This window comes from Megalobrama amblycephala, linkage group LG14 (assembly GCF_018812025.1).
Source record: "Megalobrama amblycephala isolate DHTTF-2021 linkage group LG14, ASM1881202v1, whole genome shotgun sequence".
NCBI lineage: Eukaryota > Metazoa > Chordata > Actinopteri > Cypriniformes > Xenocyprididae > Megalobrama > Megalobrama amblycephala.
This window is the reverse complement of record NC_063057.1, coordinates 43,808,374-43,870,209: the sequence shown is the minus strand read 5'-3', so window position 1 is coordinate 43,870,209 and position 61,836 is coordinate 43,808,374. Positions and strand designations below refer to the sequence as shown.

General features: G+C 38.2%; 1 protein-coding gene across 2 annotated transcripts; it reads left to right on the top strand.

Annotated features, from left to right (window-relative positions):
- The first annotated feature begins 7,702 nt into the window (after positions 1–7,702).
- Positions 7,703–38,165, top strand: LOC125245973 (NACHT, LRR and PYD domains-containing protein 3-like). Of its 2 annotated transcripts, XM_048156783.1 has the most exons (10): positions 7,703–7,864; positions 10,432–10,581; positions 15,230–15,388; positions 16,484–18,328; positions 18,504–18,674; positions 20,337–20,507; positions 29,216–29,389; positions 29,738–29,899; positions 30,401–30,447; positions 37,154–38,165. In XM_048156783.1, exons 2-10 carry the CDS (start codon positions 10,445–10,447, stop codon positions 37,696–37,698), a joined length of 3,411 nt encoding a protein of 1,136 aa, XP_048012740.1. In that variant the 5' UTR covers positions 7,703–7,864; positions 10,432–10,444; the 3' UTR covers positions 37,699–38,165. The 2 variants fall into 2 exon arrangements, with proteins under 2 accessions (XP_048012740.1, XP_048012741.1); XM_048156784.1 differs by lacking the exons at positions 20,337–20,507; positions 29,216–29,389.
- The last annotated feature ends 23,671 nt before the right edge of the window (positions 38,166–61,836 follow it).

The following is a 61,836-nucleotide window of genomic DNA, read 5'->3' as shown; positions in this document are numbered from 1 at the left end:
AAGGGCACCACAGGTGCACCGGAAGTGGGGCAGCGAGGCAGAATACTGGGACTCGACTCGGACAGCGCAGCGGCCCGAAGTGGAGTCAGATTCTGCGGGGTGACAGCACCGATGGGAGACAGTACACGTGGTACGGCCTGCACCATCGGGGCGCCCCCCACTGGCGAAATGAGAGGGGGCTGCGGACACCGAGGCAGAGCCCCGGGTCCTGACAACCGCGCCCTCTTGTGACCTGGAGGATGGAAGGGAAACAGCTCTTTCTGTGAAAAGGTGGGTACCGCTGGACTCCGGAGAGCCAGCGGCGGGACAGACACAACAAGTTTCTCCCGGCCCTCCCCCGGGAGTGGAGGGGCAGATGGAATCCCCCCCCGAAGAGCTGCAACTTCCTCCTCCAGGTCGCCCGCTTCAGGATCGCGACTTCCTCGACCTCTTGCCACCTGGCTTGGCTTGAGCGGGCTGGGCGCCCCGGCCGGCGCCGGCTCCCTGCTGTTTGGCTGGTGGAGGCTGCTGCTTGGCCAACTTAGCAGGGGTGGAGGACGACGCGGGTGGGCGCCCTCGGCGACGAGCAGGCTGAGGTTGCGCCGCCGGCGGGGTGGAGGCAGCAGCGGGCCGGCGGGGCAAGACGTGTTTAATCGCCTCAGCCTGCTTCTGGGCAGCGGAGAACTGTTGGGCGAAGCTCTCCACCGCGTCGCCGAATAGGCCAGCCTGGGACACGGGGGAGTCCAGGAACCGATATTTATCGGCTTCCCTCATGTCAGCCAGGTTTAGCCATAGATGGCGCTGCTGGACTACCATAGTAGCCATCGCTTGACCAACGGAGCGTGCTGTCACTTTAGTCGCCCGGAGGGCGAGATCGGTGGCAGCGCGCAACTCCCCCAACAGATGTTGGTCAAGACCACCCTGCGGCATCTCCGATAACGCTTTTGCCTGGTATACTTGCAAAAGGGCCATGGCATGCAGGGCGGAGGCGGCCTGCCCACAAGCTCTATAAGCCTTCTCCGTCAGAGAGGAAGAAAACTTACAGGCCCGGGACGGAAGGCGTGGGTCACCACGCCAGCCGGCGGCCGTAGGGCACAACTGCATCGCTACAGACCGTTCGACTGGAGGGATCCCCGTATAGCCTTTAGCCTCACCGCCATCCAGGGTGGTGAAGGCGGACGAGGGGCCTGGTCTCGAACGAACACTATACGGCGTCCGCCAAGACCTGGTCACCTCGTCGTGCACCTCCGGGAAGAAAGGCATCGGGGCGGGACGCTGAGGACCAGCGCGGCCCGCCCCGAGGTACCAATCGTCAAGCCGAGAGGGGCCGGGACAGGGTGGCTTTTTTTTTCTCTTTTTTTTTTTTTTTTTTTTTTTTTTTTTTTTTTTTTTTTTTTTTTTTTTTTTTTTTTTTTTTTGGTTCCACGCGAGCCCGACGCTCTCGGCTGCCCGGGAAAGCACAGCCATCAACTCAGGATCCGACTCGGCCACAGCCGCCACGCCATGAGACGGGGGCTCAGCCGAGTCATCCTCTCCCGAGGACTCGTGCTCGCCTTCCGATACCGTGATCGACATCTGGTCCTCCGCAGGTGCACCGAAGGACAATACTGGACGCTCCGAAGAGGGCCCAGCATGACACGGCGGTAACACCACTGGCTGCGGTGCTGTAGAGGCGGCAGGGGCCCGCGGAGCAACGCTCGGCGGGGAAGCCCTAACCGTGACCCTCAAGTCACCCTGCCTACACGCCGACGAACCGTCACTCCGACCGAAGCCAGAGAAAACGGCCGCACGGGGCATAGGGGAGGGGACCCCCGCTCCCTGAGAACCAAGGAACGAAAGTCTCGACCTCAGCACCGCGATAGTCATGTTCCCACAATGAGAACATGAACCATCTACAAACGCGGCCTCAGCGTGCTGAACGCCCAAGCACGTGATACAGCGATTGTGCCCATCAGCAGGGACCAGGGAACGACCACATCCAGTAGCGCACAGACGAAATGCCATCTCCCCAGATGCAGGGTTCGTCTGTAAAGTCTAATAGAGGGGGAACTCACAGCTCTTTGTGAATGAGACACACAGGGAGTGTCACGAAGTGTGTAAAACACACACACACAGGACCCGGCCAAATCGCAGACCAAACAATGTTGGGATTACAGCGGAACGCTGTCTCACAGCCGATGTTGCTGCCCGGACCCGGAAGCTCGTGGACTCGCTGCAGTGTCGTAGCGCCAAACACGGTAAGAGTGCTGTTTTTCTTCTTTTTTGAAGATCTTCTCAGCCGTAGGACACCAAAGCTTGGCTCCGAAGCAAAAGACAGAGTGCGATTGCATCTCCTCCCCCTTTTATATGCCCCGGATGGGGAGGGGTGCGTTATGCAAATATCGCACGCCAATGTTCATTGGCTTGTTTTAGTCTTCTCGAAGCTGATAGGGTCTCTCTAGCGATATCCCAATTCGTCGGTCACTACTGACGTACGTCGAACGTGACCGACTGAAAGGGAACTATAGGCACTCTGTCATATGGCTGCTGTACAGTAAAACTAGCACCAAATTTACAACCAACATCGAGCCGTTTTAACTCAAAACTTAAATTACATTATAATGTTTCCAACCATGGTATTGAGACAAAAAAACAGATAATATAATTCAACTAAAATGCAAAAACAGAATCAACAACCAAAATCAACCTTACTTTTTAGTGGTCTTTCTCTCATATGCTGTGATACTGCCAGTCTCGTTCACCGAGGGCTTTGGGGGCTGCTGTAATGCATGCAATGCAGTCGACTTTTCCAGGAGTAACTCCCGAGTGAATAAATTTCATCATTTTGTCTTCTACAGCTGCAATCTCCACCTCACTCCACTTTCTCATCCTAGGAACTAATGACAAGAAAATTACATTAATTGCACTGCATGTGTTGTAGGTGCAAGACTGGATTATTTTTATACTATTCTTTATGATGTTGTTGACCTTTTATAAATACAGCAAATAAAAACTATTACTGGACAGGTTCCTTACCTGATGTTACTTTCATGACCTCCCGTGTCCTCTCTGGAGATCCTTTAGAAACACAATCATATACATTTCTAAATCAAACTACTAATTACTCATAGGCTGTTTGGGGGGAATTCTTGATATTCTGATTGCATTAAACATTTAACTGCCTGTTCATACATCTTACCTTCATTCGTGTTTACTGGCCTGCTGCTATTCACTCCTGAAGTGCCTGCTTGAAGGCATGATTTAATTATTATTTAACTAATAGAAATGACAAACATCTTTAAAAAATGCGTTTACAAATCTTTACCTGGCTCACTTGATGTCACATCATGAGAATGATCTGACCGTTCTGTTTCACTCTCCATCCCAGCATCAGGCTCAACGCACTCTGAAATACTGGCTGTGTCTGAAACCGCCCACTTCTCTACTATTTAGTAGGGGAAAAGCAGTAGGCGAGCGAATAAGTATGTCAGAAGCAAAAAGAGTAGGCGAAAATTACCTAGGTGACGTAATAATTTTCGAATACTATGAATTCGGACATACTACTTGCCTCGCATACTGTTTTTCGCATACTATATAGTAGGGAAGTATGCGATTTCGGACGCAGCCAGAGAAAGGGAAATTTAATTGGAATGATGTATCCTGTGTAAAATCTTTTTGCAAGATTCTCTAGTGTAGATGAAAATGTCAATTTCTAAATTATTTATGGACAAAATAGAGCCTGATATATAGGGAAGTTGGGGTGCAGTTGATATTGATAACTAAAATAATAATGGGATAAGTTAAAGTCCTCATAGGTGGATACGTTTGCTGTTAGCAAGCTAGTATTAGCTATAGGGACTTTTGCACCGAATAATTCTAGGAACTAGCCACTAGGATAGTTCCCAGAGAACTAATTTCTCCCCCGGGTCATGTTCCTGGTTGCATTCGCACGGGCAGTATAGGAACTTTGAAGCGTCCGACAGCGGCATCTTTAAGAGCGACATTTACAAACGTTAAAACCGGTGGATGAAAGACGCTGTGATCGGAGCTGTTTCTTCATGACAGAGATGGATGTAAACGCATCATATACATGACTGAAAGAGCAAAGTGTGACTAAGAGACAAACTCTCCAATGACAACTTGCAGTATTACATATCAACTAGGGCTGCAATAACTATTCGATAAAATCGATAATGAAAATCATCGACAACGATTCTCATTATCGACTAGCCGGGTCTGCCTACCGTGCACAGAAAACATCTGACAGTTGCGTCAAATTACAGTACTGAATAACGCCTTTCTTTGGACAAAAATGCATATAAAAATACTGAAGGAAACGGTGAGCTGCTGCAGGAAAGGTACGTGATTCAAGCTGCCCAAAACATGAGAATTATTTATTTTAAGCTATTTTAATGCATTAGCGTAATTACCCTGTCAGATGCTTTCAGAGATGCGTGTGCGTACTCCGCACAAAACGTTCATTCTACGGCTATATCCTTATCTGTAAATGTTACAAATTCACGCGAACATTTCCATTTCGCATAAAGGCTCGTACTGACAGTCTGTATTAAACTTCAAACTTTACTGAATGAGCGCCGGCGCGCCCACCTGCGTCAGATAGACAGAACGCGGGAGAGAGGGAGACAATTAATTTCTTTTGCTGAAATATCTGCTGTTTAAATTTGGATTTAAAAATCACCATATCATTCAAATATTTTATGAGAGTAGTAACTGTACTGGGATAACAGCATATAATTTAAATGTAAGACATTTTTTATAGCCTATTTACAGGATAAAGAAATGACAGTAAGAGGTGATTGTGTCCAGAGTAAATGTATGTGTTCCTGCAGAACATTTCTCTTGCCTGTTGGTTAACACTGAGTTTGTGTTTTTCTTTACTATCTTAATTTTTAATGTAGAGATTTACACTATATTCAACTGTACGGTGCTAAAATTTATTAGACCTCTGCCGCCAAGTGTAAGGTTTGTGCCACAGCTGTCCTAAACTAACAGTATTGGTGATTACTAAAATAGTTTTTCATGTTTCTGTAATGGTTAATCCACCAGTATTTCTAATGCTACAATATAATAAATAATAGTAAATAATAGTGAAATAGGCAATAACATTTTTAGTTTCTAAACAAGTTTTTGTAAGAGTCCTAAAATATGTGTTCTCTCTTTATGACAGATAGTTTAACAAATTAAGCACTGTATGTGTTCATAGCATTCAATTGGGACATTTGTTTGAAGTACATTGGGCAGGATGTGCAATAATGTGTTTTTTGTAAAAAATAAATAAAATTGAATTAATCAAAAAGGAAAAAAATAATCTGTATATCTGTATATATAATAACAAGGCAGAGAGAAGAACACAACAGGTAAATGCTGTTCACTGTTTTCCATATTCATGAAGTAAATATGTTTACACAGCTTTTTAAAAATGCCGGGTGCTGGTGTTTGCTATGCTTTTGACCAATCAACATCACTGATAGTTCCTATAGTGCTGGTTTAGCCCCTACTTTGAAGTAGGAGCTAATTTAGTTCCCCCAAAAGGAGCTCCTAGAACTAAAATCATTCCTAGTTCCTGCGTGTGAACATGGCAAAATACAGGTACTACCACCAATAGTTCTAGGAACTACGAAAATGTTCTTATGTATTAGCAAGCAGCTGTAACTAAGGCACTTAGTAACGTAAACTGACATTTGGATATCTGACTTTCCCCCTTATCCCAGTGAATGGCTGTGAAACACTTTAATATTTACAACTATTTGATTAATTTAACTAAAACAACAGTGGGACAAGCTATTCGAAAGCTGTTGTAGCTAAGGCACTCACAAACATAACGTTACTGCACAGCATTCTAAGTTGTGTACTGTTAAAATGCTACAGCTTAGCTTAAACAAATATAAAAACTGCCATTTGGATATTTGACATACCAGTGACTAAATGTTTACTGCACACGTAGGCATATTGAGGCATACCGGGTGTCAGGATCCCACAATTTACCTATTCTTCCAGCTGATGGTTCACGTCTTATTGCCTGTATCCACTTTTGTCTCCTTAAAGGCTGGATTTTACCGTTTGCTAGCTTATAAAAACTTAGTTCTGGGTTTCTTTAGCTTGTTTGCTGTATACCGTCACACAATATGAGATCCCGTCTCTGTGAAATCGTTCCTGCAATCAACAGGTGTGAGGTCTTGCAGTCCGGTCGAATCATCTAGTGTGTGCGTTCAGAAGATTATAATGCTAAAAATCAGTTGAAACTGTTATTTCTGCAAAAATATGACCCCAAACATCATCACATGTTCACAAAACTCCTAAAAGTAGACAAAGAGAACCCAATCAAACAAATGAGACAAACTTTGGTCTTCTTTACCCATTCTTTGGTAGAACGACTTGTGTGTTTGGGCTCACTGTCTTACTGCATGACCCACTTTCTCAGTTCATGGACTGATGTCTTGACATTTTCATTTAAAATTCGCTGGTACTGTATAATTCAGAATTCATTGTTCCATCATTGATGGCAATTCATCCGGGCCAAGATGCAGCAAAACATGCCCAAACATGATACTACTACCACCACCATGTTTCATTGAGGGGATAAGGATCTCATGCTGGAATGCAGTGTTTTTCTCTCTCCAAACATAACGCTTCTATTTTTTCCAGTAGCCACCTGGCTTGTCCACATGATCTGTATGCATACAGGCAGCAATGTACAGGAAAGCACTGACTGTCTTCTTGCAACTCTTCAAAGCACACCATGGTTGTTCAGTGTTCTCCTGATGGTGGACTCATAATCATTAACATCAGCCAACATGAAAGAGGCCTTTAGTTGCTTAGAAGTTACCTTGGGATCCTTTGTGACTTCACTGACTATTTCATGTTTTGATTTTGGAGTGATCTTTGTTGGTCGACCACTCTTGGGGGAGGTTAGCAATTATCTCGAATTTCCTCCATTTGTACACAATATGTCTAACTGGATTTGTGGAGTCCAAACTCTTTAGAGATGATTTTATAACCTTTGTCCAGTCTGAAGAGCAACAACAACTCTGAGGTCCTCAGAAATCTCCTTTGTCCGTGCCATAACACACTTCCACATGTTTTTGTGAAGTTCAGGCTTTTCTATATCCCTGTTTTTTAAATAAAACAGGGCACAAACTGACACCCGATAATCATTGATTGAAAACATTTAAGAACAGGTGGAGCCTAAGTTTACCTTCAAATTAACTGCTAATCTTGGAGCTTTACATATTTTTTCCAATCACAGATATGTAATACTGGATATTTTTTCTCAATGAATAATTGACAAAGTAAATATTTTTGTCTCAGTTGTTCGATTAGGTTCTCTTTGTCTACTTTTAGTATTTTTGTGAACATTTGATGTTTTGGGTCATATTTTTGCAGAAATATAGAAAATTCTAAAGGGTTCACAAATATTCAAGCTGCACTGTATATAATTTAATAGTTTTTTTTTTAAGTCAGCATATCATGAGGTCACGAACTTGGATTTGAGGTGGACATAAAAGGAAGAAAAATGGTTTACCTGTGTGTACACGTTTCAAGACATGTTGTTGCAAACTTAGCACAGGTACTATAAACATGCGTTTTTAGATTAAATGTGGACATATTCAGAAATTAAGAAAACTGTTTCACCCGTGCATGTGTTTACACACACCCAACATTGATTTCCTCTTATGTGCAAAAAAATTTAAACCAGTTGAATCAGTTTGTTTAAATAGTTTCACTTTTGACAGACTGCATTTTGTGAAGGGAATAACACGAACAACATCAGGAGAGCAAATCAGTTTGTGAATAAACAATCTGTTTAATCCTGCTATCTAGAGACCGAATGGATTTATGAACTGAATGAAGTTTGTGTTTGATGTTCTTCATTGTTGATAGAGAGGTAGGATTGAACAAATATTTCTGGATTCATTCTCATGCATTGGTAAATCAATGAATCTGCATGTGTAAATACTTGTATTTCTATTCCTCCTGTAATGTAAGAGTATTTTCAGATGCTTTAGTCTCTCTACTGTTACATCAAAGAAGTAATGTTTGTCTACGTATAGGAGTAACAGTGAAAAAAGTAATAATGTTTGGGGTGAGTTAGTGTGCTGGTCCCCTCCCCGCACGGCATAAGCGTTATGTTCAAGTTCACAAATTTAATTTACAAAAAAATACAAATAACAAAGTAACTCAAAAGGAAGCAAAATATAACTTCAGGAGGGGAAAGAGTCAAAATAACAAACAAAAGTATCCTCTGACTAGTTGGGAAGTAAAACTACTTTAACTTACAAAAGAAAACAAATTAACAACAGAAATGTAGACTAACTCCCCAACTAAGCAAAAACAGAAGAAAAGGGTTTTACAAAAATAAAACTGGCACCCACCTGCCTACGTTTGAGCACGTAGTGCCAATACATCAGGGAAGATCAACAACAAACTTCAGCTGGCTGTAATAAGCCGTAACTTAGTAATTAGGTATTTGATTTGATCAGTTTTACACATTTGTAGCCATCTTAATTAGACATTAGTATAATTAAAATAAATAATGGTAGATATTAATCTCTTACTGGCCTGCACTGTAAACCCAAATAAGTTGGGCAAGTCAAAAAAATTGAGGTAATCAGTTTTATCAAATTTTTTTAGTTATGCCCTTCCCAGTTTGACAGACAAGCTGTTTTAACTAAAAGTAACTTGCACTGACATGTCTTAAAATATGTCAGTGCCATTGTTTTGTCTCAAGATGCACACCCGTAATGTTCTTTTTTTTTTTTTTAGTGTACATTTATAAAAACAACTTAAATGTCCTAATTGAACCAAGGCTTAATCCTGGCTTGGCCTAAGCCCTGTCTGTGAAACCAGACCTTGATGTTCCCAATTTTAAGTAAGCAGAACTATCAAGCTTTTCTTATTTTGAGTTCTTGCAAATCAAATAAGTTTCACTTCACTGTAAACCATAATAAAAAAAAAAAATCAGAAAATGCCAACTTGTTAATTTGCAAACATGTTAACAATAGCATGGTCTAACACTTACTGAACAAGTACAGCAACTTAAAACATGTAACTTACCTGCTCTGAAACCAAGCAGCATGTGCCACTTGTCACCATGATGGTAACTCTCCAAAAACCCACATTAACAGAAACTCTTCTAAATTAACATAAAAAATTAATCCCTACTAAATCTCCCTTATCCATTAATCTTATGCAAAAACATTATATAACACTTTATTTTAGCATTTACTCTCCCTTTCGAGTGCCATGGGAAAAGCATGCTGAGAAATTGAAATTCCAGCCCAGTTTCAGTTAAACTTAAGTTAATCTAAATTAAAAGAAATGAATTCATACAACTCAAACAATAAATCAGTTCAGTTTACTTGAAATATATCAGTTCTGTGAACTCAAAAGAAAAAAACAAAGTTCAAAATACTCATAACAGTTCATTTAACTGAATTAATTTGTTTGGTTTGAGTAGGACAAACTTAAATTAAAGTATTTTGAGCATTAGGGTTTACAGTGTGTTTAGCTTGAATCATCCAAAACAATCCCTCAAAATTGATAAAAGAACACATTATACAGACACTCTATATTTAATCTTATTATATGATTAGTTAAATGCATTTGACAGATTTGACTTTATAAAACATATGCACTAGATTTGTAAAAGGTGTTTTTATGCATGTTTAGCTTGGGTTTTGTTGCATTTACACTTTTCTGACCACTAGGTGTCAGATTGTTTCAAAGCCTCGACACATTATCTGGAAGTCAAGCTTCGGTATGGAACATCCCTCAGTCTCGTTGACTCGGATGTACATCATTGCTTACGTTGGAACGTCCTAAACCCTTGATCACTTGGAATCTGCTATGGAGTTTATTTATTAATTACATTTTTTTTTTTAGCTTACGAAACTGTTTAATGCAGCATTCTATATGTGTATTTGGGTTGTTTTAGATATTTAAAAAATAATAATTCATAAATCAGAGTTGTTTGTGGTGGGTCAAGGGTCTGTCCATAAACTTCCCTCATCCACTTCACGAAGTGGAACACACTTCAAAATGGTGGCAGCGATTCCCCTGAGGGAAAGTGCTTAGGATAGTTTGCGAGTGCATGTCTAAAAGTGGAGTGGAACACAGAAACCCTTCAGACCTTTATTAGTTTGTTTAGGTGTGTTTGATTAGGGTTGAAGCAGGACTCTGCAGGACGAACAGACATTCGCCACCCCTGCAATATACAATACCATAATACACAATTAATTACATAATCATGGAACGTAACATTACTGAGATTTTTTCTTGCATCCTTGAAGTACCTGCTGATGAAGTTTCTGAAATGATTGATGGGTAATTTTTTTTATCCAAAGCTTTGTAGCTCAGAGTGTGAATGTGTTTATGAGTCTGTCTCTTTTTATTATTCCTCTTGTATGTCTTAAGAAGTAAATTCTGGTGTAATTTTATTGTCTATTTCTAAAGCACTGCATGTAAAATGAGTCTCAGAGAGGAGGACGATGTTACCACACATAAAGCAGCATCTTCCGAACCCAGCTGTGTGTCTATGAAGAGTGATGGATCCATGGATTATCCCCTTAATCTCAGTGATAAAGCAGTGACCTCTGACAATGAGTGAGTATAAATGTGATGTGTTGTGCGATGTAAAGAGAATACAATTACTCTGCCTCCTTATTTGCCCTTTCCTACACATATTAACTAATGTATTAAATATAGGATAATGCTTTGTTTATTGATTTTTTTATTGCTTTCTGGAAAGGCTTTATATGGGCAATTACGTAACTGTTGTATGTGTTTGTTATTTTTGTGTGTAACACAAAAAGAAAGATATTCAATGTGGATTTGCAATTAAAAATCAAAGTTCATTATTTTTATTATTTCACAAGAGAAAAAAAAAAAACATTTTGGCCCTCATGCCTTCTTCAGTGTGTAAAGTAATTTAGTGTCACCATACAATCAATTAAAGGTGCAATAGAATAAAAAAAACCTGTATTTACCTTTACCTTGGCATAATTTAATAATTAGAGTTCAGTACATGGAAATGACATACAGTGAGTCTCAAATACCATTGTTTCCTCCTTCTTATGTAAATTTGATTCGTGCAAAAGACCTCTGAAGAACAGGCGAATCTCAACATAACACCGACTCTGACGCAACAGTCGGGATCATTATTATTTACGCCCCCAACATTTGCATATGCCAGCCCATGTTCAAGGCATTAGACAAGCCAGTATTAACATCTGGAGCTACACAGTTGAATCATCAGACTTTCTGCAGGTATTGTGAAGCAAGCAAACAAGAACAATAGCAAAAATGGCAGATGGAGCAATAATAACTGACATGATCCATGATATCATGATATTTTTTGTGATATTTGTAAATCGTCTTTCTAAATGTTTCGTTAGCATGTTGCTAATGTACTGTTAAATGTAGTTAAGGTTACCATAATTTCTTACTGTATTCACGGAGACAAGAGCCGTCGTTATTTTCATTTTGAACCTGAAAACATGTGCAGTCTGTATAATTCATAAACGCTTCTTTGTTCTTTATAAATCTTTCCAACTGTGTGTAGCTTTAGCCCCGTTAGCCACAGCACACTATCAAACTAATTCAGAATCAAATTTTAGCAAACATCCACAAAATACATGACATACTTACGTGATCTGATATGCTAGAACGCAAACAGTTGTTAAAGATCAATTTTGAGAGTTATATTGTGAACTTCTGTAGTATTTATGCAATTTTTAATGGAGTCGCCAGCTTGGGGGCAGGGAGCACGAACATTTAAAGGTACACACACCAAATCAGAGCATTTTTAATCCCACCCCAAAATAGGCAGTTAAAACATGGTATAATAAAATATCTATGGGGTATTTTGAGCTGAAACTTCATAGACACATTCTGGGCACACCTTAGACTTACAGTATATTACATCGTGTGAAATTGACATTCTAGGACACCTTTAATGTCTTTCTGCTCTTTAAAAAATGACCATGATTTTAACAGTAAAAGTCATTGTATAATTTACAGTGAAAAAAACATAAATTGACATTCCCACAATTCCCTGCATGACACTTCACATTTGATTTAAATAACTGTTTCTTCTTAGTTTTTTCTAATCAGTTATGTACATTAGGGTTTTATGTTACCATTAATGTTGTTAAATTAATCTTTATTGCATTTTTAAAATTTCATGTGTGTTACCATGATGGTGTTTAGTGTTTGTGTGAATGACACTGTGCACTTTCCCGCAATCCGGTACTTTTGGACGGTTAGTTTTGCTAAACTGGTTGAACTGGTTGTCTTTGTTTGTGTAAGTGGATATGATCTGTATCTGGTTATAGTCAGCTGATGTGATTGTTCTAACTGAGACTTGGCTAAACAAATCAGATTTAAAATCAAATTGGCTTTATTTCAGGTGACTATGCAACGCATGCACAGTTGTAGTCAGAAAAGCTAAAACTGAGAATTTCCGTATACAAACATCAAGCAATCTAAATAATTCATCAAAGAAAACTAGTTTACCTGTGCATGTTTGGTAAACAACTTTTTTTGCTCACTTCTTTCATGACAATAGAAACCAGTTCAGCCAGTTTATGATGCAACCTACTTCACAGTCTGACTGCATTTAGGAATGCATGAAAGGAAGAAAACATGAACAACATCAGAAAAGAAAAGATAATAATAATAAAAATTCTGTCTTGCAGAGGTGAAAATAAAAAGAAAACTGTACTTAAATTTCTTAAGTATTGCTACTAATTACCTAATTACCTTGAGTAGTTTACTGCGTAAGTTAATACGTTACAATGTACTTCAGTATTTTTCTATTTTACCCAAAATGTGGTAATGTGAACATTATGGAGCACTAAACACTCATGTAATGTGTTTCATTCATGCCGGAGGGTAACCACCCACAGAAAAAACACAAATTAAACTCATAGAACCATAAATCTTTAAAGGAAATCCTTTATGTGGACAAGAGGGTATTAGTTCCCATTCAGTCAGTCACATTCGATGTTACGTCAATACTGGCGTAATGGGGTATCGCCTGGGAGCCCCACGATTCTTACATTTTCTCTCCTTGACCTGTTCTCCAAGTCGTCCACCTTTTCGGACAGCACCCGCATGAGCTTTTCTGTTTCTTTAACTTTATTTTCCAATGATGTTGCGCTGTCTTCTATGTCAGAAACACGTTTCGTATTGTCCTCAACTCGCTGCGAAATAGCATCCAAAGTACATGTAAACATAGTTTTTTTCCAAAATTTTGGTGACGCACTCCGTAACTTCTCATGTGAGCTTAACCCTCTGGGGTCTGAGGATTTTTGGGCCCTGGAGAAGTTTTGACATGCCCTGAGATTTGTGCTTTTTTCAGTTGTTCATAAACATATTAATGACGAAAGTGTCAATATGTGAGGAACATGTATGTACATGTTTGTTTTTTTATGAAGGAATAACATTTATGTGTGGTTATTGAAAAACAAAAAACTAATAAGATAAAAAAATGATATTAAATCTGTGTTCAGAAGACTTCTGGGTATTGGAGGTAGACCAAAGTTTTTGCTTCAAAATGATGTAAAATGATGTAATGATCCTGCCTACTCGTTCATATAAAACAATATATTGATTTAGTTTTTTTAAGACACTTTTTGTCAAGAAACACAGTATGCATAGAGGCGTGAATCTTCATGAATAATGCTGTGATTCACACCTGAGAAGACAAAAGATTTGCATAATGAGCTGTAATGACCTGCATAATAATGAGCTCTTTCAGTCAGGTAGGCTGTGAAAAAACCTTGTCTCAAGCTCATCATGGTGTATAATCAAACATACAGAAACCACAGCAATACTGTGAAATATTATTACAATTTAAAATAATGGTTTTCTATTATATACTTTAAAATGAAATGTATTTCTGTAATGCAAAGCGTCTGAACAGTCATGTTACCTCTATGGCATTTCATATAGGCTTTTAGCTTAAGTGAGTAACCACACTCACATGAGCCGCCATCCTGTGAATCCATCCAAGTTTCGGGTGTGTCACTCATTGACAAGTCCATTAAAAACAAATGGAGATGGGCTTGGCTTTATAGGAATGGGGGAGGATGGCTGCTCGCTCCAATCCTGGCGTAAAAAAAAGTGCTTCTGCGGCATCAATCTGTTACGGTATGGTGGTGTAGAGATGAGGCAGATCACGGATTTCCACAATAATACAATACTTTAATGAACACTAAGGCAGAGTACATCCAACATACGCAAACACAAACAGAGAACGGACGAGGAGTGAAGGGAGTGAGTGCAATATATGGGGAGTGCTGACAATAGAGTCCAGGTGCAGGTGATGAGTGAAGATGAGGAGATGACGAGGGAAGTGAGTGCAGGTGTGGAGAACAGGAGGATCATGGGATATGGAGTCCAGGGAAACAAGGGTTCTGTGACACAATCATGGTGCTATTAGTTTCCTTCTGTTCAGTGATAACAGGTTGAGTTAGAACAATGTTATAAATTCTTATTATCTTTATGTCACCGCCATTCCTCCTCCCTGGGTTTTTTTTTTTTCTTTTTTCTTTTTTTTTCTTTCTTCTTGTGTTGTTTTCCCTTTTGTAAATGTTTAAAAATGTGGAATGTCCTTATTATGTCAGTTGTTTCAATTATGCCTTTTTTACCTTCCACTCAATAAATATTTTGAACATAAATTCTTATTATAATGTTCAAAGTATAATGCTCAGGTTAAAAACAGAAATTATATTTAGTTTGTGATATTAGCTAATTCTGCGGCAAAAGCATTCTCTGTTGGCTTTTTAAAGTTGTTAAAGTTATGCAAATGGTTAATTATTTGTATGACTACATTACAAAGATTCAAGTCTTGTAAAAGCATTAGATTGAAAACACTGAAATTTCATAAAAGTGTGTAAACAATAGAAATGCAGGTCAAAATTGCCTTTCTTTAAATGTAAATGTTCTTTGAGCAGTCTTTCATTTGTATGGATGTACACATTATACTCCTAATTACACCCAGCTCTTAAACTGGGTGTGTGACAGGTATGGCTGTGGAATGGGGTTTGGCCAAGGAAATTTTTTCAGTCAAAAGATTTTTTTTTTTTTTGCTTTAACCTCTCTATTAAATGTCATTAGTGTAACTGGCAAGAATTAAAAAAAAATTGGAAAAGCACATCCAAGAATTGAATTTCAATGTTTCCTCTTAAAATGTTTCTCTTGTTTGCCTCAAAGTAAATTCAGGTGTATTTTTATTGTCTGATTCTAGCACTGCATGTAAAATCCGACTCAATGAGAAAAGAGAGGAGGAAGATGTTCACACGCATGAAGCAGCATATCCAGAACCCAGCTGTGTGTCTATGAAGAGTGACGGATCCATGGATTATCCCCTTAATCTCAGTGATAGAACAGTGACATCTGACAATGAGTGAGTATAAATGTGATGTGTTGTGCGATGTAAAGAGAATACAATTACCCTGCCTTCTTATTTAATATATATAATGCTTTATTGTTTTCATCGTTGTAATACTTTGTTTCATGGATAGGCTTTATATGGGCAATGATGTAACCCCTTTTGCTCCCTGAGCACCACAGCAAAAATGGCTGTCCAAATTCCAAGTATGGGACACCATACTTGGCTACATGTCACTTTCACAATTTAAAGATTGCTTTATAAATAATCTTTCTGATCATTTTCATCTCCTTAGCATACCAAATTGCTAAGAAGAACTCAATATTGCAACAGAAACTACTGACTCTCTCTTTTCCAGCACATTAGACTCAGAACGCAAAAAAACGCAATCTGATCCTAGAGAATTAGTAAATTACCGGGCAATCTCGAATCTACCTTTTCTGTCAATAAATACTAGAAAAGGCAGTATCATTGCAATAATGTTTCTTTTCTTTTTTTTTTTTAGAAAGAAAGGGTATCTGCGTGGATTTCCAGTCAGGATTTAGACCGTACCATAGTACTGAGACTGCTCTCATTAGAGTTAAAAATTAATTGCTCTTATCATCCGATCGTGGTTGTATCTCTATTAGTGTTACTGGATCTTAGTGCTGCATTTGATACTGGCGATTACAACATTATTTTCAATAGACTTAAAAACTAGGTTGGTATTAGTGGAATTACATTCACATGGTTTAAATCATACTTATCTGATTGTTATCAGTTTGTAGCAGTAAAGTAAGAGATGTCATACCAATCACAAGTTCAGTATGGAGTATTGTACTATAATAGTTATAGTACTTTTACATTGTAAATTCAGATAACATTGGGCTGCTGTGTGTCTCTGCATGATGGGCCAGTCCAAAAAAACAGCAAAAAAACAGTTGCAAAAGTCCATTGAAAAGGGACAGGATCAGGAAAGGACCATGAGCCAGTTCGTGTCATCCGAAGCACAACATGTCGGTGTGCTGTCCATAAGACTGTCACATCTGATAATGCTCAAATATTTGAATGATTATCTCTTTTTTAATTCTTCTTCACTGTTTTTCTGTTTTTTATCCACTGTTTCTGCAGAGTGAAAAGAGATGATGTTATCAGATCAGTGACGCCCCGTCAGACCCTCATCAGAGAGAGAGTCAAAGACCAACACAAAACCAGCATGAAGAAAAAGTATGAGAGCTTATTTGAGGGAATAAAACTACGAAAGAATCAAACTCTCGTGAATAGGATCTACACACAGCTCTATATCATAGAGGGAGAGAGTGAAGGAGTGAATGAAGAACATGAGGTTTTACAGATGGAGAAAACACCCAAAACACAAGACACTCCAATCTACTGCAATGACATCTTTAAACTGTTACATGAACCAGAATGTGAGGAGAAATACCAAATCAAGACTGTTCTTACTAAAGGTATTGCTGGAATTGGAAAAACTGTCTCTGTGCAGAAGTTCATTCTGGACTGGGCTGAGGGAAAAGCCAATCAGGATGTAGATTTCATGTTTGTGCTTCCATTTCGAGAGTTGAACTTGATTAAAGATCATCAATACAGTCTTCATAGACTTCTATTGGACTTTCATCCTGAACTTAAAGATGTGGACTCAAAAATGTATGAGGAGTGTAAAGTTGTGTTCATTTTTGATGGTCTGGATGAAAGCAGAATTACACTGATGATTTCAGACAAACAGAAGGTTTGTGATGTGAATGAGTCTTCATCAGTGGGTGTGTTGATGTCAAACCTCATTAGACGAGACCTGCTTCCCTCTGCTCTCATCTGGATCACCTCCAGACCAGCAGCAGCCAAACAGATCCCCTCAAAATACATCAACCATCTGACAGAAATTAAGGGATTCAGTGAGCCTCAGAAAGAGGAATATTTCAGGAAGAGAATCAGTGATGAACATCAAGCCAGCAGAATCATCTCACACATTAGAAGATCAAGAAGCCTTGACATCATGTGTCGCATACCCGTCTTCTGCTGGATCTCAGCCACTGTGCTTCAAAATCTCCTGAAACAGGATGACACTGCAGAAATCCCTCAGACTCTGACTGAAATGTACATCCATTTCCTGCTGACACAGATCAACATGAGGAATCAGAAGTATGATGAGAAAGATCCAGAGAAAATCTTGAAGCCCAACAGAGATGTGATTGTGAAATTTGCTGAATTGGCTTTCAAACAGCTGATGAAGGGCAATGTGATGTTCTATGAGGAAGACCTGATTGAGAGCGGCATAGACGTCACTGATGCCTCAGTGTATTCTGGGATTTGCACCGAGATCTTTAAGGAGGAATCTGTGATTCATCAAAGGAAGGTCTACTGCTTCATACATCTGAGCTTTCAGGAGTTTCTAGCTGCTTTCTTTGTGTTTTACTCCCATGTAGACAAGAATAAGAAATCAGTGAAGTTGTTTTTGAAAGAAGGATATCAGCAGTACCGTCAGGAAAACTCTCTGAATGAGCTACTAAAAGCAGCAGTTGATAAATCCTTACAGAGTGAAAATGGACACCTGGATCTTTTCCTGCGGTTCCTGCTGGGCATCTCACTGGAGTCCAAGCAGAGACTCTTACAGGATCTACTGCCACATACAGTGAACAGCTCAGAGACCATCAAGAGAATCACACAGTACATTAAAGACAAAATCAAAGGAGTTAACCATCTGTCAGCTGACCGAAGCATCAATCTGTTCCTCTGTTTGCTGGAAATTAAGGATCAGACTCTGTGCATAGATATTCAGGAGTTTGTGAAATCAGAGAATCACTCAGTGAATCAACTCTCTCCATCTCACTGCTCAACAATAGCCTACATGCTTCAGATATCGGAGGAAGTGCTGAATGAGTTTGATCTGAAGAAGTACAACACAACAGATGAGGGTAGAAAGAGACTGATACCAGCTGTTCTGAACTGCAGAAAAGCTCTGTGAGTATTTATTTCTGTAACTGGAGATTAAATTGAATGTGTAGTGTATGTATGTGTATGTTCAGAAACTGCCCAGTCACAGTGGAAAAGTACATACACTACACAGTGTTGCTGATGCATAAATTTGTGTTTTGGATCTCTTCTTTATCAAACCATATTTCATCCTCTGTTTTAGACTTGCTGAATGTGATCTTACTGGTCAGTTCTGTAAAAGTTTGTTTTCATCTCTACAATCATCAAACTCACTGAGAGAGCTGGACATGAGTCACAATGACCTGCGGAAATTAAATGTGAAGCTTCTGTCTGATGGACTAAAGAGTTCACACTGTCAACTCAACATACTGAGGTTTGGGATTTTCTATAAAATAGAATTTGATCCCAAAGACAATAAATTGACCTAACATGCTCATCAATGGTTTTCAAAACACAAGGCAGCCACTCGAGTAATAAGAAAAATAGAAGAAAAATGGTAACACTATTTTACAATACAATTCAATACAATGTTTATTTATATAGCACATTTAAAACAACCAAAGTCGACCAAAGTGCTGCACAGAGTATGCAAAACAGAACAGTCAAGAAGATTACAAACAATAAAACACAAAACACAAACTTGTAGAATGGATGAGTTTCACTAAAATAAAGGATCATTGCACAGCAAGTCAGGAAATATTAAATGCCAGGGAGAAGTAATAAGTTTAAAGAGTAGACTTAAAAATTGATAGAGTTGAGGCAGCTCGAATATTAATTGGTAGACTATTCCACAACTTAGGGCCAAAAACAGAAAAAGCACGATCACCTCTGTTTTTGAGACATGCCCTGGGAACTTGCAATAAACCAGAATCAGGCGATCTGAGTGGCTCTTGACTGAGTGTATGGAAGTAGCAAATCAGATAGGTACTGTGGAGCCTGATTATGAAGAGATTTATAGACAAACAATACAATTTTAAAATCAATTCTATATTTGACTGGCATCCAATGCAATTAAATGAAAACTGGTGTAATATACTCATGTTTACGCTTCCCACAAAGAAGCCGAGCCACTGCATTCTGAACCAACTGTAGACGTGAAACACATGACTGAGGAGCACCAATATACAATGAGTTGCAGTAATCCAAACAAGATGTTACAAAAGCATGCATAACCATTTCAAGCTTCTTTAGAGACAAAAATGGCTTCACCTTCGTCAGAAGACGAAGATGATGAAAACAGGACTTGACCACAGCACTTGTCAAACTAAATGCCTAAATTTCTTACAAATGTAGTGCTGTATGGAATAAGAAGTCATGAATCAAAATCATGTACACAATGGTCATTTGAGCCAAACAAAATAAATTCAGTTTTACTCTCATTGAGGCTTAAAAAATTATTCGCAAGCCAAAGTTTTAGTTCGTCTAAATAATCTGAAATAAATAATCTTTAAAGCCTGTTTATTATCACGCTTCAAGGGGATATAAATTTGTGTGTCATCAGCATACAGATGAAGAGAGAAGCCATACTTATTAAAGATAGATCCTAGAGGAAGCATATAAAGGGAAAACAGTACTGGACCACGAATCGAACCCTGAGGGACACCAGACTTTAAATGTATTTCAGATGAGGAATGGTTTCCAATGCTAACAGCATACCTCCTATTAGTGAGATATGAGTAAAACCACTGCAACACCATGCCCCGAAGGCCAACACATGTTTCAAGATGTGATATAAGTGTATTACGGTCAACTAAGTCAAATGTAGAACTGAGGTTTGAGATAGGACAGTGTCCTTGTTACACATGCTACATGTAGTTACTGTAGTAATAATAATAAATTATACATAATTGCATGCAACTTAAACTAAACCAAACCCTATGGTAAGTACATGTAGCTGATTATTATTACACAGTACTTAAATTGTAAGTAATTACATTGTAACACAGACACCTTAAAATAAGTAACTAAAAAATGAGGGAATTGCATGTTTTTAGAAGATACATGAGAATATTTGTACTCTTTTTGTTCTATTTAGATTTTCATGCTGTAATCTCACTGGTCAGTTCTGTAAAAGTTTATCTTCATCTCTTCAATCATTAAACACACTGAGAGAGCTGGACCTGAGTCACAATTACCTGCATGAATCTGGAGTGAAGCTTCTGTCTGATGGACTGAAGAATTCACAATGTCAACTCAACATACTGAGGTAAGAGAAATGGATTAAGGATCACTTGGTTATGCAATTAAAGGAGTAACATGTTTTTTTTTTTAAATGTTTTGCTTTTCTTTTAGTGTGTAATGTATCTGTTTATGCATGTATAAGATCACAATGTTACAAAGAATAAATCTCTTTGTGGGAGACTTAGCTATCTAAGAACACTGATCCAGACCTGCCTAAAACACCTAAAATGAAGTCTAGAATTTACTTACGGAAACATCTACATTGATACAATGTTACATATTAGCATAATGTTAACGCAAAGGCATATGCAAAGAACTAGAAAAGTAAAACTACTTTGTTTGGCATTCTGAAAACAGACAAAATTAGGAATCAGTGTTTACGATTTATTTATAATGCTTGAGCAGTACAAACCAAAAGTTTACTTGTGTAAACAACATAACTTGCCAGTGTGAAACTTTCTGCTAAAGTTGTGCTTACAAATTTCGATTGATCTGCTTGATCATTCACTTTTTCAGAATCTGAGGGATGACATTATTAACTGTTTACAATTGCTTTAAAAGCCTTGGAAGCTGAAGCTAGCGATTATGGTAAGGGTCGTTACATTTCTGACATGCTTGAGGTTTTTGCCCAGTCACCTGGGCAATCAGAGCACTCTGAGCTTTTCAGAAGGAGGGGCTTTGTCGAAGCAGGAACTTAAATCAACGCTTTTCAGACAGACTGGGAATAGAGGTAATGCAATAATGTACAGTACAGTATGTGAAAAACAGTGTTTTTTGACACCTATTATGCCCCTTTATACAAGATGGAAATTAGGAAAATAAGAGTTTAAAAAGTCAAACTCTCAGTAGCAGTGTTCAGTTCAAACCGGAGTCAGACAATGATGTCTACAGAGCCAGAGAATAAATGCTTGCATGGAGACAGAACAGGTATAGTTTAGTTTAATTACACTTATGTTGTCATCTTGCTCTTATCAGCTATTAGTACAAGCGTGTTGTAGTGGACCCCGTCTGAATGATGGCAAGAACTTTCCTGATGACTTTTATGAAGTTTATTGTACTTCACACAAAAGAAGAGGCATCTGTTTCACTTCAGAAAATCACAGTAAGGGCTAAATAAAACAGTGCAAGAAGTATACAATAAAGTCTTATCCATAAACTCTCTCTCCCTTGCATTATCTTCAACATACACAGCAAATTACACAAACACTTGTCACAACCAACAGTAAACAAATATATACAGACATTATGCCTTTTTGGGGGTGCTCAATAAACTGGTAAGCTTTATATCCGTGAAACAACTCCAATGAACTGTAATAGAGTGCACGCTTTCCCTTATTACTGCTGTAACCAGTATCGCTCAAAAGACTGTAAACTGGATCACGAACAGTTGTTACTGATCCATCCAGCAGCTGTGATGTCAGGAAGCACATGAATACTGTTAGATTCACTCTTAAGGCCTTTCACACTGAACGCAAAATTCGGCACGAATGTTCGGCATGATGATTGAGACAATAGATCCCTATGAGACCATTCACACCGGGCACAAACATTCACAAAGCCTGTGACGATTTTTTTCCCTGTCACTCTGCAATGAAACGGTCCAATAGTATTTGAGCTTTAGATCACATGCCAGGAGCAGCTGCTGTTGCGAAAAACTAGTGTAAACAAACACTAAAGAAGAGTATCCAGGTGGAGATTATCATTGGTATCTGAGAACAGATTTATCCTCACGTTCTTAATACAGAATTTCATTTCTATTCATTTTCTACTGTATTATGTGATCACTGCCTGTTTTCTTCCATGTGTGTGAGTGTTATGATTATGAAAGCCTGGTTTAGATTTGTCAGTCATCATGTAATCATATCTCCTGCTTATCCATATATAAAAAAATGAGAAACATTTTTCTACACAATACAAACACAAATAGACACGATAACGATGATATGTTTTCTTTGTTTCTTTTTTATGCAGCTCATGGTATGTTTATACCAATAAAGAATGGTGATGACAAATGATAAGCAGATTTAGCATTCAATCAATTATAAAATGTACAAAGAATGTATTTCTGCCAATTATCGAATCAAAACCCACTTTAGGTCATATCAGATATTATTACAATAATTCGATGATGGTTTAAACTGTGTTTTGAGTGAAGACATTAATAATCATAATTTTGAAATGCAGCTTGATGCTAATTGTACCTCCTAATTATATTTTAAAATGTATTCTTATAAGCATTATAGATAATTTGTTTCTAATGTAGTTCCAAACTTTATTCATCTTAAAGGGGTTACATAATGCTACTATTATAAGATGTAAAATAAGTCTCTGATGTCCCCAAATTGTGTATCAAGTTTTACCTCACAATACCCCACAAATAATTTTTTATAGCATGTTAAATTTAGATAGATAGAGCAAAAACGCTCTGTTTTTGTGTCCCTTTAAATGCAAATGAGCTGATGCTCCTATGAAGAGGGTGGAGTTTCAAGAGCTCATGTTAGCAGTGCCGATAGAGTGCCTCAGGGATGACGCATTTTTGTAGGCAAAACCCGGAAGCGAGTTAGCATTTTAGGACTTCCGGTTCCAACGCCATCAAGTCTATGGGTTTTTTGAATGGGTTTTTGCTAAATTGCCTGAAATAAGGTCTGTGGTTAACAGATCAAAACGTGAAAGTATTTAGAGGCTTTATGACATAAAACACACCAGTTATAATCCACTTGTGATTTTTTAATCTTTTACTGTGTCTTAAAATCAGCGGTTGCTAACAAATTGCTAAAAGGGACTACTTCCTTTGGCGGGGACTTTAGACGTCATCATTAAAAATGGGACATTTGGACAGCATTTCTCATGAAAAAGTGGATAAGTATTCATAACAGCACAGATCATAATCAGCGAGCATGTTTTTAAATAAAGTTGTTTTTTAAATACAGTTTGAGGAAGCTTGGTGGTGGTGACATTGATCCGCAACCATGGTGTGCTGTAGTCCGTTTATAGCCTACTGTTATCCTTTTATATCTGACGACTTTATTTAGGCTTCAAAATCTATAAATGTTGTGTTAACTTGTAAAGATTATCTTGATAGACAAAACGTGTAAGTGTCATAACCCTTTATTAAACACAGAGCTTATTTTCTGCGGTTTTCCAAAAGTCTATGGGAAAAATGCATAGGCTTTCAACCGAGGGAACCCGTGCGCCGCTAACTTCTGGGTTGGCCTACAAAAACGCGTCATCCCTGGGGCACTCTATTACCCTCAGACTCACTGAAAATGTCAAACTGTTCAGCCTTTTATGTTCATATGTCATGATAATCTATAAATCGCTCATGTGGGAACTGTAGTAAGATGTCTACAGAGTCAGAGAATATATGCTGCATGAAGATAAAGCAGGTATAGTTTAGTTTAAGTATAATTATAACTTACGTTGTCATCTTGCTTTTATGACATGCTATTGCATTTGTGTTACATAATGTATTGCAATAACATGGCCTCACCCCTTTGTTGTGTGTTCTCGGGGGCAGAGTTAATGTAAATACTAGGGTTAGTGATGTCACTAACCCTGGAAGAAGCTTGTTGTAGTCCTCAAACAGAGAATTCCTTAAAAGAAAAGTATTTCCTTTTGTTTTGAACTTTGAGCATCCTAACTTTGCAGACATTATTTATGCTCTAACAGCAACATCACACACTAACTAAAGTTAAAAAAGTGAAATCACAATGAACCACTCCTTTAATTTAACACTATATTATGCAGTGGGCGATGTTAAAGCCATATACAAGATGCATACAAGAGGACAAATGCATGAATTAGCAGAAGGTGTTAAGTTGTTTCGCATTTGATGTGAATGGTCCTTTCTTCCGCAATTTGTCTCGTTTTTTCGCCTCGTGTTCAGTGTGAAAGGGCCTTTACATCCAACAAAACACCTCAATCACATTCTGGCCTGGAGAAAATGGCGGAGAGTATACAACTCGCTCAGGGCAGGGTCTGTGTTAATACGGTAGAGTCCGTCATCAGTCGTGGGCGGGCCTGTGTAAAGTGACGTCACTTTGCAGAGAATCTGCAAACAGCTTGTTCCGAGACATGAAATTTTTATGAATTTTTTTTTTTTTAAAAAGGAGTTGGTGGATTTTTATCATTATAGTGTGGTTGTGTACATATCATGTAAAAGTGAATTTTGCATAATAGGAACCCTTTAAAGCATGTTAACACTCTGAGGTCTGAAAACGCGCCGGCGCGTTTTGCAGGTTTTTTTTCACATTGCAGCAAAACAGACTTAAAATACTCTGTCATTTTTTGTCATAGAGACATAAGTAATATATCAATTGAAACTATAGAATATCTGCTTTTATTTGTATACACTCAGAGTAAAAACAAAATGTTGTGCTTTTTGTAAAATAAAGAAAACTAACATGATGCGTGATTTCTCCTCTCCCTCTGAACGAAGTCCAATCTGATAGTTCTCAGAAAATGAACTGTAACTTAGTGAATACTAATCACAGAAAAATTTAACTTATGTCTAAAAAAACGTTAAGATGTCAGGTTTTAAATCATGTAAGTCAAATCAAAAACAAACCTTCTGTGTTTATGTAATCTGTATGAAAAGAGAGCCATGTCAGAAGTCCGTGATTCAGCTCATTATCTGCTAATGCGGCCACGCCCACGGAGCCAGCGCTATTCAGACGCAAATTCAGAGGCAATACATGCATTCATCGTCTCAATCGTGTATTTATTGTCTTGAAAAGTGTTTATCTGGATGTAAAAGTCATGGTTAGGGAGCTCTAGAAGACATGCAGTTAGTTCCTGTTTTCTTTTCTTCTATATATGAATTTTAGATAAGTTTTTGTTTCTTTAGCGCCCTCCGGCTGCAGTATGAATTGGAAACTCCATTCATGGAATAGCCTCTTCTTCTTTTAGATGAATTTGTGGACTAAAAATGCACAGAGAGCGCCCTCCGACTTCAAGGATGAATTGAAAACACCAGCGCTCATAGTAATGACAATGAATATTAAATAAATATAACTTCTCTGTATAGAAAATTGACATAAGCATATGAGAATCCAATATTTCTCCAAATGTGCATGCTTTTAAACTAAAAGCCTATATTCAGACTCTTTGCATCACAGAAATACATTATATTTTAAAGTATAATATAAAACCATTACTTTATATTGTAATAATATTTTTCTGTATGTTTCATATATGATGAGCTTGAGACATCACAGAAGGTTTTTTTCACAGCCTACCTGACTGAAATGCCTCATTAATATGCAAGTCATTTCAGCTCATTACTATCCAATTCTTTTGTCTTCTCAGGTGAGAATGGCCCATTTTTCAGTGGTGATTCACGCCTCCATGCATACTGTGTTTCTTGGCAAAAAGTGTCTTACAAAAACTAAATCAATATATTGTTTTATATGAAGGAGTAGGCAGCATAATTTTTACATAATTTTGAAGCAAAAACTCTAGTTTACAACCTCCAATACCCTAAAGTATTGTAAACACAGATTTACTATACTTTTTTTGGCCTTATTTCAGTGACTTAAGTTTTTTGTTTTTTCAGTAACCACGCATAAACATTATTCCTTCAAAAACACAAACATGTACATACATGTTCCTCACATATTATTGTAGCCTAGTTTGTGCTGAATACAGTGTAATGACACTTTTGTCATTTATATGTTTATGAACAATTGAAAAAAGCACAAATGTCAGGGCATGTCAAAACTTCTCCAGGCCCCAAATCAGCCTCAGACTCCAGAGGGTTAACCTTTTATATTACACCCAATAAACAAAATTATAAGCTTTTAAAATAGCATCATATGACCCATTAAACATGTCCTTTGCTTACGTATTGATGTACTGGGTGTTTGTAATTTATCAACAGAACCCAGTGTGTTGGAAGACTTTGGGTTTGCATTTGAAATTAAATGAAAACTTTAAAAACAATGATAGAGATAAATTTTACTTATTTTATCCACTAGGGATCATGTAAGTATCTTATTTACACTATATTGCCAAAAGTATTGGGACACCCTTCAAAATAATTTAATTTAGGTGTTCCAATCACTTCCATGGCATGCAGACTGTTTCTACAAATATTTGTGAAAGAATGGGTCGCTCTCAGGAGCTCAAGCCTGGTACCGTGATTTCCACCTGTGCAATAAGTCAATTCGTGAAATTTCCTCACTACTAAGTATTCCACAGTCAACTGTTAGTGGTATCATAACAAAGTGGAAGCAATTGAGTAATTGCATCTCAGCCACGAAGTGGTAGCCACGTAAAATCACAGAGCGGGGTCAGCGCATGCAGAAGTTTTCTGTCTGGCAATCTGATGGACGTCTGGGTTTGGCGGTTGCCAGGAGAATGGTACTTGCCTGACTGCATTTTGCCCAGTGTAAAGTTTGATGGAGGTGGGATTATGGTTTGGGGTCGTTTTTCAGGGGTTAGGCTTAGCCGCTTAGTTCCAGTGAAAGGAATTCTTAATGCTTTAGCATACCAAGACATTTTGGACAATTTCATGCTCCCAACTTTGTGGGAACAGTTTGGGGATGGCCCCTTCCTGTTCCAACATGACTGCGCACCAGTACACAAAGCAAGGTCCATAAAGACATGGATGATTGAGTTTGGTGTGGAGAAACTTGAATGGCCTGTAAAGAGTCCTGACCTCAACCCGATAGAACACCTTTGGGATGAATTGGAGCGTACACTGCGAGCCAGGCCTTCTTGTCCAACATCACTGCCTGACCTCATAAATGCGCTTTAGAAGAATGGTCAAAAATTACCATAAACACACTCCTAAACCTTGTGGAAAGCCTTCCCAGAAACTAAGATTATCCTGTACCAGAATGAAAGGTAAAAAAAAAAAGTATGATGAAGGCTCATGATCCAAAGCAGACAACATCATCTGTAAAACATGGTGGATTGCATGGGCATGCATGGCTTCCAGTGGCACTGGGTCACTGGTGTTTATTGATGATGTGACAGAAGACAGAAGCAGCTGGATGAATTCTGAGGTGTATAGAGATATACTCTCAGCCCACATAATGTGGGTGATGAAATTGAGAACACAATCTTTTAAAGATTAATCGTGCAGCTTTGTGCATCTCTCTCTCTCTCTCTCTCTCTGAAATGATATCTGATGTATGAGTAGCACAAGGGCTTTACATTGCATTCATTGCTATAATATTCATGAGGTGAGACATCTCTATTAAAGGATACGCTTCCCGCACTTCACCCACCCATCACACCAGAAGTGATAAAAACCGCATTTGAAATTCTGCATTTTTTTGAATTTCAAAAAAACACTGTTTAGTATGTTTTTTTAAGCCATTTGGTTTACAAGGACACAAAGTGTCCTCATAAGCCATGTTTACGTTGTAATACCCATGTCATTATACACATTTGTGTGCACATAAGTGGTACTCAAGTACGCATATGCGGTAAAAATAAACGCTGCATACCAGAAAACATGGAAGGAAGCACTTTTGAGTACCATCATTTTTGAGGACCGGTTCACAAGGACACATTTACTTACTGTAGTAGGATTTTCTCCATCTCTGGTAAGATAGCAATCATGATGATAAGTGTGTTCTTTAATTATTAGGGGTGCAACGGATCGCAGTTAATCTATGATCCGTACAGATAAGGTCCAACGGTTTGGGACACATGTGATTCGCGGATTAACTGCTAAATTTAACCATCACAGAGTGAAAGTTTATCATTTGGACGTGTTTTGTCTCACCAATTAACACATTCAAACGATTTTAAATGCAGAAGAAGAGGTGAAAATTGGGACTTGCGAGCTGTTATCTGTGCGCACAGCCTCACACACCTGAAAGGCGCATGCAGAGAGAAAGAGAGAGAGAGAGAGAGAGAGAGAGAGAGAACACCCGATAGAACACCTTTGGGATGAATTGGAGCGTACACTGCGAGCCAGGCCTTCTTGTCCAACATCACTGCCTGACCTCATAAATGCGCTTTAGAAGAATGGTCAAAAATTACCATAAACACACTCCTAAACCTTGTGGAAAGCCTTCCCAGAAACTAAGATTATCCTGTACCAGAATGAAAGGTAAAAAAAAAAAGTATGATGAAGGCTCATGATCCAAAGCAGACAACATCATCTGTAAAACATGGTGGATTGCATGGGCATGCATGGCTTCCAGTGGCACTGGGTCACTGGTGTTTATTGATGATGTGACAGAAGACAGAAGCAGCTGGATGAATTCTGAGGTGTATAGAGATATACTCTCAGCCCACATAATGTGGGTGATGAAATTGAGAACACAATCTTTTAAAGATTAATCGTGCAGCTTTGTGCATCTCTCTCTCTCTCTCTCTCTCTGAAATGATATCTGATGTATGAGTAGCACAAGGGCTTTACATTGCATTCATTGCTATAATATTCATGAGGTGAGACATCTCTATTAAAGGATACGCTTCCCGCACTTCACCCACCCATCACACCAGAAGTGGAACTGAAAACGCTGAAATTTGCTTGAATTATTGTGCTAGCTTGACCCAACAGTAGGGTTGGGAACTGAGAACCGGTTTTTATCTAGAACCAGTAGTGTTTTTTGAAAAATACTGGAACCATGCAAAATTTCAAAGTTCACCTCCTGATAAATAAAATGTTAATCGTGATCAATATTTGATGAATACTATGTGCAGAACACACGGAAAAAAAAATTAACCCACCATCTTCATCTTTACTGAACAATATTTTATGCTTTGTTTTAGACTTGCTTACTGTTCCCTTACTGGTGAGTGCTGTGAAAGTTTATCTTCGTCTCTACAATCATCAAACTCCTCACTGAGAGAGCTGGACCTCAGTAAGAATGACCTGCAGGATTCAGGAGTGAAGCTTCTATGTGATGGACTGAAGAGTTCACATTGTCAACTCAACATACTGAGGTAAAAAAAAGAAAAAGGTTCACTTGGTTACGCAATTAAAGATGCCCTCTGCTCTGGTCCTGATCTCTTGAGTGTTTGTAATATACAGTATCAGCAGACCCCAGTTTCAGCCTGTTGTTATAAAGAGATAAATCCTGCTCCATCAACACTGTGACAATGAGTAAAACACTGAACTCAGTTATTCCAGCTGAACTGAACCTTTAATCAGTGATTTGTGGAGGAAAAAGTCACATTGAATCAATAAACCCTTTAAAGCAGAGTTACAGGAATCTGAACACTCCTGTGTGTGAATCATTTTTAAGATGATCTCCAGACCCTGATGATGATGATGTATGTGTGTGTTTGTAGATTATCTGGCTGTATGATGACAGAGGAAGGCTGTTGTTATCTGGCTTCAGCTCTGAGTTCAAACCCCTCACATCTGAGAGAGCTGGATCTGAGCTACAATTACCCAGGACAATCTTTAGTCAAGCTGCTCTCTGATCCAAACTACAGACTGGACAAACTTAAGTATGTTCAACATTAACAATCATCCTGTCCAAACACACATCAGTGTGTGTGTGTATTATATATATATATACACACATCAGTGTGTGTGTGTGTGTATTATGTATTATATATATATATATATATATATATATATATATATATATATATATATATATATATATATATATATATATATATATATATATATACACACACACACACATACATACACACATCTGTCACCATTACTTACCCTCTTGTCATTCCAAATTTCTTATATATCTGTCTTGGTATTACCATAGTGCATGTCTAAATAAGCACTTTGTGATATTTATTATTCACAAATAAAATTAGGATTGTTTCGCATCACCTGTAGTGTAGAAAAAAAAACATTGTTTGCTGTGTTGTGTCTGTTTAGGACGTAGTGGAAGGTTTTCTTTGATTTCATGAGAAACATTTGTTGTCAGTGTTTTTATTTTTATTTCTATTGTGTAAAATGAATGACTTATTTAATTTTTATAGTGTGGATCATGGAGGAGAGTTCATGATTACAACAGGACTGCAGAAATGTAGGTCACACATACACACACACACACACACACACACACACTTGTATATGTGGTTTACGGGGACTCTTCATAGACGTAATAGTTTTTTATACTGTACAAACTATATTCTATCCCCCTACACTACCCCTACCCACTAAAACTGTCTGCATTTTTTTGAATTTCAAAAAAACACTGTTTAGTATGTTTTTTTAAGCCATTTGGTTTACAAGGACACAAAGTGTCCTCATAAGCCATGTTTACGTTGTAATACCCATGTCATTATACACATTTGTGTGCACATAAGTGGTACTCAAGTACGCATATGCGGTAAAAATAAACGCTGCATACCAGAAAACATGGAAGGAAGCACTTTTGAGTACCATCATTTTTGAGGACCGGTTCACAAGGACACATTTACTTACTGTAGTAGGATTTTCTCCATCTCTGGTAAGATAGCAATCATGATGATAAGTGTGTTCTTTAATTATTAGGGGTGCAACGGATCGCAGTTAATCTATGATCCGTACAGATAAGGTCCAACGGTTTGGGACACATGTGATTCGCGGATTAACTGCTAAATTTAACCATCACAGAGTGAAAGTTTATCATTTGGACGTGTTTTGTCTCACCAATTAACACATTCAAACGATTTTAAATGCAGAAGAAGAGGTGAAAATTGGGACTTGCGAGCTGTTATCTGTGCGCACAGCCTCACACACCTGAAAGGCGCATGCAGAGAGAAAGAGAGAGAGAGAGAGAGAGAGAGAGAGAGACTTTTTGACTTTTAGAATGTCCTTTATTTATACATTACAAAATAGCTTTTTTTTTTTTTTTTTTTTTTTTCCTTTTATGGGAAAAAACCACATAAGTTTATACATTCCCAAGCTATAAAAACATGAATAAATAAATAAATAAACAATAAAAGACCTTAAACACTCAATTACAAACCTTCTCAAAAAATGTTAATTTTAAATCCTTCAAAACCATCAGGTTCACATAAAAACCCATCAACTCCCCAAAAATGATAAAAAAAACATCACATTATTAGTAAGTTTGTAAAAAGCATATTCCAACGTTAGTCTTTTTTTAATAAAACAATTAACCATGAAAACAGGATCTGTTTCACCCCCCCTTTGCTTCCACTTTATTTTTCCTTGTAACCCAAATTGCAAGCTTGATTAAACCATACAAAAAATTTAAAATAATCACTTTCATCCTTTTATCAACGGAGTACTTTGGGCCATAAATGTACAGATTAAAACTAAAACAACCCACCAGTCTTATACTCCAACATTTTGCCAATCCTAAAATATTTTTTAAACGAGAACATTGCATAAAAACATGTAAAACACTCTCAGACTCACCACAGAAAGGACATCCCTCCCCAACTAAAGGATCTAACCGTGCTATGTGTCTGTTCGTAGCTAATATCCCATATACAATTCTCCATTGAAGATCTCCTATTCTCTTCTCAATGGGTCTTTTGTACAGGGACCTCCAGCTTCCTCTCGGGGAAGAGTCTGACTCCAACACTGAAGTCCATTTTGTTCCTTTGAAGTCTTTAAAAATTTTATAGTTGCAGTTTTTAACACACACTCTGTAAAGGGTTTTCCTGGTTAACGTTCTAAAACAACTCAACTCGGGGATTTTCATATTCACTGTGTTTCCAGGGGTTTCCTCCCAATCCTCATCCTTTAGGGAGATTTTAAAATCAGGGAAACCATACGCCTCTTTACAGGTTTTTGGAGCAGTAACATTTAAAAAGTCTCTTGCGGCTCTTGGGAGTGCCAACTCTAGTTCGTTAAACAACCGTTGGGTGGTCCTTATGGATCTGAAGCCCACCATATCAGCCAGTTCCTTTGCCTCCATCCATTCACATCCTCTTCTAAGATCGGATACCTTTGATAACCCAGCACTAATCAGTGCGACTCTAATGGCATCAGAGGGCAAACAAACAGTGTGTAAAAGATCATTAAAAAATAAGGGCTCTTTCAGGATCCAGGCATCAGGACTCCCCCATTCTCTGGAAAAATTAAAAGTCTGCCACAGCTCCAATATATTACTATAAAAGGGTGTAAGTCCTCCGAGTGAAGTTCCATTAAAATTCATTAAAAACAGTTGTCTGTCCAATCCCATTCTTCTGGTCTTGAGAAGCAGGGCACACGCAACGTCCATCCACACGTGAGGCTGATGATAGAGGAGGCGCTGGACCGCCATCAATCGAAAGGTTGCCAGCCTCGCCTTTATGTCGATGAGTCCCTGTCCACCTTCATGCACCGGCAGGTAGAGCATCGCTGGCTTTAGCCAATGTTGTCCAGACCAGAAGAAGTCCACCAGCATCTTTTGAATCTCTCTGATTAAAACCATCGGTGGGTCGAGGACCATAAACTTATGCCAGAGTGTTGAGGCAATCAAATTGTTGGCGATCAGAACTCTTCCCCTATACGAAAGCTGGGGTAGCAACCATTTCCATTTAGACAACTTAGCGCGGACCCTATCTACTAATCCCTCCCAATTTTTCTTTTCAAAGTCATCATTACCTAAAAATACCCCTAAATATTTAAAACCTATTTTATTCCATTTAACATTTTTTGGAAGTTTAGGTAAGTTAAAAATATCATTACTTTTGGATCCAAACCATAAGGCTTCTGTTTTTTCCCAGTTAAGTTTGGCAGAAGAAAGTTTGCCATACATTTCTAAGCTTTCTTCTAAACATTGCACATCTTCTGTATTTTTAATTACAACAGCAACATCATCAGCATAAGCAGAGAGAACAAAAGCTTCTTTTCTTAAACCTCCTGATATAACTATGCCCTTTAATTTTTTCCTTATCATGCAAAGTAAAGGTTCTATTGCTAAACTGTAAAGCTGTCCTGACATCGGACATCCCTGTCTAATGCCTTTCTCCATTTTTACAGGAACGCTTAACCCTCCTCCAACTTTTATCAAACATGAAGCGTCATGGTATAACACCTTTATCCAAGATAAAAACTTTTTTTTTAGAACATAAAAGAGATAGTGGTGATCTACACGATCAAAAGCTTTCTCTTGATCAAGAGAAACAATCCCAAAGTCCACATTGTACAGTTTTGTATACCTTAAAATATCTCTCATTAAAAACAGGTTATCATAAATAGATTTCTTGGGAATACAATAAGCTTGGTCTTCAAAAATTAACTTGTCTAACACTTTTTTAAGTCTGTTAACAAAACACTTGGACAGTATTTTGTAATCTGTAGTGAGTACAGACACAGGCCTCCAATTTTTTAACATAAGCAAATCTCCTTTTTTGGGGATTAGAGAGAGAACGGCCCGCTGACAACTTTTAGGGAGCATATTCAGATTAAAACTTTCCTTTAAAACACAAACCAAATCTTGCCCAATAACTTCCCAAAAGGACTTATAAAACTCTGCCGGCAGACCATCAATGCCTGGAGCTTTCCCTTTATTAAGCTGATGAACTGCTTCCGTCACTTCTCCGAAACACAGGTCACTTTCAAGAGTTTGTGCAGTTTGTTCATCCAATACTGGCAGACCATTAAAAAAGTCACTTGATGGATAGAAGTCAGTCTCTTCTTTTGCATATAAATTAGTGTAAAAGTCCACAGCAAGCCTTCTCATCTCCTGAGGATCTGAGGTAACTGTCCCGTTTGCTTTTCGAATGCCATGCATAACATTGGATTGGGAGTATTTTTTCTCCAAGTTAAAGAAGAAGGTTGTTGGAGCATCCATATCCTGCACTGATATAAACCGTGCTCTGACCAAAGCTGCTTTAACCCTCTCCTGAAATATATCTCTTAATTCCTGTTTTTTTGTCTTTAAGCGTTCTTGTAAACAAGGATCATTTTGGTTCATCAGGCTATTTTGAATTTCACATATCTCTTTTTCTAAAACATATACAGTATATTTAAGCTTGTTTCTTGTATGTGATAAAAATTGCTGACTAAAAAGTTTAATCTGAGCTTTCCCCACTTCCCACCACTGCAGGAGATTGTTAAAATCACTTTTTTGAGTTACCCAATAACTCCAAAATTGTTTAAAATTTTCGCAGAAGTCGTGATCTAAAAGAAGTTTGGTGTCAAACCTCCAAAAATAAAAACGAGGGGTTGTATGTGACAATAACACATGTAAAGTGATCATATGGTGGTCTGAGATAACGTTTGGGATTATTTGTGTGTCCATTGCTCTATTATACATAGTTTTCTTCATATAAAATCTATCGAGACGAGCAGCACTAATTCTATTGTTAGTAACTCTAATCCAGGTGTACTGTTTCACTCCTTCATTCTTTCCTCTCCAAATATCAAAGAGTTCTGATTGTTTTATAACATTTTTTAGGGATAGAGCAGATGATGGATGAGGTTCTTCACCATTCCTGTCAGTGATAAAATCTACAGTACAGTTCCAATCCCCACCCATAATTAAAAATCATCTTGATCTAAATCATAAAGAACTTTCTTAAGTTTCTGAAACAGTTGAATTCGATCACTTCCTACTGTGGGAGCATAAATATTAATAAAAACAAAAACCTTACTGTTTATTTCTACTTTTAAAACAAGGAGCCTTCCTTTTTCTACTTCCCGTTTTGATAAAATATTGATCTTTGTTTTCACTGAGAAAAGTATTGCCACCCCTGCACTTACATTAGTGCCATGGCTTAAAACACACTTACCATCCCACCTCAAACCCCAATCTGTTTCATTTGCTTCATCACTGTGTGTTTCTTGAAGAAACATCACATTAATCTCTTTAGGTCCAATACACTCTTTTAACAAAGCTAATTTATTTCCATCCCTGGCCCCATTTATGTTTAAAGATCCTACTCTCAGGATATCCATAGAAATAAAAGAGGGAAGGAGATCAAATAAAATCAGAAAAGTAAAGAGAAACCCGAAAGAGTTGTAGACACCCATGTGATCCTTATTTTAATTTACTTCTCTTATTTCGAACTTTCTTTGAACTTTGCCTAATTGCCGTTATGTGTTTCTTTAACCTAAATCTCTTTTGTTGGGACAGAACTTCATTGCTGCACTCACTGCGAATTTTTATCACTGAATCAACAAACTTGCTTAAATCAGGGAAAAACTCTACAAGTTCAACACTTTTGCCTTTGGTTTCATCCAAGAAGTTGTTAATCTGTTCAATAGTATACAACTCTCCTTCATAAGCCTTATCCATATCCACATCAAAACAGGATTCATCATCTCTAATGCTTCCTTCAGTGACTGCAGACTGTCCATCCACCTCATCATCACTACTCTCCACACACCTCTTACTCAAAGCCTCTTCAGCTTTAGCACCATCAGAACTCTGCTGAACACTTACAGCACTGACACTAGGCATTTGACTATCATTAACAACATTAACCGCTTCACTTACCTCAGTGTTAATCACTTTGGCCGTCTCTGCCTGTACACTGCCTTCCGTCGTTACAATTTGTTGCTCATCTGTCCGCGGGCCCTGGTTCTCCTCGGCGCGTTGTTTATGTGGACAGACGAAGCGTTTGTGGCCGATATCTCCGCACTCAAAACAGCGTAAACTGTCTGTGCTCGCGTACAGCATGTATGAACTGTCTCCGTGAGACACACGGAAAGAGACATTGAGTGTTTTGTCCGGCGAAGTTAGAAACATATACAGTTGTCTCCTAAAAGACAACACGTGTTTTAGCTATGCGTTCTTGCATCCGAGCGGAATCATTTTCACCCATCCAGCAATTTTCCCGAATCTAGACAACTCCGTTACAATTGAATCACTAGAAATAAAAGGCGGTACATTTGAAACCGTGACTTTTGTAGCCGGGGCAGATAAGGGTGTGACGGGCACGTACGTTTCCTTAACCCAAATTCCGTTTTCAATCATAGTTTTTACTAAGTGTTCATTTTTTAGAAACACTACAACAGCTTTATTCATCCTAGAGGCCGAGTTTATGTTTTCGTGGCCGATTTGGTCCGCGACGGCGAGGAGAACATCTTCTATGGTTGCGCCTGATTCCAGCGCACACCTGAACCCATTCCTGAGAGAGAGAGGCGACGCTCCCCGCTCCGGGGCAGACGTCATTACAGCCTCACGCTCCCCACTCACTCAATCACACTGACTAACACAAAAACAAAAGGGAAAAAAAGGAAAAAAGAAAAATAATGCCCAAAGAATTGGGAGAAAAAAGGAAAAGAAAAAGACAAACAACGGTTAAATCAGAAAAAATCTTGAAAAACCGTGCGCTCCCCCACATGCAACCCAAACGCCACACTCTCGCTACCCAGCATGCAACACACCAGAGAGAGAGAGAGAGAGAGAGAGAGTCAGCGCTTGAACATTTGAACATCCAATGAATTCCTCTTTCGCATCCTCATGCGCTTAAACGGACACGTACACACAAAATTATGTCAAAATACCTGTCTCGGCAAGTATTCTCTCGGTTATGCCAAGTGAACAGTTGAGAAAGAAACAGGATGTGTGTCAGTTATTCAGTCTATGCTTTCCTTCTTAAAGTGACAGCAGCCTTTGTTGTTGTCTGTTTCCTTAATGTTAGTATAAAAATAAAAAATCATCATCTACCATGTTCGAGAGAAAAGAAGATAGTACCAAGCAACATCTCCAGGTGCTCCCTTGAGAACCAGATCATGAACGTTATGTGCATCCCTGCTCATAAACCATGTATACAAGAGCAAACACACCTAAATTGTTGTTTTGTGTTATAAATGTTGTAATCTTGTTTTCTTTTGTGCAGATGCACGTAATCTCACTCTGGATTTAAACACGGCACACGCTCGTCTCACACTATCTGAGGACAACAGAAAGGTGACACTTGTGACAGAAAATCATCCGTATCCTGATCATCCAGAGAGATTTGATGATATTCCTCAGATTCTGTGTAGAGAGAGTCTGTCTGGACGCTGTTACTGGGAGGCTGAATTGAGCGGGTTTGCAGCTAATATATCAGTTACATATAAAGGAATTAATAGGAAAGAGAAGAGTAAAGACTGTATGTTTGGATACAATGAAAAGTCCTGGAGTCTGAACTGTTTTGATAACAGTGTCAATGTTTGTCATGGTAATAAGATCAGAGTCATATCTGCCCAATTAAATCGCTCTAAGAGAGTAGGAGTGTATCTGGACTGGTCGGCTGGCACTCTGTCATTCTACAATGTCTCTGACATGCACAAACTCACACACTTACACACATTCAAAACCACATTTACTGACCCAGTCTATGCTGGATTTGGGGTTGATTGGGGTTCAACAGTGTCTCTGTGTGAGATTAACTGTTCATGACCGATGGGAGCACCGGTGCTCCTGTTTGCGTTGTCTCCGTTTAACCCTTTGACGCGTATGATCACACCGATGTGATCAGTCTTGGCTGGCCCCAGGAGCGTACGATCACACCGGTGTGATTAGAATGTTCAGCGCATCACGTGATCAACTGCCAAATTCATATGTGTGTGCGCGCTTTGGCTGGCGCTAAACCAGAGACGGATGTGCGCAGCGCTTTTCATATATCACGTATATGCCGTGTTTTCAACCAAATAATGTTTATTTTAGGTTTCAGACATTTAAATACACACGAGTACTAACAAATCAATATATTTAGGGTTTGTAAAATACACGGTCTATAGAAGCAGAAATAACAACCCTTTCCATTATAATTAGACGACACGATTTATTCATATCAGATACACATTGTGAAAGTAACTTTAAAGTTTACTCTATTCTTCCCCAGTTCACCGACTCACTTTAATGTATTTCGGGAGAAGGGGATGAATTCACGTGTTGTAAATCCAACAGATCCGATTCTCTGTGCGGCGCAAACGGCTCAACTAACGCGATTGACAATCGGAATATCAGATATTTCATGCTATAGTTAACAAATTTGTGAATATTTTGAATAAAAAAGGAAAAGGAAAAACAAAATAAAAGCAGATCATCAGTCATACAGCGCTGCGGTGTGTTACGTGACAAGCAATGACGTGTCACCATGGAAACAATAAAGTGATATGTTCTAAATCAGTGTTTCTCAACCAGGGGTCCATGGACCCCTAGTGGTCCTTGACATAATGCCAGGGGGTCCTTATAAAATATCTGAATATAAATTTTTGTATATTTTGACATTGACATGTTCCCACAAAAGAGGAAGATAATATATGTATAATCTACCTGACAATATGACTAAATATAGGACAAGTCAACAAACGTAGTAGTAGTAAATTATACTTGATTGCATTTGGTTGTCACAAAGACATTAATGATACCAACGAGACAATTTTATTCTGGGGTCCTTGAGGATGGTTCCAAATATGATGGGGGTCCATGACTCAAAAAAGGTTGAGATTCACTGTTCTAAATAATGGTCACCTTGAAAAACTCAAGCTGAGGGCTCAGTCAGAGTATTTTAAACTTGCGTGCAAAAGGGTTAAGAGTCAATAGAAACTGAAATCAAGTAGGTAGTACAATAGTTATTTTTGTATACAAAACCAGAGATTTTACACATTTAGATCATGCCTCCATCATGCTCCTGTTGCATTGTTTTCACCCTCTAATGAATGCACAAATTGAGTTTACAGCAAAACAGCAAACAGGCGCTAATTGAAAACAGGGTTTCTACAGGTTTCATCAAATCTAATTTAATGCTTTTTAATGCCAAGTTTTACATTTTTTAATGCCATATATATGCCGCTAAATGTTGATAGATGACGACATAGGGCAATTGGAAAATTCAACGTCATTGTTGTATTTGCATTCTGCCAAGTGTCAGCCCTTTACATTTGTTTGCTTCTCTGCTGCTACCCTTTTGCTCACATAATATATTTTAATACAGCCAAATTCCCAATAAAATTGTTTCATCTATATATTTTTTCTGTTTTTGTTGTCATTCAATATGAAATGGTGACTGAAACGTGGCCCATTAAGATTACATACAGGGCACAACATTAAGCCTTGTCATGTGTACATGCGTAAATCGGTCATTCACTTGTACGAGTAAAACAGTTGCTTGTCTGGAAACAAAGTTTTTTTTTTGTGGTGGTGGAAATATTAATTTGTTCTGAAGCAATATTCTTTCAGAATATTGCAGCTTATGTAAATTTGCACATTATTTTTTTTTGATTACAACTGCATTAAATAATGTTATGGGATTGTTTTAAATATTTTTTGAAAATACAAATATGAAATGTTGGGGGGGAAATGATACCTAAACTAAACCACCAGTAGGTGGCGGCAAGTAACCGTCTTGGTGAGTGGATCATTGATTGATTCATTCAAGTGATTAATTCAAATGGCCGATTCGTTTAAAACGCTGAATCATTCAGTAACGAAAACAAGGCTGAGTGTTGCTCCTTGGTTCTGCTGTGATCTTTGTTTGAAACTATTTTCGCTGATAAAATAGAACAAAAACAGTCAATGTTCCTTCTAAAATGTAAGTGGCTTAATATTAACTATTTGTTAATTGAATTGTATGAAATCAGTGTCACATTTTTAATCATGATGGTAGCCTGTTTAGGAAAACAGCATTCTTGGTCGTGTAGTTTTGCTTACCAGTATGAAGTTATAAAAACTCCACATTTTGAATTTTTACCGCAGTATGTTTAACCAAGTTTCTTTTTGTGTGCGCTTCGCTCATGTTTCCATTTCTCCTCCAGATGCTGCGCGAGCCTCAACAGCGCAACCTTGTTATCGTCAGTAGCCTACATACAGCCTATTATTATCCACTATCAATCGCCACTAACACTAGATGTAATAAAATCAATCATACTCGTGTTTTGGTGATTCCCAAGTTGCATTGACGTTTTATCAGGTCCTTGTCCGGTCAAGTAAAATTCAAGCCCTGACATGTTAAACCAGCACTAAAATCCTGATTAATAATAGAGATGTTGTCTGACAAAATCACTATACACATAAGATAGACATTTGCAGTGATTTTGGCTATATGCAGCAGGAAAGCAAGATCTCGCACTCGTGCGGCAGTACCGGTTGGTCTCGGAAGATAGATCAGGTTAACAAGTCAGTATATTTGCCACAACGCGGTTTCTTGGAAAAAAGTCGCAAAAGGGGTCTGAAAAGTCGCTAAGTTGGCAACACTGATGCAGCCTTCCATCTCCAGGTCCCAGCCCGCCGCTGTCCAAACCGGCGTTACGACAATTTTGCACCGGCCGGAGGCAATTACCAAACTGGTTCCGTGTGCGTATCACACCAATGTACATATTTTGCGACAGCAAATCAAAGTTATTAATTATTTAGGCTTTATTCAAAATAAACTTGGTAGTATTATTTTTCTTCAAAACTATCTAAAAAATGTAATGCCTATAGGAATAAAATTTAATGCTTTTTAATGCCATTCAAGGCCTTAATTATCGCAAAATCCATTTCATGACTTAATGCTCCGCGGATACCCTGGATATGTAGTTTTCACGTGGCACTTTTTGCTCACAATTTAATGAAAAATGTATAGATCATAGATCATCACATCATCATTTAAAGCAGATTTTTATGATTAGCCTAAAATGAGCCCAAAAACAACATAATCCATTGTGTCGATCATGATAAATTTCTCACGGAATCTCTTTTAAAATCATTTTAAAAATGCCCATTAGAGAGCGTCAAGGGCTAAACAAAAAGGCTTCCTTGGTTCCAAATGCTGTAACTTTTGATTACTTTATGCTATCCCCACAAAATGTGATCTAGATGCAGCTCACATGTAGGGGAGAATAGTTTTCCTCCTATCTTATTTCCTTCCTGAATTTTTGCATGTCAAATAAGAAAGATATATAAAATTATAATAAAAATTAGATGTACTTTTGTCTTTTATCAGCATGAGAATGTCCAAATGTAATGTAGTTTATATTTTGTAAAAAATTAAAAAGTGTTCTATCAAATGATACCTAACTTTTGACTTGCTATAGATTTGTGTATGTTGTTGTGGAAAATATGCAATTTGTCCTGTTACAAGTATACCTCTTCTATGTGTGAAAATTGTTTATTAAGAAAAACAATATAACTGTTATTTACTGTTATTATTATTATTTTTATTATTAACTTATGTGGTTTATAAGATATATTAATGAAATAATTGTTTATTAAGAAAAACTGTTTTTTTTGTAAAAGCATTTAATAAAATGTGGTTTATAAGATATGTGTTAAAATAATTGTTTAAAAAATATGACCGATGGACTGATGACAAGGTTCAGGCAAAATCAGCAGAAACTGGAAAGTCATGCACAGTCCTACATCACCGGACTTATTTGCACAGTACTTTAGACTGCTATGGAAATGCAAACAGCAACAGGTCTGGAGGAAAAAAAAAGTTCTTGGGACAAATTGTTCCGGGTAATTTCGGTGGAAACGAGACTATTGTTGAAAAATCTCTCGGCTTCCATAACCCGAATGAAGCGCATTGATGCTCGTCACCCAGAGCGAGAGAAAGAGCATCAACCCCCCCTCCCCCTTAAACTTTTTGATATTTATACTTTATTTAATACCTATTTAGAGTGTTTGTAGAATACATGTACTGCTTTCCAGCGCTGGAGAGAGCTAAGTGCGAAGGCATGAAAACAGATGTGGAGGCTGCTTTGATCCCGCTAATGTGAGTAACACTGGGTTTAGATTGTCTGGAGCTGCTGTGCTGTTGGCGACTAACAACGAACACTTTGTATTTACTCTTGTGTACTGTACGTTAATTTTTTTGTGCTTCCTTGTCGTTCGTTCATCAACTGTGCTTTATTTTTCGTAAAGCATTTTGCTGTGTGTCAGCTGTGATAGACAGTGGCCAGATAGTAAGAGTTTTGCAGTTAAACTACTGCACACTGACACCCTTTAGAGAATGCTGTTTCACTGCACTTGTCTCGCCTGGCAGCAGCGATCAGGCTGGGGTTCGAGACCTACATGGAGCAGGGTGGTTAAGAATAGGATTGGAGAGTGAGTTTGAGGTGAAGCAATGAAGAGAGAGATGGGTTTGTTTGGGTTGATTTCAAATAACAAATGTCCAACAGTGTTTTTGAAAATCTTTATCCCACCTTTAAAGCAGAGCTGCAAGATTAACTGTTAAAAGACCACAATCTCAATTCAGCTACCCACACGATCTTAATCCTGCACTTCTACAATTCTACCAATGATATTTAATGAGATAACGCATCATCCGTCACTCATATTGGGCACAAATCCGTGAAAACCTTTAATAACGCTGTATTCTGCTGACTGAATATGTAATGTGCATGTGAATGATGTCGTTTTCACAGATTTGCGTTTTTATTGTTTACACGGAAACCACTTTTAAAACCTTGCACTTTGAAACCTGTTTCAAAAGTTTGCGTTTTCAAGCACACAAAACTCTGTTGTCATGTAAATGAATGGCCAAAATGCATAAAAAGTTTTACGTTTTATTTGAAAATGGTGCTGACATGCGCAGACTCAGATAAGCTAGTTCACATATGATTATTCCAAGTCACAATGTTCTGCTGCTGCCATCTTGTGCTGTCTTTCAGATATGTACAATTTCAGGCTCTTCAAAAGCTGTCATAGTGAATCATTTTCGGTTGCTTTGCCCAGAAAATCTGATGTCAGAAAAGAGGAGTCTTTGTTTCAGTATGACTTCAGGGACAGTATCAATGTAGTTCTTAGTGATATTAATTGCTATAATCAATTATATAAAATCCATATCCCCTACCTTTTCAAGTTTGAAGGAGGCACCAGTGACATTCACTGCAAGAGAAAGCTGGAGGATCTCTGGCAGGTCACATGATGCACTTTGGCCAGTTCTTCAGATGTGATGCCTAAACAAACAGCAGTAATTAAAGCACATGCTTTTTTTTTTTTTTTCAAGTGTTACAAAAGACAAAATGCTCCATTGTTTCAGAAAATTCATAATTCCCACTTCTGTAGTCATGATTATGAGTTATTATCTTATTAACTTCAACACTGCAGCAATGTTAATTTAACACAACTTATTTGTAATTTTTTTCTTGCATATATATTTTTTTTCTTACTTTATGCTTACATTTTCAGAGGAAGCCAGAGGAGCTAGAAGCGCCACATTCTGTCAAGTTCCTTGTACATTTGAAGGACTCGGCTGTCTGCTCTGTGGGCCAGGATATTACAGTCCAGTCCCATATGTGTGACACGAGCAGCCTCTTGACGTTCTCTTTGAGCGCTCCTCTTCATGTCCTCGATGGTTTGTTGCTGCCAGAGGGGGACGAGAGTCGACACTTGATCAATGCCTTCTCTGTTGAACCTCTTCTTGGATGAATCCTCCAGAGAATGAGTGAATCCATAGTGTCCCATCACAGGATGATTCACTGTCTTGATGGGCTCATCTCGTCTGAAGGGGGTGAACGATGACACCTGAAAGATTGTATATTATTAATTGTGTTTAGATGTGACTTTATCTCAGATACAATCAACTCTCTTTGTTTTTAAAGATGAATGGTCCAAACTAATTGAACACAAAGACGGTGTTCCTGTATTTTATGTATTAGAAGAAATTCAATACATTGACAAACAATCCAGTGACTGCTCATACCCTAGTGTTGTGAGATGAGGAAGTCACCGGAGGAATCTGCGGGCCGCTCTGGTGTCCACCACAGTATTGAGGCTTGATGAATGTTGACCCAAAGTCATGTTTAAACTTCTTCCTGGATGGACCCTCAGAAGCAGAATCGTCCACGGAGCATTCAGGTTTCTTCCTTACAGGACGTTTCTTGATTCTGTGCTCTTTTCCCTCCAGCAGTGCCTGACACTCAGTTACAGCAGAACGAAGAGAAAAGTTCTGCTTCTCTGTCTTGAGGTCAGCTGCTTTCTGGTGTCCACCACTAGGGCTTCTGGGACGTTTCCTCTTGAGTCTCCTCTCACTGTCCAGGTCCCGTGGTCTTACAGGGACACTCGGTCCAGGGGCGTTCGTCCCAAGCTTGAAGCAGTCTTGGGTGGCGGCTGAGAGCCTCTGGCGCAGTAAAGCTCTTTGAGAGTTCTCATACGACTCGACGTGAGACTCTGCTCTTGATAGAGCATCGTTCTTCACAGTGTTGAGAGCCATATTTTGAAACATCAGAGAGCCACTGAAAACAGCAGACACACTCAGGACTTTCTTCACAGCTCTGATTTATCCGGTACAGCAGTTGATCTCTGTGATGTCATAGAGCTTCTGCTGCTCAGTGTTTGATGGACAGACGACCTCAACGCAAGAAATAACTAATACACTAATGAACTCCTCAAACCATCAATGAATCAGTGTGATGTTGTCAACAATAATGTAGGAAGTCTTTGTCTAATTTTACATTGATTCAATGATATTGACTGTGTATAAATACTGAATCCTGTGAAGTCTGAAATAAAATCCCTCTTAAATAATTAACATTTTGCATATTCTGCAAGGGATGTGTAAACTTTTAAGCACAACTGTATGTGTCTGTGTATATATATATAATACACACACACATATTATACACACACATATATATATATATATATATATATATATATATATATACACACACACATATTATACACACATATATATATATATATATATATATATATATATATATATATATACACACACACACAGTAGTCAACATTTAAAGTGGATTCAAACCTTTCATCAAAGCTGTCCTAAAACCTTCTTCTTAGGACAATTTTGATTAACTTTTTTGACCCACTTCAAATGTTGACTACTGTATATATATATGAAGAGTTTGGTTCCAAGATGCTTTAACTCCATTTTGATTAATTTGAGTAAAAATTTTTTCAAGAAAGTGGCAAGATGAAAACCACTATTTTCTGTTTCAGACTTTCTCACAGCATCTTTTGGTTATTAAAAACATTAAAAATTCAAATCTACATTTTGATTTTAAAAGGTTTATTATAAAAATGGATATTTTTTCCCCCAAAATGCAATAAATCCTTGACACTTTTTTTTAAAAATGCAAATTAATCCATCAATATTAAAGTTATTTTTCATATTGAAAATACACAACAAAGTAAGTTGATCCACATATACGACAGCCTCTGAACTTTGTCAATACTACTCTTATATACAGGCATTTGACTAAAAATACATTCAGCTGTTGCTCCCAAAATGAATTCAACGAGTCATCTTGTTAATGTTATAAATTAATTATGTCTCCGTTTGTCATTATCGGTTAAAGAGTATCTGGCTGTTATTTAAGCGGAGGAGAGGATGTTCAAATGCGCTCATGCTGCCGCTTCTTTTTAACTGAGGCCCTAAAGAGATCTGTCACGCCACATTAAACAGAGCCAAAACTGTATTTATTTTTTAATCTCATAATAAGATGGACGTCATTTGAAATCAGACTTTTCTTCATATCAAAAGTAACAAAGCACAAAGATTATTGTGATTTATTGGATGGGAGGCGCTACATATTCTGTTCATTCATTAACTGAAAACAGACGAGACTAATCGATTCTTGGGATTTAAGAATCAATATCGGTTCGTAAAAATGAGAATCGATTAAAATCGAGAAATCGCTATTGTTTACCCAGCCCTTACATTTAGCTACTAGTTTTAGCTACTTTCAATTGAAAGCAGTTGGAAGTGCTAAATATAAACAGTGTAGGAGAATGACAGGGGAGAGAAGTCGTTGTTTTTGTGCTCAAAAGGTATTCTCGTTGCTTCATAAAATTAAGGTTGAACCACTGTAGTCATGTTGACTATTTTAACAATGTCTACTACTTCTCTGGACATGAATGATGGTAATTATGTTGATATTATCAAAAATATCTTAATTTGTGTTCTGAAGATGATCGAAGGTCTTATGGGTGTGGAGCGACATGAGGTGAGTAATAAATGACAGAAATTTCATTTGAACTAATCCTTTAAATACTAAATACAGATTTTTTTTTTCTATGCAAGATAAATATTTGTTTTTTACTGTTTCAGACAAAGGAGGTCAGGACAAAAAAAAAATGGAAACAGGAGAACTCCAAATTATACAGAGAAAATCGAAAAACACTTTAGATTTTGCTGGAAAAGAAAACAACCACTGTCCGAAAATACCAGAAATGCCTCCAGAGACCGACGTGTGTCTGAATCCCCTCGGTCAAAACAGGGAAGCAGATAGGAAAACAAAAAAAAAATTGTTTCATAATGATAAAAAATATCAGACAAAAGTATCAAGACACTAAAAATGAGAGCTGTCCCTGCTCTATTAAGCAGATTCTTGAGTGTGCATGTGACAACACACAAAGCCCAAACCATATAGACTGTTGATGAATATGATGATTATGCAATTACTCTATTTTGGTTAAAGTTGTTTTTGCTTTGTAGTAGTTTTATGTAACCCAATTAGTGATGATGCATTAAAATGTATTGAAATGATGGAATGTAGAAAAGCTAACTATGTCTACGAATGATATTAATATTATGTATGCATGTATACTTAACCATGTTAAAGTAATTTGTATATGACTACTTTACTTACAGTATATGTTTATGTTAGAAGGAACTATTAAACTGTGGTGGATAGTATGAAATTTATATTAAATTAACAGAGTAGAGAACATTTATGTATTAGATACACAAGAATTGTAATGTTGTAGATAAGGCACATTTTACAGACAAAAGGGAGACGGACACAGAGGAGAAGAGCCAAGAGGAGAGCTAACAGGAGAAAACGCAGGCTATGTCAGAAACACCTTAAAAGGATGGTGGAAGACTTGGCAGCTCTCAAACTGATGACAGCAGAAGAGAATTTAACATCGGCAGTGAACTGTTTGAGTATAAGACTGATGAGACAGTTAGCTAGTTAGACAGATACTGATTGAGCAGTGTCTCTCGACGCAAGAAACCCAGCTGATTACACCTTTGATTGAAACTTTTTTGTTAACTTTGTTAATAACCTTTGTTTGCCTTTACTTTTGTTAAATTGTAATTAAAACTATTACTACATTAACTGCAAATAACTGTCTACCAATATTTTTATTACTATACCCTTGAGCACGAACAGACCACAGAGAAGTCTTCTGAACAAATTGTAAGTACTGTTTGAATGCTTATGATTTAGGTCAGATTTGACTTACTCAACCTAACCTGAGAATAATAAATAATAAGGTTAAAGGGGTTAAGGTAAAAGTTACACACCATAAAACATAGTGTCCAGCAGTTAAAAAACGGCTTTGATTTCTCATCAGTGATTGAGAGTGAATAATGTTAATTTTAGCCTGTTGATCACAAAAAGTGACTGTATAGCTTTAGAAGACATGGAATATAGTATACAATTCATATCAACATTTTTTTTTTGTTTAACCCTCAGGGGTCTGAGGATTTTTGGGGCCCTGGAGAAGTTTTGACATGCCCTGACATTTCTGCTTTTTTCAGTTGTTCATAAACATATTAATGACGAAAGTGTCATTTCACTGTATTCAGCACATACTAGGCTACAATAATATGTGAGGAACATGTATGTACATGTTTATGTTTTTTGAAGGAATAACGTTTATGCGTGGTTATTGAAAAAAAAACAAAAAACTTAAGTCACTGAAATAAAGCCAAAAAAAAATATATTAAAACTGTGTTCACAAGAATTCTGGGTATTGGAGGTTGTAGACTAGAGTTTTTGCTTCAGAATGAAGTAAAAATTATCCTTCCTACTCCTTCATATAAAACAATAGAGAGATTTAAATTTTCTAAGACACTTTTGGTCAAGAAACACAGTATGCATGGAGGCGTGAATAATCATGAATAATGGGTGAGTATCACCTGAGAAGACAAAAGAATTGCATAATAATGACCTGAAATGACTCGCATATAAATGAGGCCTTTCAGTCAGGTAGGCTGTGAAAAAAACCCTCTGTGATCATGCTGATAACAGGATTAAAGTCCACTCAGGACAAAAAAAAAACATGATTTTTGTGATCTCATGCATGTATGTATTATTGCACATGATATGAAGAAAATTTTGTATAGGCCTATGTTAAATTACAGTACCAGTCAAAAGATTGAACACATTGCCATTATAATGTTTTTAAAAGAAGTCTCAAGTCTCTAACCAAATAATGGTTTTCTATTTTAATATACTTTAAAATATAATGTATTTCTGTGATGCAAAGCGTCTGAACATTCCTACCTCTAGGGCATTTCATATAGGCTACTATATTTGTTATATTATAGAGCCTAAATGTTGATGTGCAGTTGACAAACTATACATCATTAAAAAGATCTAAGACTCAAGCTTCACATTTTGACTCTTAAAATCTTATATTGACCATAATTTCTTAATATGCTTAAAAGCATGCACATTTGGAGAAATATTGATGGATTCTCATATGTTTATATCAATTTTCTATACAGAGGAGTAATATTTATTATTCTATATTTATTGTCATCATTATGAGCGCTGGATGCTGTGTTTTTAATTCATACTTGCTGCCCCTTTTGTCCACAAATGCCTCAGTAAAAGAAGAGGCATATCATGTGACAATCAAGGAACTAACAGATACAAGAGATCGCTAAATATGGCTATTCAAAACACTTTTCAAGACATTAAATACACGATTGAGATGATGTATGCATGTATTGTGTAGTGTTATGGTATTTTTTTCCTTTGGGGATATTGATAGCACTGAGTCAATATTAACCTTCATTATATAAAAAACAAAAACAAAACTGTGAAGACTATAAAATCATGTGAAGATTACAAAGAAGATTATGTGTAAATTATAAAATCTGGTGAATGTGTTGGGTGTTGCACAGCCCACAGCTCTGTCTGCCAGATATTTGTTGGGTTTGATCATGATGTTCAGCAGATACAGATCAATACATAAAAATGTGTGACCATTTAACAACTTCACAGTGCTTTGACGTATCAGGATTTTTTTATGACTTTTTGTCATGAGTTTCAAATAAATTGGATCAAGCGGTCAAGAAGTTTTTTTTTTTTTTTTTTGAGAGTTTTTTTTTTTATTTCCAAGCTTGAGGCCCAGACATGTTTACAGCAGAAAATGAATAATTGATAAAACAGTACAAATACAGTAATGTGGCAGCAGCTTTAGTGATTGAACCCCTAAAATACACCAGAATTAAAATGTTTAACAAATCACAGTTCTACATACATACATTATAAACGATTAGTTTGACACTATAATAAAACTAAATGAAGCTGATCTCTGTCAGCACAAACAGAGCTTGAGAAAAGCACAGATATACACTCTCACGCACACCTATCTAATGTAATGAAGAGAAAATAAGAGACTCTATAACATCTCACTGTTACTGATTCATCATGAGCTCAAAGCATTATGGGTAGAATCTCTCTACAGTCTATTCTGATTCATCAACACAGTTTCACTGATCCTTTATAACCAACATAAAACCCAGGATAGAGCGGTTGAGTGAATGTGGTCTGGACTGTGTGGATGAGGCTCATTGTGTCTCCAGAGACGCTGTAGAAGGACAGAGTTCCTGCACTGTGATCCACATACACTCCTATTCTTCTGCTGATGGGCTTTACTGGGAGTACAGACTTTATCTTATTGTGTATGTATGCATAACTGAAGGGAGAGCAGGACAAACACCAGGACTGATCATTATATCCAAACACACACTCCTCACTCGATCCCTTCCTGCTGATGCTCTTGTATGACATTGATATAAACACATCAGCACCACTCCACTCAATCTCCCAGTAACAGCGTCGATCACACACACTCTCTCTACACAACACCTGAAGATTATATCCATCAAATCTGTCTGGATGATCAGGATACAGATGTTCTGTTTCAGTCTTAGTAATCATTCTGTTCCCCTCAGACAGACTGAGGCGAATATGTGCTGTGTTTGGATCCAGAGTGAGCTGATGGGAATCTGATGGAGATAAAATCACATCACAATCAGGAATTATCAATCTGATCTTTTAATGTATCTGAACTCTGCATATTCGATATGTCAGCAGTGTCTCAGAACAGTTTAATCATCATTCACATGATGAACTCATGAAACTCTTCTGTCATGTTTTCTTTCTCCTTCTACAGGAAGAACATGAACACACTCAGTGAGTTTCTCTGCTTGTTTTCTTAGTGACTTACATTGTAGGAAGTCATTCCTGGTCCAGTGAACAATAACTGTGGAAATCAACAGACATAAAGAGTGTGATTATCATGTCAAGAGAAAATGATCCCTGCATCCATTGCTAACACATGCAGAAATCCTCAAACACAGATATTTAGAAAAATAGTATCTGCTGTTTACAGAGCCTGAATCCTGACACAACCACTATTGAGGGTTTGATATTATTATTACTATTGAAATGTCACCATATTTGATTTGGCTTCTGTGGACATCAACCGATCACAGATTTCGGTTGAGAGAGAATAGGAAGTCATACTAAGTCATCAAATCACTTCATAAGACTTGGATTATACCATAACCCCCTCATTAGTCTTTTTCAGACATTGATTGAGCAATAAATGTGTCATGCTCAATCATTTTATTAGCCTATATTATAATTATTCTGTTTATTATGAAAATTTCTGTAAATACATGAAAGTCACGTTTTAGTTATAATTGTTAAAATCATAAAAATTATGTTTGGTTTTACATACTGATATCACAAAAACATATTTCTTAAATTCTTAAAAACATTCTTATCAGGTATTCCTTCAGTTCACCAGGTTGAACCGGTTTACTTATTGGTTTTCATACAGAGAAATGTACGTTTCACTTGTTTAAGGCTTTGTACTGTTTCATCATTGTGAAATTCATATGATTAAATACAGTAGCTTACGTTTGACATTAAAGGTCCTCTAAGCGATGTCACGCGTTTTTAGGCCAAAACATTTTTTGTCACATACAGCAAACATCTCCTCACTATCCGCTAACTGCCTCTCCCCTGAACACACTGTAAAAAAACGCGGTCTCTGCAGTCACCACAAGCTCCGAAAATGGTAATAAAAACAAACTGGTGCAGCCTGGACCACTAAACATAATAAACATGCTCCAGCCAATAACCAACAAGAATGATTTTAAATGCGCGTTCATGACTGTTTCAGGAAGCACGGAGGAGGAGGGGGAGGAGGAGGAGGAGGAGGAGGAGGAGGGAGGGTCTAGCTAGCCTCTGTTTTGTTTGACAACACTTCGAACATCAACAGGAAGTTTCTCCACCCAGGATCGCTTAGAGAACCTTTAAATACATTGCGTCTTTAAAGACTATTTGCGCATTAAAGGAAATAATACGCTCATATATACAGTGAAATGGGAAACACTTACAACATGATACACATTTATTAATAGCGACACCTGTTAGGAAATATGATATATATATATACATACATACAACAGTTCTTTCTGGTTCTCGAATCTGATTGGCTGATAGCCGTGCAATATTTCAGTGATAACAGCACTCCTATCTTTTCACCGTTTGTATCACTCCACTTGAAGCGACGGTCATGGTGGCCGAGCAAATCCAACGTAATTTTAGCGAATACTACACTTGTTGTACCACAAACTGTAGTTTTAAGAGAATGTAGTTGTTTAGACCTGAAATATGTGACTCATATTTAATCATAGCACCTATTTTACAATTTGTTTAGACGTTTTCGGAGATGCGAGCTCCAAGCCCATTAACGGCCGTTCAGGGGACGTGCAAGCACCGAGAACAGCTTCATCCGGCCAGTGCTTTGGGGATTTGCCGCTGGCGCTTAAAGTGGTTAAACATGAGACATAATGAATTTTGGGTACATAAAACGGGCAATCTTTGGTCTTATTAAAGGTGCCCTAGAATTGAAAATTGAATTTACCTCAGCTTAGTGAAATAATTAGAGTTCTGTACATAGAAATGACATAGAGTGAGTCTCAAACACCATTGTTTCCTCCTTATGTAAATTTGATTTGTGCAAAAGACCACTGAAAAACAGGCGAATCTCAACATAACGGCAACTGTGACGCAACAGTCGGATCATTAATATGTACGCCCCCAATATTTGCATATGCCAGCCCATGTTCAGGGCATTAGACAAGGGCAGCCAGTATTAACGTCTGGATGTGCACAGGTGAATCAACAGACTAGGTAAGCAAGCAAGAACAATAGCGAAAAATGGCAGATGGAGCGATAATAACTGACATGATCCATGATAACATGATATTTTTAGTGATATTTGTAAATTGTCTTTCTAAATGTTTCATTAGCATGTTGCTAATGTACTGTTAAATGTGGTTAAAGTTACCATCGTTTCTTACTGTATTCACGGAGACGAGATTGTCGTTATTTTCATTTTTAAACACTTGCAGTCTGTATAATTCATAAACACAACTTAATTCTTTCTAAATCTCTCCAACAGTGTGTAATGTTAGCTTTAACCCTGTTAGCAGCAGCATCAAACTATCAAAATCATTCAGAATCAAATGTAAACATCCAAATAAATACTATACTTGCATGATCTGATATGCTTCATGACGAATACTTTGAAAATATCCATTTTGAGGGTTATATTAGCTGTGTGAACTTTGTTTATGCAATGTATTATAGAGTCGCAAGCTTGGGGGCGGGGGAGCGCGAGCATTTAAAGGAGACGCACGCTGAATCGGTGCATTTTTTTTATGCCCCAAAATAGGCAGTTAAAAAAATTTATAACAAGAAATCTATGGGGTATTTTGAGCTGAAACTTTACTGACAAATTCAGGGGACACCTTAGACTTATATTACATCTTGTGAAAACATATTCTATGGCACCTTTAATCTATTACTTGTTCCAGAGCAAGTTGAATTGTGCTATGTTACATTTCACTGCATGAAAAGTGGGATTTTCGTCAGTAAGCGGCACTGTATATTGTCGTGGAAGTTCAGGTTTACGACTGCACACGGCAATTTGCAGGCAACACCGAAAACTGCTGTGAATTGTCAGAAATTGACGTGGGCTTTGCTTGGCAGTTGTCCCCCCATGACCCCCTTTCCTCTAATTCCAGGGGAGGCTTTAACATGTAAATGAAAATGCTGTGAGCAATACAAATGCAAATTCTCTCAAAATCGACTAATTTTGAGAGAAATGTCTGCAGGTATCCATCTGCTACTTCCAGTCTATTGATGGATATGACTCTGGAGCAGAGTATGATACAAGCCTGCACAAAGTCAAGTTTTTATAATTCCTAAGCCAAAGCAAATGTTGAGTTTAAATCAGTCATGAATCCAGAATGAAACATGGTTGTTTTAGGATACAGAGTGTACTTGAAACCTAAGCAAGAGATCTCAGAAAAATAAAATCAACAAAATCAGTAAAATCACCTAGAACAAACACAAGCCAAAGTGTCTGTTTTTTTCCCCTTAATGTAATCGCTCATAAAATAAATAATTTGATTATGAACAATAGTAAGCAACATATCAATTAACAAGACTTGTTAATAAAAACATTAAGGACTTTGCAATTCATGTTTGCTTTAGGTAGCCTACTGCTAATTTTAGCTTAATCTGTCTGTTGTAATTTGTGTTTAGAAAAGATAGCAGCACACTACAGACACAATATGATACACTATTGTTGAAAATAAATATTTATACTTTACTTAATTTCGTTGACAAGTTTGACATTCATTGAAACTAGTGTCCCATGTTAACGTGGCGTGGTTTGTGAGCGTGACGTGAGACCATGATAAATATAATTCCATATAATCCGTGGAATATCGCATGTGACGAATCTGTCGCCGTCTAACATCTGCTGGAAATCCAGGTAAAACTATCTGCGTGCTCGCTCGCGCGCGCCCCCAGTTAACATGATCCCCAGTTGATCCGTAGGCCTAACACCGGCGAGAAGAAACTGCTGAATGCTATCAGTGGGCTGTCTCGTCAGCTTACTCAGTGGGGATGGGCCCATAGACAGTAAAAGAAATGGACACAGCGACCCAATTGGAACTCAATTAAGACAAGTGAAGCCCATTTTTAGCGATTTTTAGCACTTCCGTTTCTGACGCGCAGACTCAAACTAAGCTTGATGACGTCAGCAACCTGTCTGACAGATGTAAATCTTCTAGTAGCTGTGCGTGCAAACTGCCATCGTTAATCTTGCAGAGACGGCGAGCTTGAGCGGGGAGTTCTTTGGCGTGAGTGAGCAGGAGTAAGTATTCTGATTAATTATTTTGTATAGTATTTTAAAATGTAACGCCAGTACGCCATATTAAGTTAATGCATACTATTGCCTGCGAGCTTCTCCTCCTGTCTGTACGGTAATTTCTCTACTGCGCGACAGAAAGTCGAGTGGTTATGACGCAATCGTTAGCCTATTTTTACAAAAACTGTTTCTACGGGCCATAATGTAACATAGAAGGTAATGGAGCCCTTTATACATTGTCGTGTATCTTTAGAAATAAATAATGGACAAATGGAGTCTTTAAACGCCTCAGATGTAAAGTTATTCGCTGTCAAAGTGACGCCAAAATGAATGGGAGTCAATGGGATGCTAACGCAAGTGAAGTTCTGCTACAAGATGGCGGCACGTGGCCGACTTCAACTTCCGGTCGACTTCCTTGGGCACTGGATGGGCCCATAGACTGTAAAAAAAGATGGACGACGCGACGCTGCTTCCTTCCATTGTATTGAACTGAAGCCAAAATGGGCTGATGAATGGGCGCTTACACGTTACGCAATCCGTCAAAAAAAAAAAAAAGTTTGGAGCCTGGGCATGCGCAGAAGGAATCGTCAGTGGAGCCGGAGGCGGAGTCGCGATATCAAACTTCCACCCAGACGACTGCGTCATCATTCATGTATTTTAAATAGACTATAAAAATTATACACAATTTAAAAGTCTACCTATAAAATAATAGGCTATTCTGTTTCTCGAGCAATAATATTTTTGAAACAGCAAATTCAGTAGATAAAATCAATATAATATGCCACTAGAAACAACTCTAAATCGTCAGAAACGGTCCTGCCATTTTAAATCAAGTTCAACTAACGTTACAGGAGATCGATTGCTGTAATTAGAGTAAGCTATCATTAGTTTTGTCCTGCTAATTATTATTTTATACCCATAAAAATAATAAGTAACTGTAAATAAATAACGATTACCTGCTTTTTCCCGACATGGTTAACATTAGGTGTGTTATCTTAACTAATAACATTTATTAAATAGCTTATAACGCCCACATTTAATGTTACAGAAAAAAAGTTCAGCGATCCGTCAGATCCTTTAGGTCGGTTAGTACAGTTTACTGCTGAACAACTCATTTTGTTGGTGTTAAATAACAAAGAAATCGAAAATTAACAGTTATTTAATACATTTTCAATCTCCACTCGAAGCTCCGATGGTCCTCAGACAAGCTGTCAATCAACTTCGAATCATGACGACACGCCCCGTTTTTATAGCATCAAATTGCTTGCTAAAATCTAAATCATCACAAAAACGAACAATTGAATATATATCAGTGTGATAACAACTACCTTAAATGACCAAAACCATCTTTCGGAAAGTTTTATTTGAAGCAGAATTTATTTTTAAGTTTTCACTTAAGTCTCATTCGACTGCATTGAGAGGGCGGGGTTTATGACCTGTACTGCATCCAGCCTCCAGGGGGCGATCAAAGAGCCCACAGCTTCACTTTTCAGGACGTATGAGACACACCCGGATGGGCCGCTGACGAGTCTTTCTGCGCATGCCCAGGTTCCAAACTTTTTTTTTGTTGACGTTTTTGCGTAATGTGTCAGCGGCCATGGCTGCGTTCCACTCCAGTTTTAGACACGCACTCGCAAACTTCCCTAAACACTTTCCCTCGGGGGAATCCCTGTCGCCATTTTGAAGTGCGTTCCACTTCGTGAAGTGCGTTCCACTTCGTGAAGTGGACGAGGGAAGTTTACATGGACAGACCCTCGCTCCCTCGATTTTAACCGAGGGAGCAAGTCTACTTCACATGTACACTTCAGGCAGCTCCATAACCCACAATGCAACACGATTATGACGTCACCGCATATCGCGTTTAATTTACCCTACCACAAACAATTCTATGATATATTAATTATTTTTTTAAACATTTAAAACACACATATATACATATAGAATGCTGTATTAAACAAATTTGTAAGGGGAAAAAATAAATAATAAATCAGCTCCATTGCGGATTCTTGAGTAATCAAGGGCTTAGGACGTTCCAGTTCAGCCCATTGCAAAGGTTCCGCCAGAAGTGGGCACTCGTGCAACGTAAGCAATGGATGTTAGCGAGGGAAGTTAGCGAGGGAAGGGCATTTAAAAACAGAACTGGAATGCAGCCCATGTCACTACTCGATCCGTACCAGAAACACGACTTGTTCTGCGCATGCGCAAATTTACTGCCACTTCCTGTCACCGTTAACATTTTTACGACAACAACGTCACTGTCACGATGTGTGTGTGAATATGATCAATTTACAGAGACGTGCTGGAGAGTGACATATGATTGCATTATGGATTCTTTTGCGTTTTATATACATATTCTAGAATTTCTCTTAAAAGGAGAAATTCCTGACAATCTCAGAGCGTCGGAAGGTGAAACGGGCGTCTACGAATTTTACTATCAAGTGAAGTGAAGTGACATGTGGCCAAGTATGGTGACCCATACTCGGAATTTGTGCTCTGGATTTAACCCATCCAAGTGCACACACAGAGCAGTGAACACACACACCGTGAACACACACCCGGAGCAGTGGGCAGCCATTGCTGCAGCGCCCGGGGAGCAGTTGGGGGTACGGTGCCTTGCTCAAGGGTCTCACCTCAGTCGTGGTATTGAGGGTGGAGAGAGCGCTGGATATTCACTCCCCTCACCGACAATCCCTGCCGGACCTGAGACTCGAACCCATGACCTTTGGGTTACAAGTCCGACTCTCTATCCATTGACTGCCCCGTCGTGGCCTAATGGTAACTAGTTACTAAAGGTAACTAGTTACTTTCATAGACAGGGTTTGGATTAAGCCAGGATAAGGCCAAAACTCAACTATGGCATTTAAGTAGCTTTTATAAATGTGCCGAAAAAAAAAAAAAAAGAAAGAAAACAAATTGCTGGTGTGCATTTTAAGACAAAACAATGGCAGTCATATATTTTAGGATAACTTAGTGCAAGTTACTTTCAGTTAAAACAGCTCAAATATGCATTTTAGTCTGGGACTAGCTTAAGCCTTATCTGTGAAGCTGGGGTATGAGTACCAAGAGATTTTATAATGAAAAATAGAACTGCCTGTCTGGAACAACCTGGGTCATGTGCTTAATTCACAAATTTTGTATAAAATACCAAGCTTTGTTAAAGGGATAGTTCACCCATAAATGGAAATTCTGTCATCATTTTCTCCCCCTCATGTTGTTTCAAACCTGTATGTGTTTTTTTTTTCTTCTGTTGAACACAAAACAATATATTTTGATGAATAGTTGGTAATCAATGAAGAATAGTTGGTAATCAAACAATTGACAGTAGTCATCGACTTCCATAGTTGAAAAAACATTCATTCATATAACTTTTTAGGACATTTTCTTTTTTCCTCTTAAAACAGACGACAGACTCTTCTACATCGGCCCCAGTAGGCAATACATGCGGCTAGTTGTCCTGTCAGAGGAAGAGAAGAGGTCTGTTCTTACAGAGTGCCACAATAACCCTGGGACTGGCAATCACAGTGGTGTCAGAGGCACTCAAAACAGGGTTATTGCTGGCTACTATTGGTCTACAATTATCCAGGATGTGAAAGACTGGGTAATGTACTGTAATGCACTGGTGTTACTTTTTCTTTTACTTTTGCCAGTTTTTGTTATACATCTATACTTTAGAATGTCTCTTTTTTTTACCACCTCTGATTGTTAGATACGTCCTTGATTTAGAAGTTATATTTATTGTCATCACCAACTTGTCAACTGGCTGTTTTTATAGACATTTTGTTCAAAAAATGTTTTGTTGCTTTTTTAGGTCAGATATTCTCACCGCTGCCAGTTAAATGACCCAATAAAGACTGTTGTGCCAGTCTTGCATTCCATTAAGGTACTGCTTACAATGTTTTAGCATACTGATGAGACTAACCAGCTAGTCTCAAGCTTGTGTACAGTTTTACTAACATTTGGTTGATGTAAATTTTGTGCCATGCAGGAAAACGAAGCTTGGGAGGTGCTTGGCTTGGATTCGATTGGACCACTGCCAGAAACAGCACGCAACAACAAGTATGTCCTTACCATGACAGATCTGTACACCAAGTGGGTGATTGCAGAACCCATGCAATCTAAGACAGCAACTGAGGTGTCTGCAATAATAACCCCAAAGTTGTACTTGTTCGGCATGGTTAGGAAAATCATTACAGACCAAGGGAAGGAGTTTGTTAACAAGGTGAAGTTTTGTAAAGGTTTAATTATGTTTTTTCCCCCTCTACTCTTGTCTCAACATATATTGTTATATACAATTACTCCACTCTTGCAAATTTAACTGATGATCTCCCTGCAGCTAAACAACAGCATTTTCAGCATGCTGAAAATCAAACATGCTGTCTCCAGTGCTTACCATCCCCAGACCAACGGACAGGTAACTCTTTGGATATCTGTCCGGTAAGATCTATTGTTGTCTTATGGTTATTTAAACGCCACTATCGAAAGTATCGATACTTTAGGATCGATCCGCCCATCCCTATTACTCAATTTGCTGCCGATGTAAATGAGCAGTTCACTTTAGTAAACTCCAGGTTGCTGTCCATAGAAGATAGGTTGGCTGCTTTGGAGTCGAAAAACTGTGTGGAAGATACTAACTCTAAGAAGAGAAGACGGGTGCACAATCCTAAGATTGCGGTAAGACTGCTATCTAAGCTAAAAGTAGCCTAAAAGCAAAGCTTTTTTTTAAGTAGCACAAGTGTAAGTAACTTTTACTATTTTATCCTTTATTGTTTTTATTGTTTAAGCTCTTTTACACATTGTTTTTATTCATATCACTCTCATTTAATTGTTTTCCAGCTGCCTGTAAAGACATATTACGAGACAGTACGCAGGAGCTTCAGGTACAAACATCCATGTGTTGAGTCCATACGCAGTGCATCGCACAATACTGATTGTCTTTATTGGTTGTTTTTACAGCTGCTAGAAGCAAGACAGAGTGCAATGATAGACCTCACTGGCCGCTTGTTGCGTTCTGTCTTCCAGGTTGTATTTCCACACAAAACACGAAGGTAAAGATCTACGTTTTTTTAATGAATGGACCATTATAACATCCGCTCCAAACATAACAAAGCTCATGATAACGTTCGTTTTAACCATGGGCGTCGGAACCATTGTATGTGGGTGGGACAAGACCCACCCACTTTTTAAGACCAATGATATTGGACCCACTCACTTTTACCATCTCTAATTCAGCATTTGTCTAACCAGGTGATGCTACTCCACAAACCACCAATAGAGCATAAAAATACCAAAAATAAAAATATTTTTTAAAACATCATTTATATAGAACTGTCTCTTTACGACCACAACAAACGGGACACTTTTCAGACGTGCATTCCGACCTCAGCGCCAGTCAAACGAGCGCGGAAAAGGTAGGCTACAGGTGATGACGAGGGAGCTTCAGTTGAACAACAGTGAATGCAGTCAGATGAGATGTTGTCAGGCTATACCAGAAAAACTCCAATCAGCCGTTAGGCTATAGCCTACTGTGCTCGAAGCGTGAACTGAAGAATTGCTCGAATGCATTCACAAGGGGCGTCAGCGTCAACGCTTGACAGAGGGCGTATCTGAAGCTTGTGTTGACACAACCGTTATAGTGATTACAGCCAATCACATTACTTTCCGGTGTTGCACGAACGCAGTTGGCTGCGACTGCTCTAGGGTATTTGCATAGGGCGATCTGATTGGATGACGCCTGCGTTGGCGCTTGAAAAGTTGAGAAATCTTCAACTTCTGCCGCTTGCAACGCAAGTGAAGCGACGTGACGGAACTAGGTTTGGGCGATGTCCCCTAAATTGGCAGTTGACGATGTTTACAGTAAAACGTCTTTTGTTTAAGTTATTTCTACTTGGTTTTTTGCTGTGAGTAGAGCTCTGTTTAATTTCTAGCTTTATTTTGATTTTTAGTTTTGATCAACTTGAATTAATCTTTTTTTTTTTCCCCTTTTGGTAAAATAGTTTGTTTTCTGTTATTTATTTATTTTTGTTGGTTTTTGCCTTCAGATTTGTTAGTTTAGTTTTTCTTTTACTTTTTATTTATAATTTTTTTCTCTCCAGTCTCCCCGTTTCTCTGGCTGCTGGATTGTGCTCATCTTTTGGCTTCTTCTGGCTTCCCCGCTCCACCTGCCATCATCTTTGACCTCCTGAGCTGCAGACTGCTCTTGGTTGGGGACTTAAGTTCCATGGACTGTGTCTTGTTACCGGCCATCATTAACTGTGGACTTTAGCCAGTCTAGCCCTTGCTGCTATTTCGTTACTCCTTGAACTGTTCCCTAATAAACTGAATTACCCTGCAAATTGAATCCTCTTCTTTCTGAACCCTAACACTTTTTAAGGACCCGCGGATACCCTGTTTTTTCTATTGTTGGTCATGAAGGTGGCTGTTGCTAATGTGCCTTTCCTCTGAGTTTTTCCTACCTTGCCCCAATGAGCCTGCTATACTGCTCAGCACATGACTGCAGATCTTTGAAAATTACTTATGATTTATTGATGCTACAGGGGATGTTTGGTTGGACAAAAGATGGAGAGTTGTACAGCTTCACTGCCGTGACACACAGGGGCAACGGATTTGGGGGTGGTATTCATATTCAGTGAATTGTGAACAAGTGCGCGTGCCAGAAGGGAGCGCAAGTGCATGGAAATATTAACGCAAAGGGCCTTGCATCACCAGTGCAGACCACCATCAGAAGCTGAAAGCACGCCTGGCCTCGGCGATTTACCTGTCTGAATTTGGTGAGTGATGGTTTCAATAATTTTAATATTTTCTGGTATATCAAAGTTAAGTTACCCAGGAACTCTGTTGACATAGACTTAACTAACGTTAGCTACAGCTTGATGAATGGAGTCATTGAACACAGCAGGAGAGAACGCAACGTTAGCCAGCTAGCTAAAGCTCTGGTGGAAAATTATTAGCTAACGCTACCGTTTTTGAGGAGGTAGATTTTGAGGTGAGGGAACTGACAAGGCAGAAGGTAAAGTGGTCCACCGTTCTATCAGTAAGCAAACCTGCCAACCTGTATGCAATTTGCGTAGAGGATACGCATTTTGACTTCAAAGTACGCTAGTACGATTTGTCACTCTAAACTACACAAAAACCTGGTGATGCCTCTGTGCACGCGCAGTCCTCAAATCAAGCAACAGCCAAAGAAGAAGAGTTCGACCAATCATAGCGCTAGGTTCTTCCCCCAAATAGTAAGTGGGGATGATTGACAGATGCGTAAAGCCTATCATTAAAAAGAGACTGAAAATCGACACCAATAAAGATTCCCACTCGATCCCCCTTCATAATACTTAGTAAGGAGGCCATAATAATTTTTGACTCATGGCTGAAGTTAAGTTTCTCCAGCTC

What these genes read in the sequence shown, in the direction of transcription:
- LOC125245973 (XM_048156783.1), top strand. Translation starts at nt 10,445, where the DNA reads ATGAGTCTCAGAGAGGAGGACGATGTTACCACACATAAAGCAGCATCT. An exon ending in TGTCAACTCAACATACTGAG is followed by an intron (nt 18,675 to 20,336) that starts GTTTGGGATTTT and finishes TGTTCTATTTAG; the next exon opens with ATTTTCATGCTGTAATCTCA. An exon ending in TGTCAACTCAACATACTGAG is followed by an intron (nt 29,390 to 29,737) that starts GTAAAAAAAAGA and finishes GTGTGTTTGTAG; the next exon opens with ATTATCTGGCTGTATGATGA.